Below are 60,247 nucleotides of genomic sequence, written 5' to 3'. Positions count from 1 at the left end.
AATCTTGAGGCACATGGTGGGGTAATGTTCAAATTTTTAAATAATGGGGCCTAGTTATATTGTTTACTAGTGAAAATGCTTTCATGAAATAAGGCCTTGTTTTATAAAATGGGGCCTCACTATGAAACAAAATGGGACCCCATTTCAATGTACGATCAAAATCGTAATCAGGCCCCATTATTTTTTGGCCTCAAGACCTCGAACCAAAATGGAGCCTTGTTTAGAAAATAACAGGGCCTTGTTCCTTGCAACATTCTTCCTAATGCATGCACTTTCCCCTAATTGATCAATCTCTAAAGTTTCTAGTAGATGGTATAAAAAATACAATAATAGATGCTAATAAATATTGCTACACAAAATAAATACAATCTAACAACCACTATAAAAGATCATCTATAATAAATTGATAAATTCATATCGATCACTAAAATATTCTACTAAATTACACATGACAACATGATAATCATCTCATAAATCAAATTCACCCATGAATTATGCACAATCACTCAAATATAAAACTAATAGCTCCAAAAAATAAAGTAAAACCAAAATCTCCAAATAAGAAGATAGAACCAACTAGGTACTTGCATAAAGATCCATTAGATCATGATCTATAACCTATCATGCCACCACAATTAGGTACTAGATGTTCCAATATACAATTACCTCAAGTAATCCAAAAAACAAATATCTATTCCTGATTTTCATCAACATATCAATGCACCAAAGTTAGCAAGAAAGGTCAAACCAATAAAACCTCTAGCATCATAAATTGTATTCCTATATAATGTTGTTCTCACCTAGGCCTCACGTTGGCATTCCAACCTTCAATTCTCTATACATGCTTTGATTTTTCTCACACCATCCCAAAATCTACATTTTCACATATCTCTCCATCTCCTATTTAATTTTGAGTCTTGATTAACATGACTAGGATGCCTTGGGTGCCCTAGTCTTTGCTCAAGGCCAGTAAATATTGGGCACCTTGGTTCTCCCAAAAAGAGCCCAAAATGGTATCTCTCATTGATATTCATTTCATGTGGGCAAGAAATTGGGCCCATGCCAATGAACTCTAAAAATTTAAATAATTGTGGCATGGATAGGTATTAAAGGAATCCTACCTCCCTTATTTGGGAAGCTCTATCAAGATCTCTGAATTTGGAAAGAAATTCAACTCTAGCAAATTCAAGATTAAGTGACCAAGAAATCGAACATTCATAAACCATTGAAGGAGAGGTCAACTAAATTTCAATAATTCATTATCAATATTCTATAAAAAAATTCTACATAACATCCTAAACCCTTGTATGAGGATTCAAGCAAGCTTCATCAAGGTATCAAGATGAATTTCAAGTAGTTTTTAGATCTAGCCTTTTCATCAAGAGGAAGGCATTCTAATTCCATTCAATTATATTTCCAAGTTCAATTATTATTTCAATTTCAAGTTTTATTCCTAAACCATGGTTTGACATAGGAGGGACCCCATCAACAAACAAATTTCTATCATTTTGTGTGCAAGAAATCGACTCAGGAACCATGAGCTCTAAATTCACTAGAGCAAACGAAAATAATTAGATTCAAATTTTCAAGGCACAAAAAGGCAGAGGATAGGGTCAGCCCACTCCTCTTAGTATTAGGAATTTTTTATGAGCTTTTGACAAGATACTCTATACATCAGTATGGTCTAAAAAATATTTAGTTTGCCTGCATCTAACATTCAGAGGACCGGGTTGTCCCACACCTCCTAGTCCCAACAATTTAGCCCAAAATTTTCTATCACAGGTAGTGATATGTTTACCATCCTCAAATTCAACTTTACAACTCTACATTAAATCTGAAACTTACTATTACTGTAAATTATGTCAAATTTGGATTGATTTTCCTAGATCTAGCATTGCAATTTAACCCTAATTCAAATTCAATTTTGACTCAAACAAAGGGGATTGATCTACTCTATATTGATTCCATTTAGGATTGGACCAATAAAATTCAATCACCCTTAATGAGAGGTGACTCTATGAAATTATTCACTTTATTTATCTAATTTGTGAAGTCCTAATTTTACCTATCAAACATTTTGTTGAACCCATCATAGCTCATGCTTATTTTTGCCTTTTTATTTTTAGATTTGATTTTCATTTATTTAATTCAATGTACATTTTATTCATTCAATTAAATCACATAGATTTAAAGGCAAAATCAACAAAACCTTAGATATTTTATTAAAAAGTGTCTTGTGGGCTATATAATTTATAAATTATGTTCTTAGATCTGATTTTTATTGCATATTATTTTGAGATTTAGAAATATTTGATGTTCAAATTCATATTTCACATTCCTTGATTCATTTGTTAATTAATAATTTTACTAAAAGTTTCATCATTTAATCATACACATAAATTGAATTGTACAAAATATTGTGGTTTTAAATATTTTCATATAATAGTTCCTTCTTTTTACATGAGTTTTCTTACCCTTAGTCCTACATTCAATATTCTAGTGAGAAGAAGTTATCGACTTAGGGCTTTCCAAAGTTTAATTACCAAGGATATGGAGCCCGATTAGACTAACCTATTCTATGTGAGTCTTGGTACTTCCTCCAATCCCACACATGACATACCTAACATCATGGAGACTCATCCGCCTCATAATTTTCATGATGAGTATGACTCTTCTACTTGAGTAACAATTGATCAATTGGAAAAACTTGGCCAAAAGTTGGATAATATCCAAAATTATATGAGTTAAGAATACTCGAATAGTGACGCAATCTCCTTGATTGAAGAAATGAGAACAATGACTCAAAATAATGCACATGGTGTGGAAGTGTTGTGTAGCATTTCTCATATTGTTGATAACAATATTATGCCTATTCAAAGTTGTTCCAAAGTTCTTGGTTAAAGTTGAGCATTCCATTGTTATTCCTACATCCTTGTATAGTGTTCCTACATATACATCTTCTATCATGACTTCCTCTACACAAAATTCTAACCCTACACACATAGTCATGGGGGTAGTTCTATTGATCAATACTCTCACTGGCCTCATTTTAGAGTCTTCCATTTTTTTCTCAACCATCTCATATATCGCTGACTTATCATAATGTTCTCCCTCCTTATTTTGAACCTCTAACTACTTAAAATAATATTACTTCTGCATCACAATCTAATGTGTCCAATTTTGGCTCATCTACCGAAGACATTATCAATAACGTATCTTAAAGTGCTTTAGTTTTACAAAAATTGACTTCTTTAGCTCAATCCAAAAACATTGTTCCTTCATATGATATAGAAATCCCACTATCCGATGAGATTATCTATGTGGTTGCTCCTAAGAATGTGAACATACCTCAATTAGAGTTATGGGTAAAAGTACAAAGCTGTGTCACACTTTTATAAAGGAAATGGCCAATGTCGATTCAACTTTTTAAATTAAATCAATAGAAAGTGAAATATATGTTTTGAATTTTTAAATGATGTAAACTAATCAAATTTATATTCTTATGTCTATTTTAAGTTTGTAATTTTATAAAAAATTTAAAAAATTATTTGAATATAGTTTTTTATAAAGTAAACACTATAATTTAGTTGTTGAAAAAATGCTAAAATTGAAGTTATACAAACCACCACACTTTATTTAGTAAAATTTACTTTTTTTTCTTGATTTTTTTTTTGTATATTGATAACTTGAAACTTTAGTGCATGGATATATTGTTTACTATTTTATATAAATATATATTTTTTATTAAATTTGAAAAGTTGCGTGTGCTGAAATATAACCGTTTCCAATTCCCACCACCTTTTTTCTTAATTATTTATCCAAATCATAAAAGAATTATATCATCTTGACATAGATTCTTTTCTCTACTACATCATATTTTTTTCAATTTTATTTAATAAATTTTTGTATTTTTCCCTGACAAGATAATCAACCTTATATTTAAGTGCTAATGACCTACTTTCAATAAAAATAAAATATAAAACATAAAAACTAATTAAAATATTAAAAGATATATATTTTGGAAAATTCACTTATAGATCTATAAAAGGGTATTTTTACATTTCAAAAAAAATATTATTTATAAAAGTAGGAGTTGTTGAAACATCGAGATTTTTTTTTTATAATTAGACCAAAAGTAGTATAAAATATACATTTAGTAGACACTTCCAATTGGAAAATATACATTTAGTAGACACTTCCAATTGGAAAAGTTGTGGCCCATATATAACTTAGCTATAATGATTCTATATAGACCATATATTTGACTAAAATTAGTTTTTAGTTAGAATTACTTAAATTCACTTGTGTTGATAAGTTAGCCTGAAACGTGGCATAGCTTTGTGCTTTTACCCTTATACAATTGAAAAGGTGACCCCTTGACTCATGTGAAGACATTTCAAACCTCATGTAGTGGTTTCTCTCATGATCAAAGACTCATGAGAAAATTATTTACTCAAACATTTAGAGATAAAGATACAATGGTATTGTTCTTTGTCTCCTTATTCCAATGCTTTCATTCAACAATTGGCTAATGTTTTCATTGAACAACTTCAAACTAACATTGGTTATTAAATTACTTTTATTTATTTGATTCATTGTATGCAAGGAGTTAAAGATAAAGTGACTTATTTTATTTGTAGATATAAACAATTGCATTCATAGATTAATTATCATATTCATGATCATGATGTTTAAATCATTTTCATTACTAATTTGCAAATGGATATTAGAGATAAGCTTCTTTTCTTAAAGTTGTCATCTTTCATGTAGTATTTAGTGGTTCATAACTATCAGCTTCAAGTGAGCCAATTTGAATTATTTTCATTAGTGACTCTAGTTGATAATAATAAGAGTGCTCAACAATCATTTCCAAAGTTTAACAGACACAACAAAGGTTTCATCAAGATAAATTATATCTCTTCCAACAAAACCAAGGCACAAGTGGCAGCCACAACACCAAGTGTGGCACCTTTATCCAAATACTTTAGAAAATAATTAACTCATCTTTTTGAATCATTGCATCTAGTATAACATTGAGGTTTATTAATGCTAATGTTTTGAAAATTCCTCCCATCAAACCTATAGATACCTATATGCCTCTACGATCTTCCTTGACAACAAAGCCTATTTCCAATACCATCATTAAGTGGGTCATCACACTAGAACTATTATAAGTTGAGGTATAAGATTCAAAACCTTATTCATATCAATACTATATGCATATATGGCATGAAAGATAAAGGAAACAAATCCATAGCACCTCCTAATCAAAATCTCCAAATCTTCACCAATTCTTTTCCTTCTCACATCAATAATGTTCTTGAGTCTAAGTTTCTTACATTGTTTTCCAATAATTTATGTATAGATTCCAATAATGTTGTGAATATCATTCAAAATCCTAAGCCCAACCCTAAACAATAAATTACATTTGATCCTAGTGAGACTAAATTTATAGACGCAATGGACCATTATACATATGTGCAAAGATTAAAAACAAACTCTCACAGGGGGTTCTCATTGATACAATATGTATGTTGAATGTTATTATTGAAGAATGTATTTTTACTCAATAATTGCATCAAGCTACATACGATAAATCAGATGTTACGGTTAAGGTGCATGATGATTTCTCTTGTCCTACTATTGGTCTTATCACTCTTCCTATTGAGGTTGGTACTAAGTTATTAGATGTTACCTTTCTATTATTCTTACATCAAATCAACTATGCGTGAAGTTGGTGTTGGAAAATTGGAGGAATTGATTATGTGTTGCATTGATGTTTTACCATTGATGGCAACACTGGTTGTTTTGGTTGTTTACCAGTTTCCGGTAGGTTCCAGTACAACAATTGGATTATGATATTGATCTTATATGCTCTGGTATGCTTTGGTTTGTGGAATTGGTTTGGATCTTTCATTCATTATATTCAGATGCGTATCATGATCAGTTGGTTCAGGATTTGATGACTTAGGAACTATCATTTGTTCTAGTAAGCCTTTTGGTCACTGGTAAGGGTTTTACCGACAGAGCTTTGTTGAAGATCTTTTGATGCACTTAATAAGTGGTGTTGGCGTGGCTTCTAGATGGCTTTTGGGATGCTGTTGGTTATCTTGTTCATGTTCCTATTGATCGGTGGTGTTGGATTTAGGACTAGACCTAATGTTATCTCATTCTACTAGGTTATGGGCCGATTTATGTAACGTGTTGGTGGATGATCCCAATGCATTACTGGTTGGATCCATTGATTGGATTATGGTGTTTCAATCTTAGGCCAACTTTGTTGATCGTTCGATTGTGGGTTTATATTATGGATTTATTGTATTATCTTTTAGGTAGCTAACCTAATTGTTTAGGTCCCAAGTTGGTATAAATATGATATAAGATCTCTTTGTAGATTATGGTTATGGTGATGGGTTAATGGTTTTAGGGGTTATGCAATTATATGTGTGTGAATAAATTTGTAATCATATGCAGCTCAGTTTTGGTCAATCATAGGTAATCGAATGGGGATGATGAAAGAGGTTTAAGACCTCTAGTACTGAGCTTAGCTGGAACTGTACTCAAGCATAGGAGATGCTATTCTTGCAATTCACTCTTATTTCTGGATTGTAGTATTGATTTATTTTGTATTCAGTGAGGTTCCTTTTGTGATGAGAAATGTGCTCTAGGTTGTTGGCCTTCCTGCATGTGTCGGCCCCTCTTTTTGTAATCACATACTTACCATAGAAGTATTATCTGACTCTGGGTAGGCTTCCCACCGTGGTTTTTCCATTTACTAGTTTTTCAATGTACAAATCTTGGTGTTCTCTTTTGTGGATGGTTGGTAAATATTCTTCTTAAATTTATGCTTAATTGTTATATCCGCTATTCCGGTATTTGGTTTATATGTTCTCATATTAAATCTATGCTTAACTGTTTATCCGCTATTCTGGTATTTGGTTTATATATTCTGGTATTAAGGTTTTAATGCATAAAGTTCTATAATTTGTCAACAACTGATTCACCCCCCCCCCCCCCCTCCCCCTCTCAATTGTCCACTGATTATCTGAGCTATCTAACAATTGGTATCAGAGAAGAGGAACAAAAAAGCAGAAGACTCCTAATTATGTTAGGTTAAATCATTCAAAAGATCAGATCATTGGAGACAAGAATAAAGGAGTGATAACAAGAAGAATGTTGGCAGCTGATGAGGTATGTTTAATTTCTGAAATTGAATTGGCATCAGTAATTGAAGCATTTAAAGATGAATGTTAGATGAAAGCTATGGAAGAGGAATTAGATCAGATAGAAAAGAATAATACATGGACTTTAGTTCCCCGGCCTAAAAATAAGAATGTTGTTGGGACTAAATGGGTTTTTAGGAATAAATTGAAAGAAGAAGGACAAGTTGTGAGTAATAAGGATAGATTGGTTTGTAAAGGATATTCTCAGAAGGAAGGAATTGATTATGATCAGACTTTTGCTCCGATAGCTAGGATTGAAGTTGTGAGATTATTTCTTGCTTGTGTTGCTCATAAGAACTACAAGATTTATCAGATGGATGTTAAGTGTATATTTCTAAATGGAGATCTTGAAGAGGAAGTTTACATTGAGCAGCCTAATGGATTTTCACTTTCAGACAAAAAAACATGGTTTGGAGGTTAAGGAAAGATTTATATGGATTGAAACAAGCCCCTAGAGCTTGGTATGCAAGATTGGATAAATATATTTTGAAGCTTGGTTTCACTAAAGGTAATGCTGACAGTAATTTATATTATAAGATCACTCATGATGATATATTGATTGTTGAACTCTTTGTTGATGATATCATTTTTGGAGGTTAGGATAAGTTATGTATGGAATTCTCTCATAATATGAAGAATGAATTTGAGATGTCTATGATTGGGGAAATGAAATTTTTCTTAGGTTTTTGCAGATTACTCAGATTGGTAAAGGTATTTTCATTTGTCAAACTAAGTATGCTAGGGAGTTGTTGAAGAAATTTGGTATGGAAAATTTTAGACCAGTTGGTACTCTTATGGTTACAAGAGAGAAATTGACAAAGAAAGATGCATCAGCACCGATAAATCCTACACGGTACAAGTCTATGCTTGGAGGTTTGTCATATCTGACTCAGACTAGGCTGGATATAATGAATGTCGCTCGTATTATATCAAGATATTAGAATGATCCTAGAGAGAATCATGAAAGTGCGGTGAAAAGAATTTTCAGGTTTTTGCAAGGAACAACTGAATATGGTTTGTGGTATCCTAAAGATGATGGTTTTACACTATGTGCATATACAGATGCAGATTGGGCTGGAGATGTTGATGAATGGAAGAGCACATCTAGTGGAGCTTTTTTTCTTGGGAAGAAACTTGTTTCATGGACCAGCAAGAAGCAATCTTGTACCTCTCTATCTACTGTTTAAGCTGAGTATGTTGTTGCTGCTACTAACTATACACAAGTTATATGGATGAAGCAAATGTTGAAGGATATAAGGGTGGATTGTAATGAACTGGTAGTTATTCACTGTGATAACTTTCCTACTATTGACATATCAAAGAATATGATATTTTATTCTAAGACAAAACACATATCTATCAAGTACAACTTTTTGAAGGAGAAGGTGGAAGTAAATGAAGTCAGACTAGTTTATGTGAACACTAAAGATCAGATTACAGATATCTTTACTAAACTCTTGTGTAAGGAATCATTTGAGTACTTCAAAGATAGATTGGGGGTTTATGCCCCTCCGGTAGAGACTAGAGTGATTCTGATAGGCATCAATTCGATATGCATTTAAAAATCTACTATTCATTCTAGATTGATGTGTTCATGCTACTACTCAGCGAGAGTAGTCAGCTGTGTGGTTCAGTGGATTTTTTATTTTTCTTTGATGTTTATGTTAGATTTTTGGCGTTGATGTTAAAGGGGGAGAGATATATGTGAAAAATAGAGCTTAACAAAATATCAGTCAAAGGGAAGAGATCAGAGATTAACACATATATCATTCATAGGGGCATTTTGTTAACTTCATTGTAATACCATCTTATGGGAGATTGTTGGCTGTCTTCCTTTGGGGGAGACTTGTTTGGCATTTCTTGGCACTTGGATGTTTTTCACATCTAGTGTTTCGATCAATGCCAAAGGGGGAGATTAAATTGAAGGAATTGATCATGTGTTGCATTGATGTTTTGTCATTGATCGCAACACCAGCTATTTTGGTTGTTTACCAGTTTTTGGTAGAGCTGTTGGTTTATGATATTGATCCGGTATGCTCCTGTATGCTTTGGTTTGTGGAATTGGTTTGGATATTTCATTCATGATATTTAGATGCGTATCATGATCAGTTCATTTGGGATTTGATGCTTTGGGAGCTATCATTTGTTCTAGTAAGCCTTTTGGTCACCGGTAAGGGTTTTACCAGCAGAGATTTGTTGAAGATCTTTTGATACACTTGATAAGTGGTGTTGGTGCAGCTTCTAGATGGGTTTTAAGATGTTCTTGGTTATCTTGTATGTGTTCCTATTGATCAGTGGTGTTGCATTTAGGACCGGACCTAATGCTATCTTATTCTCCAAGGTTATGGACCAGTTTATGTAACATGTTGGTGGATGATCCTGATGCGGTACTAGTTGGATCTATTGATTGCATTATAGTGTTTTGGTATTAGGCCAGCTTGGTTGGTAAATAGATTGTGGGTTTATAGTATGAATTTATTGTATTATCTTTTAGGTGGCCGACCTAATTGTTTAGGTCCCTGTTTGGTATAAATATGATATAAGATCTCTTTGTAGATCATGGTTATGGTGATGGGTTAATGGTTTTAGGGGTTATACAATTATTTGTGTGTGAATAAGGTTGTAATCACATGCAGAGGTTTTGGTCAATCATAGGTGATAGAATTGTGTTAGTGAAAGAGGTTTAAGACCTCTGATACTGAGGTTAACAGGAACTATACTCATGCATTGGAGATGTTATTCTTGCAGTTCACTCTTCTTTCTAGATTGTAGTCTGGATTTATTTTGCATTTAGTGAGGATCCTTTTGTGATGAGAACTGTGTTGTAGGTTGTTGGCCTTGTTGTATGTGTAGGCCCCTCTTTTCATAATCACATACTTACTACAGAAGTATTATCTGATTGTGGGTAGGCTTCCTAGCGTGGATTTTCCCTGTACTGGGTTTTCCACATACAAATCTTTGTGTTATCTTTTGTGGATGGTTGGTAAATTTTATGTAGCTTATGTTTGTGCTTAATTGTTAAATCTTCTATTCTAGTATTTGGTTTATATATTTTGGTATTAAGGTTTTAATGCATAAAGTTCTATAATCTGTTGACAACTGATTCACACCCCCCCCAATCTCAGTTGTCCACCAAATATCTGAGTTGTCTAACAGTTGGGACATACTTGGCTTTGTTCCCTAGAAGCTATGCCTTCTATAATGCACAAATATTTAAAGTTCCCTCACAATGGGTGTCATATCACAATAAATCATAGCCTTTTCTAACCCACAACGAAGTGTGAAAATCTCACCCTTGATTGTTTTTGGCCTATATAACCTAAACCTTTACAACCTCGAGATGATGCTCTTTTTAGATCTTATCAAAAATTAAAAACTAATTGGATATTGGCCTTAAGTTAACCTAAGGATCCTTCACCTATCAACATTCATCCTCCTCATTCTAGACCTATACTTATTTCTACTCCTATTCCTCCTATATATGTTGTGGTCTCATCCCCTACATCTTATAAATGAAAATTCCTAGCATCTTGTATCTCTCAACCTAGTGAGGTTTCTCCTATTCCTCATCTTAAAAGAGAAGGAAATAATCCTATGTTGATTGATCCTTGACTTCACAAGTTTTGAGTCAAACTAAGAGAAATAATTGTGTGAGAGAATGTTGATGTAGATGTGCCAAGCTTCATGAACTTGCTTCACAATCTAATTCCTCCCTAGAAAGACACCAAAATTTTCCCTAGTCCCATTTGTCCAACCTTCTCCTAACCCTAGGGAGGAAATTCAAATTAAGTCACTGTAGTTAAAAATGATTAAGAAAAATGATAGTTCAATTCATTTTCATGTCAAAGATCCTATTGTGATTAATATGGTTTATGGTTAATAAAATTATTGATGGTAACAATGCCATTTCTAATCATTCTGATGATATGTATGAGCTTGTTGAGATTAATCATAAGCTATCTTAACACTTTTCAAAATTAATAACCCTATCTCCTAGTAACAAACAAAGTGACACATCATTAGAGCATGTCCATTATTACTAAATGTGCCTTTGTGTTGTCTACTTGAGACTGATGCAAACTATTGAGGTCTCTTTTTGGTCTCTCCCATGGTGACCCATAAATAGTTATGTTTAATAATCTTATGTGATCTTCTTCCATTGTGCTCATAGTTCCACTACCTTTGGGGAATGAGGTAAATTGAATGCAACTTATTATTGATATACATTACTTATGAAAAGTGCATACTGGACCGAGCTAATGATCCCTTATATGTTTTTTACTTTATGTTTTGTGACCATTTCTCTTTGATTTATCCTTTCTTGGGGGAATATAATTGTGGCCAAGTGATTGTCTTTTGGATATATGTATGCTATCATAAAGTTATTGTTCCTAGTAAGGCATACACAATCACTTTAATGTGGAGGCATACAATCTTCTCAGTGTTACTCTTGTGTGCACACCATAAGACTTGGTTTGTACACTTTTTCTAACACTGTGACATGTTTGATACATGTTGCAATACCCATTTTGCAATCAATTCAATTCAATGTTTAGCTTACTTTGCAAACTGAGCCTTTTGCATTGCAATCTTTTGCACTGATTTTTCAATTTTATTTATTTTTAAATCTAACATGACTCAAAGTAAGCACATTACTTACTAGGCCATGAACAATCATTCTCTTTCCATCCTCTTCATGTGTTTCTCCTTTTATCTCGACATTAGATTGATAAGATCCTAAATCCTTGGAGGCTTGGTGTGTCTTGTCTCTTTGGAATGTTGGTAATTTTTTTCAAAGTGACTTTGTCCTTTACCATGACTATTGCAATAGGCTCATAATATTGCTAAAGTGGGGGCTAAATATAGTTTCATAAAATGTATCCCTAAACAATTGCATCCTCACCTAGGCCAATTCTTCACATTCCAACCTTTATTGCTCTGTAGCTACTTTGATTCTATTCACACCATCTTGGAATATATTTTTTCAACTCTTTCTCTATCTCCTATTCAATTTTGAATTTTTATTGGTAGGACCAAGACACCCTAAGCACGCTAGTCCTCCCAAAAAGGGCACAAATTGGACCTTTCCATGGTCACTTCTTGTAGGTAAGAAATTTGGTTCTGCATTGGCTTGTTCCAAAAATTTAAATAGTTGTGGCATGTGGTTAGGCATAAAAGGAAGACTACCCCTCTCATTTGGGAACCTCTCTCAAGATCTCTCAATTTGGAAATTAATTGCACTCCAACAAATTTAATCCTAAGCGAGCAAGCAATCAAACATTCATCAATTGTTGAAGGACAACTCAAGTCAAGTTCCAACATTCATGATCAACATTCTATGAATGCATTCTACATGACATCCTAAACCCTTGTATGAATATTCAAGCAAACTTCATCAAGGTATCAAGTTCAATTTCAAGCATTTTTAGATCTAGACTTTTATCAAAAGCACATAATTCTAGATTAATATTAAATTCCATTTTTAAGTTCAATTATTATTTCAATTTTAAGGTTAACTCCTAAAGTGGGGTTTGACCTAGGAAAATCCCCATCAAAAAACACATTTTTTTCTATTCAATGCACATGAAATTGACTCAAGAGACAAAAGCACAAAATTTGCCAGAGCTGACAATGACAATTAGATTCAACTTTTATAGCTGTGAAAAGCAAAGGATCGGGCTGCCCCACACCTCTTGGTCCCAAGAATTTTTTAGGAGATTCTAATAGGATATTTTGTGTGTCATTCTAATCTGAAAAAGTTTTAGCTTGTCTCCATCCAACATTCAAATGAATGGGTCACCTCACACATCCCGATCTCAATAATTCAACACAAATTTTCTATCATAGGTTTTGATCTATTTCCCATCCTAAGATTCAACTTTACAACTCTGTATGACATTTGGAACTTACTATTACAATTATTTTATGTAAAATTCTCATTGTTTCTCCTAGATCCAATATTACAATTCAAACCTAATTCAAATTCATTTTCATCTGAAACAAGAAGGATTAATCCAAGATCTATATTCAGTCCGTTTAGGGTTGGATCAATCAAATTCAATGCCATTTAATATGAGGTGGCTCCATAAAATTAGTGGCTTTATTTGTCTAATTTGTGAAGTGCTAATTTCATTTACCAAAGGAAACCTATATAAGATGACCCATAAGATATGCACACATATAACTGCTGGCAGTGGGCTAACATCCCTCGTCGGGATTCGCAACATGGATCAACAGCCTCCTATGGATTCTATAAGTCTAGTGGTTGTATCAGGCATTGATAGGTTGATCATTTGGTGCAACGACAACCCTAGCTTCTAACAAGTGGTATCACAGCTTGGTCACATGTTCAAATAATGTAGGCTAGGAAGAGTGACACTGAGAGGGGGATTGTTGGCAGTGGGCCAGTGTCCTTCATGGGGATTCGCGACATGGTTTAACAGCCTATGGATTCTATAAGTCTAGTGGTTGTATCAGGCATTGATAGGTCAATCTTTTGGTAAAAGGGAAACCCTATCTTATAACAGTTCATCTCAAAAGTGATGAAAATCATGGCTAATGCACCAACTAAAACCAAAGAAATAGAAAAACATATGTATCTCCAAAAAATGTAAGAAATATATTTAACATAACAATAGTAACATGTTAAGTTGAGACAACTAAAGATAATATACAATTACATTTTCTCTATGTATCAAACATGAAATCAACTCTAGATTCAATTATTTATAAACTTGTATAGAGTAGCCATTGTTGAGGAACCTAATAAAAACCCATGTAGAAATGTTAAGTGACAAGGAATGTACCTAGATTCACACTTGAGAATGAGATAACCAAACTCCTCAAACCTTTTATACAAATCTATAACTATATCTATATGTAAACCTTAAATAATTTCTCTTCATATATCTACAAAAACAAAGATTTTATTTAATATGTAGAGCATGTAAAACAATATATGTAAGTATGAATCAACCAAATATAATGTAAAACATTATAATATCATAATTATGCAAACAACTTATTTTAAAATAAGAAATTTGTAAAACCCATGTATCCCAACAACGTGAATATGAAAAATTTAAGTAAAAATATCCAAAAGAATTAGAAGTTTTTCTAGAAAATCCAAGCCACTCAAAGATAGATTCCAAAATGATCTCTATGTACATGAAAATATAGGAAGAATTTTTTTTAGAGTTTCTAGGTCACCAAAATACCAACTCCATAACCCACATACAACTAAGGGCTAATAATGTAGTGCTTTCATGAAATTAAGGGCTACAACCATGAACCCAACATGAGCACTCCCTTTGATATTGAACATAGCTTGTACTTTTCCATATGACTAGGTTTACAAGAGAAGCCACCTAATATGAACACTATTATATGAACATGACCATGGGATAAAGGCACACAAGCACTATTGTGTAGGGTAATAACACATTTCTAAATAGGAGCTCTAGGTCACAATCATGTAACAATAATATACATGATCAACTCATTGAACCTCTCCACTATTCAACAAGTACTTTGCATATTATTTTCTAAAACAACAAACCACATCCATTATACAATCTCACTCAAATACTTGGATTAATAGATAACCAAATCCTTCAAAAACATACCCACAAGCTTGTTAAGATACAAAATCAACAATGGAGGAATTCTTAGAACCAATGTACCATGGATCCATCACATATAATGGCATGCAAATACATAGTATAGGCAACATGAAATACAAATGCAACAACATGTAGTTTACATGTGAACTACGAAAACACCTTTTCTCTAATACCAAACATCAAGGAAAAAACACATAGAACCCTTATCAATTATATTAGACCATTACAATTGATAAGTATTCCAAGAACTTCCACATTAACCCTTCAAGAAAATTAACACATTAGTCAAATTTATGAGAATTTTACTAATTATTTTATTCATGTAAATAATACTTATATAAAAAAGAATGAGATATGTAAAATAAATCAACCACAAGAAAAAGTGAAATAAGTATACCCTAGAAAACCCTTTCAGAGAAAGTATGTCCTCCAAAGCACTAAGTCAATGTATTATTAAGTAACAAAAATTTAGTTGGAATACAATATCACATTCTTTCCTCCATGGAGAGCAACATCCTCCTTTGTTATAAATTTTATAGCATAACCCTACCAAAAATTCTTCTCTTTTTTCTCTATCTCAAACCCTCAATGTATAGACTTGTGAACATAGAAACCACTATAAGACATCAACTTGAGTTTAAACGAGATCCAAAAATATCATAAAACATCAATATGACCCATACTTAATTATTGATCACTTACCAACTTTGTAAAGTTACTCTATGATATGTCATAACTTCATAAACCCCTCTTAATCATTCCCTTATACATCATAATATCTCTTATGTCTTTAATAAATATATTTACACCTCTAAAGAACGACCAAATTGATTTTTAAGAAACTTCAACGGATAAACATAGGTAAACAAATACATATAACTATAAAAATACAACCATTGAATTGTCAAGGTCAAACATTGAACTAAAAACTTCAACCATAGAGAGTAAATGCTCTATCTTGTAGCTTTTTAATTATCTAGACATTCTAATTAAAATAAAGAAGGTTTGTATCGTTGTTATTGACGTTTGGCAGTTCAATTTGCAATTTCATGTCCGTTTCAAACTATTTAAGACCTGTTACACAACGCAAGAGAACATTTTCCTGCGTCTAAGACTGGTCTTTGATATATAATATAGTGTAATTTGTTTGTTTATATGACTAAGTTATTAAAAAAAGACAGAGACTTGGTCAATATTTGTGCCAACTGTAGAAAAGTTTCTTCTAGATACATAATCAATAAATAAAACGATTAAATATAATTTAAAATCTATACTAAGTAATCAGCTGAGCTCAGAAAATAACTTTCTTTTTCTTGTATTCAACGTTTAGACAGAGTAAAGTTGTTATTCTATTTTTAACAAATATGTAAAGCCAACGTGAAATCATAGTCAATATCTCTGCAATTTCCATTTGGCATCCATGTTTAATATCAAGACATTCATATATTTTTCAAGCTACTGTGGATTAGAATTGAAATATATACACAGAGGTCGCATAAGACAATGCACCATGATGCAAAACCGCGTAAAATGTCATTTCAAAAATTAAGGTTTTTTTCTTAAAATATGTAATGATTGTGGCTAATCATGTAAGGCCTGACTGAAATCTAATTAATTCAACACCGTTGAATATTTTAGTAGCTTTATTCTCCAGTCTGTATCGAGGGTGACCTCTCATGTATAAGTAGATCGTTTCAGGAGTTCAATCTTGCAGAACCAATTTCTTCTTTTATCTATTCAGAATTTCTTCAAGCTTAATGTTTTAGGGGAATTTGACCATAAAGAGTAAATTGTGGAGAGGAGAGAAGTTAATAATGAAGAAATCAATCTGTCTTTCTCTTTTGGCAGTGCTGTGTATAGTGTTTGCTCCAGCAGATGGCTATGACGGACTGAAAGTGGGTTATTATAGCCATACATGTCCTCAAGCTGAATCAATTATCAACAGTACGGTCTCAAAAGCTCTAAAGGAGGATCCTCTTTTAGCTGGGGTCATTATAAGGATGCATTTCCACGATTGTTTCGTGAGGGTAAGCAATTCAATTCACTTATTTTCATTTATGATTTAAAACTGAGTGAAATATGATACGAGAATGATATCATGTCTACAGGGTTGTGATGGATCAGTTCTTATAGACTCCACACCAGGAAATAAAGCAGAGAAAGAGTCACCTGCAAATTTCCCAAGTCTTCGTGGGTTTGAAGTGATCGATGAAGCAAAACGGATAATAGAATCTGTCTGTCCTCAAGTAGTGTCATGCGCTGACATAATTGCATTTGCCGCACGAGATAGTGCATATAAGGTAACACATAACTAGGACGGATGAAATAAAACTTCATTCTTGCACTCTGATCTTTAATTAGATGTTTACCATTTATAAAATCATATTACACAGGTTCAGGAAAAATAAATAGATTTATTTTTATATACTTAAAATCTGAAGTGGTCTAAGTTCCAATAATGAAAAAATATATAGAAACAAATTAGATGGAAACAGTAGAGAGGGGGAGGAGGTGGATTCCAATTATTCGATTTATTCCACACATCAGTGAGATCTGGGAAAGAATCCCAACCCTCTAAATTCACAATTTTAAAATCTAAATGGTGCTAATGTTATAGTCTTAAAATATAAAGAAACAAACCACTCGACAGAAACAGTAGAGAGGAGGATGAGGTGGGTCTCATTCACTCATTTAGTTCATACATCAATGAGATCTGATATTCACGAAAGAGTTCCAACCTTCATCATCTCTTTGCCGGTTTTATATATATATAATAGAGTTATTAATAGATTGCATAACATATGCAAAACTATATTTTTGCAGGCTGGCAAAATTAGCTGGTATGTCCCAGCCGGACGCAAAGACGGAAATATTTCAAAAGATGAAGAAATCATTAACAATTTACCTCCTCCTTCCCTCAACTTCCAACAATTGACGGATTTGTTTGAGCAGAAAGGCCTCTCTCAACAAGACATGGTAGTTCTATCAGGCAAGTACAACCATATTGGAATTTATACATAGACAGAAGTTATTATTTCTGAAGAACTCAACTTTTCATCATTGTTGGTGTGTTCTTTCACAGGTGCGCACTCCATTGGTACCTCACATTGCTCTTCGTTTCAAGATAGGCTTTACAACTTCAATAACTCAGGTGTTGTAGACCCTTCATTAGACCCTCAACTGGCCAAGAGTCTCAAGTTTAATTGTCCACCTACAATGACTTCTGATCCAACTGTACCTTTGGAAAACAATACACCAACCAAGCTGGACAATGTGTATTACAGCGAGCTTCTCAGAAACAGGGGACTATTAACATCTGATCACACCTTAATCACAAATTCTGATACTCGAAAAATGGTGCAGACTTATTCAAATTACCCAACATTATGGCGTAGGAAGTTTGCCTACGCAATGGTGAAGATGGGCACCATTGACGTCCTCACTGGATCTCAAGGTGAAATCAGAAACAACTGTAGAATCGTAAATAGGAATTGAGGGTAGGTTTTTTCTACAGGATGAGTTTGGCCTTGTCTTGGGTACGTGAGCTTGCTGTGGGGAGATGATCGATGGGATTGTTTTGAAGAGGTGTGAAACATGAGAATTGATGTTCATAAATGGTGTTGTAATAAACTTGGCAATCAACCGAAGTTGATGATTTCTATCATAATGTTAATGAAGCAGTCAATGTAGTTCGAGTTGGAATATTCATTTGGATTAGAGGAAAAATAAAAACATGTGACTCATAGCCTGTACTGCATGGCAATTTGTAACTATACTAATTTAATCTGGAGAGATGTTTCTATCACATTGTTTTGATTAATAAAAGCGGGATAGGTCTGTATCATTACATATCCACAAAGTAACATTTAGAGTGCATGAGAGATGCACAACCAGCAAAAAACGTCCACTACAACAAAGCGAAAAACCCAACAGGGTAACCCAAAAGCCAACAACAACTATAAAACTAACAAAAAAACAGAAAGAGACCGAGACCCACAAAAAAACAAGAACAACCACCTAGTAAAAACACAAAGAGATGGCCAACTACATTGGGGAAACTTTTTCCTGCCAATCCTAGCACAAACTTAACACTTCATCAGAATACAACACCTTCTTACTTGAACCAATCCTGAAGCTAGAGGAGGCCAATGTGGAATTAGGGGTGGCTTTCATGAAAGACGCCATGGGGCCAGAACCTGCAATCAAGGCCTCTATGCATTTACGTTTCTTCTCCCTTTTCCTATCCATGTTTGCCCAAATAGCTCAGATAGCCTACAGAGAGGCATTGTGCATATCGGCTGCATTCCTTCAAGCAAAATTAGCCTCTTCAATTTTCTTCTTGAGGGCCTCCTGGGAATTATTTACCTCTTCCAGCTGAATTTTGATCGCTCCCATTTTGAGTTTGTCATCCAAATCTTCAACCTTCACATTCACCTTGTCCCATGGCTCCATGAGAACAATGAGGTCATTGGCAATTTTTGTCATATTATTTATACAATTTATGAAATATATAATTATATTTTGATTATATTGTTCTTATTTTAATGATAATTGTTCAATTTTTTTTATTTTTGGCTTATTTAATATATTTTACTTTCTATATATTAAAAATGTCTCATCAAATTAAGATGAAATTCATTTAGATGGTACTAGTATTGGTATAATGTGATGGTTAAGTTGTGGTGTTGTTTATATGATGAAGGTTCAAACTTTGTTGGGGTATTATAGCTATATCTATATATTGAAGATAATGTTGTCTTTTTGTGACCTCATCTATTCATTGCAATGGGTCAAAAGCATCTTACCCTTTTAAACCTTTTAAAAAAACTTGTTTAAATTAATTAAAAGTATAAATAGAAAACATCTCAATAATATTAAACATATTTGATGTTGTAATATTCTAGCATAAGTCTATATAATTTATAATAAAAATAAATATTAAAACTATAAACTATAATTTAATTCTAGACGATAAGGAGTTGATGTTGGAAAATGGTCTTTGGATTTTTCAAGGAGCTTTTTTTTTTCATCAAACCTTATTCATTTATTTTGACCAGCGTATAAAAAGCTTCACTAATGCATTGCTTTGGGTGTGGTTACCATATCTTCCCTTCAATTTTGGGAACTAGACTGCTTGTGAGCCATTTAGAATGGTCTAGGAAGGTATCATTGCATCGCTAAGGAAACTATCAATTTTGGAAACTAGACTTCTAGTAGGTATTTTGGATCTATTGATTTCTTACCATTATTTTGGCCTTGAGAATGTCGCTTATTGCATATTGTTATTTCGAAGAGGTGCTTGCATGACATTAAAACCTGCTTGTTGGAATCAAAACATATTTTGTGAAAGGTCGATCAAATACTTTTCCTCATGCTTAGTTGATTTGTCTGCTATGGGCATGTCAGGAAGGGTAAGTCTTTTGCCTAATCCTACAAGCAAATAGGCTAAGTTTCCTATCTAAAATGTTTGTGTTGTGGTGAAGAGGCGATAGTGAATTACTTGGCAAATCCCTAATCTAAGGCTTGAAGACATGCATTAATACCATTAGCTTTGGCTTCACAATGGTGGTGGCTAATTTTAGGAGCTTGAATGGTGGCACTCTACTTTTCTTTCAGTTTTCTTAATAAATTGCATTCTCTAGCAATGCAATAATCTGCATGTGTGCAGATTGTAATTCTTTGTTGTCTAGGTTCTTTTGTTAGATTCTTTCTTTAGAACTGGTTGTTAAGTTGTAGTTCCTTTTTCGTAGTCTCTTCTTATAGAACTGTTTGTTCTTAAACCAATTGCTATTTCTAGTTCGTAACTAGGCTATCAAGATCTATAAATTACACCTCTATGTATACTTTTAGTGAATGAATAATAGAGATGAGTTTTCTTTCTTTTCTGTATCCGCAGCTACTAGTTTTTTTTGGCTTAAGTTTATATTATTTCAGTTATTACGGAATATAATAATTTTTTGCTTAGCTCTCTTCTTAGCATAGTATAAGAGCTTTTTGTTAGAAGTATGACTGTCATTGCACCAAAAATTTGACCTGTTAATGCCTAATACAACCACTAGACTTATAGAATCTACAAGAGGCAGTTAAGCCATGTCACAAACCTAAGTGTTGTGCTACACAACACAAAGAGACCAAGCGTGCACACCTTGCAATAATTCCCCTAATACAAGTGAGGGGTTTGACACTGTGACCCAAACTCTTATACCACTTGTTAGAAGTACAGTTGTTGGTGCACCAATTGATCAACTTGTTAATGCTCGATATAACCCACTAGACTTATATAATCCACAAGAGGCGGTTAAGCCATGTCACAGACCCGAGCACTACGCTACACAACACAAGGAGACCAAGGGCGCACACCTTGCAACAATTTTAATCGTTTAACCCTTCAATTGGTATCAAAGCTAGGTTTGCATATTTTTTCCTTATGGTGATAATAGTTTTTTATTTTTGAAGTAATTTAAATGGCAAACAATAGCAGCATACCCTTGCAACTTTTGCAGCTCACCAGACAAAACTATGAATATTTGAGCATAAGGATGAAGACTCTTCTAAAGTCTTAAGATTTTTGGCAAATGTTAGAATTTAGTTACACTAAGCCTACAGATCATAATTCTTATAATGCATTGAATCAAAATCAGTGTAATTAGTTGAGAGAAGATAGAAAGGACAATCATTCTCTCTTCAACATTCAATCTACATTGGATATTTTAATTTTTCCTTGTATTGCAAGCATGAAAAAGTCAAATGAGGAATGGAAGGCTTTATAAATTGCATACCAAGGATTTGACAAAGATTGGTAAGGCTTCAAACCTTTCAAAGAGATTTTGAGAATCTCAACATGAAAGAAGCTGAGTCTATTCATAAATTCATTACTAGGAATCAAGATATTGTTAACTAGCTTAGATCTCAAGGTAAAACTTTCACACAACAAAAAATTATAGAGAAAGTTTTAAGATCTCTTACTCCAAAGTTTGATCCAGCTGTGATAGTCATAAAAGAAAGTAAAGATCTAACTACCTTCCAATAGAATTGGTAGGTTCGTTGTAGTCACATGAAGAGTGTATGAAGGGCTCTACAGAGAGCCTTGTGCAAGCTTTCCAGTCTACTGTGAGAATCAAAGAAAAAATTTCAAACCCTTCTTCTCCCTCTAATAAATCTCAAGGACATTCTTCTTCAAATAGAGGATGTGGTAGAGGAAGAGGAAGACATAGCAACAAAGGAAGAGGAAGAGGCTATCTGAATTGTAGAAACATCTCATGTTGGTATTGTGACCGATATGGGCACTATGAATCTAAACGCAAAAATAAGAAATCTGATTTGAGAAAATCAAGAGCCAACTATGCTAAAAACTCCTTTGAATAAGCCAAGCACTCCACATTCTTTGCATGAAACTTTTCCATGTAACCTCAAACAGATGTGTGGTTCCTAGATAGTGTCTTCTCAAATCATATGATATGTAAATTTGATATTTTTGTTAAGATAGATGACTTTTTGAAAAGTCAAGTTAAATTTGGAGATGATAAATAGGTTGATGTAATGGGAAGAGGTATCCTATCATTGACAACTAAGAAAGAAGATACTACTTTAATTCATGATACTTTGCATGTGCAAAAGTTAGAGCATAATTTTTTAAGTATTGGGCAACTTCTACAAAAAAATTATAAGGTTGTGTTTGAAAATAAGTGCTACAAAATATTTGATAAATCTACTAACCATCATCTTTTAGCAAAGACTTATACGACAACAAATAGGGTTTTTTCTCTCACATTGGGTTCTACTAGGATGCATTCTCTTGAAGAAACTATAGATGATTCATGGTTATGGCACCAACGATATGGTCATGTAAATTTTTGAGGATTATGGTTTCATAAGAAGAATATGGTGAGAGGACTCCCTGCACTTGGCAAGCAATATTGACATAGTTTCCCAATGAACAAATCATGGAGGGAGAAAAATCTACTAGAGCTTGTGCATGTTGATATTTGTGGTGACATGCAAGAGGAATCTATGGGTAAGAATCTTTATTTTTTGACTTCAATTGATGAATTCTCATGCCACACCTGGGTTTATTTTGTCAAGAATAAATTAGAGGCTTTTGCATGTTTCAAGTAATTTAAGGCTTTGGTAGAGAAACAATGTGGGTATTCTCTTAAAATAATCAAAATAGATGGAGGGGGATAATTTAATTCTAAAGAATTCTTTCATTTTTGTATTACTAATTGGATCAAAAGACAACTTACTGCACCCTATATCCCCCAAGAAAATGGATTTGCTGAAAGGAAGAATCCTACCATAATGGAGATGGCAAGAAGCATGTTGCAGCCCAAAAATCTTCCTAATTTCTATTGGGGAATAGCAGTAGCCACCACAGTGTATATCTTGAGTACAAGCCCTATAAAGTTGGTTAAGAATATGACTCCAAAGGAAGCTTAGAGTGGACACAATCCTTTAGTGGCTCACTTTTGTGTATTTGGATGAGTCCAACCTATGTTCATGTTCTAGATTAGACATGGAAGAACTTGGATGCAAAATCTTAGCTTTGAATATTTGTGGGGTACTCTGATACTACAAAAGGGTATAAATTCTACAATCCTAATACAAAGAAATTGATCATCAATCGATATGTAGTTTTTTATGAAGACAAACTCTGGCAATGGAAGAAAGGTGATCAACAAACCACACCACTCAGTGTGGGTATTGAAGATGATAATGCTCCTCATCCCCCCACAAGTTCAAGTGGAAGTTCCAGCTTCAGTGATAGATCAAGTGTGAGCCCTCGAAGTTATAGTCCATTGAGTTCTCCATATAGTTCATCATCAGTTGATAGCTCAAGTTCAGAATCCAGTCCCAATCCTTTCTAAAAGGTATGAAGTTTGAATGAAACTTATCAAAGGAGCTCTAATATGAATACCACTATTAATTTTTCTTTATTTAGTTCAATTCAAGTTGATCCTTCTATGTATGAAGGAGAAATTAAAGACAAAGTATGGATTGATATTATGAATGAAGAGATACATGAAATTGAAAAAAAATCCATGAGAGTTAGTGCAACTTCCTAAGGGGAACAAGAAATTGGTGTGAAATGGATCTACAAGGTTAAGTATCATGTCGATGATTATGTGAAAAGACACAAGGCAAGATTGGTTGCACAAGGATTTGCCCAAGTACCTAGAATAGATTATTTAGAAACCTTTTCTCCAGTTGCAAGATTTGATATAGTCAAGGTTATGTTGGTTATTACTACATAACACAAGTGGTCAGTTTACCAGATGGATGTGAAATCGGCCTTCTTGAACGGTTACATTGATGAAGAGATATATGCGGACCAGCCTATTGGCTATGAAATTCTAGGTAAAGAAAAGTTGGTTTACAAGCTCAAGAATGAACTTTATGGCTTGACGCAAGCTCCACATGCATGGTATGCAAGGATTGATAGTTATTTCCTAAAGAAAGGGTTTCATCAAAGTCCCTCTGAGCCAACCCTTTATATCCAATGTTTGAGTGATGATATTCTTATTGTTTGCCTTTATATGGATGATCTTATTTATACAGATAATAGCACACCTATCATGGAGAATTTTTAATTTGAAATGAAGAAATGATTTGAGATGATAGATTTGGGACTTATGAATTATTTTCTTGGTGTGGACGTTCAACATAACTTTGAAGGTATATCAATTTCTCAATCCAAGTATGTAGCTGATTTATTGAAGAAGTTTAGAGTGGCGTCATGCACTTCAGTTGCCACTCTTGTCACACGTAATGAGAAATTGACCAAGAAATATGTAAGCTCCTACGTAGATGCCACCTTATATAGAAGTGTGGTTGGGAGCCTCATGTACCTCACTACTACTAGACCTGATATCATGTATGCTATGAGCCTTATCTCTCAGTTCATGCAGGTTCAAGATGAGACTCATTGGCGAGCTACAAAAAGAATCCTAAGTCATGTGAGTGCTACCCAAAATTTTGGCCCATTAATTACTCTCCTAATGGAAAGTTTGAGCAAGTTGGTGACAAAAATTCATATTGGACCAGTTCAGTTGGTTCTACAAAATCATATGATTATGTTTTCTCACTTGGTTTTGGAGCTATTTCATGGAGTATTAAGAAATAGTCAATTATGGCTCTCTCTTTCACAAAAGAATAATACATCGCAACAACCATAGCTAGTTGTCATTCAATTTGGATTTGTAGGATCTTGGAAGATCTTCTTTCGATTTAGGAATATCTTACTACCATTTTTTGTGATAACAATAATACAATTGCTATGACTAAGAATCCAATCTTTCATGCACACACCAAACACATTGAGATCCACCACCACTTAATTCATGATTTAGTTCAAGAAGGGCATGTGGAATTGCAGTCCTTTTCTACATCCAAGAAAGCTGCAGATATATTTACCAAATCTTTTCCTATAACCAGTTCAGTTTTGTTTAGTTAAGGACACAGTTGGTCATCATTCTCATTGTTCATCCAGGGGGATATTGAAGACATGGATCACTACCATTAGATTTGGCTTCACAACGGTGACAGTGGTGGTAGTCGTAGTTTAGTTATAATGGTGGTGGTGGCTAATATTAAGAGCCTCAATGGTGGCACTCTAGCTTTCTTAGTAAACTACATTCTCTAGCAATGCAATAATTTGCATGTTTGTAGATCGCAATTCTTTATTGTCTAGGTTATTTTGCTAAAATATTTCTTTAGAACGGGTTGTTCAGCTGCAATTCATTATTTGTAATCTCTTTCTATAGATCAGTTTTTTCTTAAACCAACTACTATATATTTTTAATTTGTAATCAGACTGCCAAGATTTATAAATTATTTCTCTATGTATACTTTCAGTGAATGAATAATAGAGATGAGTTTTCTTTCTCTATCTTGTGCACAACCTTAAGTTTATATTGTTTCAGTTATTACAGAATATAATAATTTTTTATTTAGCTCTCTTCTTAGCATAGTGTAAGAGCATTTAATTGTTTAATCCTTCAAGGCTACGCAACTTTGTGAAATGGTGGAAGTGGTTTGCACAATCAAAAGAAATTATCTCCTTCAAAGTCACGCTTTATCACTTTGGCACTTTTTTTACGAGTCCACCTATGAAAGGCACAACTGTGTTTGGCACAGGAATCTGATGGTTGATATGTTGTTTCTGATTAGGCATTATTTTTTTCTCTTGATCTATTATTCATGATGTGATTCTTCCTCCATCGTGACTCATCCTTCTATGTAGCTCAATCTTTTTTTTGTACAATTGTGGGATCAATATTCTGGCACTACTGCAGAGCGGAAGGCATTCTTTGTGTCAAGCTATATTTATGGTGATTGAAGTCTTTTTCATGAGCATGACATTTGGAGGAGTGTTGTAGGTGATTTAGGGTGCTAATATTCTATTACATGCATTATATTAGCAAGATTGTGAAGGTCATATTTTACCTTTTTTTGGATTGACTGAATAGCTGAAAAAATTGAAAGCATCTATACGTCACATAATCTATAACCACCTTATTTTGATATGTGAATTGGTGATTTATTTCGGTGTGACCTGAGCAAATGGGTGATCTCCTATAGAGAAATGTGGAAGAAGATGTAAATATTAAACCTTAGCATGTTGTTATTCCTTAATTGTTTACATGCCTTATCTTTTTTTTCCATTTTAGTTCTTTTTAAAATTGATTGGGCTAATCAAAAGCATTATATGGTAAAGTTCAAAATATAAAAAAAAAATGGCATTGTAATATTCAAAGATCAATAAAGTTTCATTATGGTGGGTATTGGAACCTAGAAAAATTCAATAAGATGGATGGGTGTATTCGTATGACCTGAACTATGATCCAATCTCCTTGTAATGGTTCTTGAGAAATATTTGGTTCTCTAGTATCTATTTCTTTGATTATGTGAGATATCATGACACATCTAATTCAACAACAGTTCAAATTTTAGATTGATAGCCTACGGTTAATGATTAGGAATCTTGCATATCATTCAGATGAAGTCATATCTCAATTTTAGGGCCATTCATTATGGCCAGCCATGTTCTTGAGTGGACTTCTAATAAGGATAAGGATGCTTTTGTGGATTTTATTTGATAAGAGTATGGATTTGCATGCTACTTTCTTATGTCATGGATATCCCTCCTATGAATAATATATTTGTACTTATGTCCAAGATAATTAATTGATTTCTACTATTTTCATTCTAAGTGTTTAGTTTGAATGCTTATTTTTACACATCTCAATACTCACATTCATTAATAGACTCTTAGATTTAGTCTAACATAGGTGACACCATCTTCTAACATATTTTCGATAAAAAAAAACAAAAAAGATTACCCATTTTTATTGTTTTCATTTCATGTCATACTGAAGAGACATTTATATGATAAGATGCCTTATTTTTTGTTCTTTGTTTAGCTCTCAAAACAAGTTTATTCATGTGAAGGGTTCATGGAATTCACTTTATCTTCACAAAAATCTTCTATGACCCATGTTTGCATTGTCTAATTTTTATAATTCAATGTCTTTTATTTCTAAAATGATAACTAGCATCTGGCGGGTTAATAGAGATTTTATGCAGGTTAACATTTCTTTTAAGAGATCAATTAATCTATATGTTGGTAATATGGTAATAATCAATGGAAACATATTTTTTTTTTAAACTTTGTCGATTAGTAAATTAAGAAAGATGTAGACACATGTATTGACACATAAAAAAATCGATGAAATAGGCATTGGCAACATATATAAGACATAAAATATACATGATTGTAGAAGAAATCAACATAGTAGATTAAAAAAGAGACAACAAGCTTCTTTTCTAAATTGTTAGCTAAGTAAGATGCCACTAAAAATTTTTATAGCAATAGAAATGAAATCTTGGGACACATTTCAAATTTGATGTTTGGTGAAGAGAATAATTTTGTATTCAAACCTTTCTCCATGCAAGAACTAAGGATGGTGATTTCCTCTCTACATGTGGATAAGACTCCAGACCTTGATGAATTCACATCACTTTTCTTTCAAAAATGTTGGGTCTTTATTGACTTTAACTCTGATTAGCTATTGAATAGTCTAGAAAGAATGGTATATTACTCAAGAACCTTAAATTTACACCGATTTCTCTATCCCAAAATATCCTAATGCTCCAATTTCTTCTAAATGTAGACTAATATCTCTTTGCAATACAATTTACAAAATATTCACCAAGGCCATCTCCCTCTACTTAGCTTTTTTCATTTCAATAATTGTATTAGAAGAGAAAGGTGGTTTTGTCCTAAGAAGGTTTAAACAACGAAATATTCTTTAATAGCACATGAGATCTTGCATTTTATGAAGGTGGGTTATTATAGCCATAGATGTCCTCATGTTGAATCAATTATCAATAGTACGGTCTCAAAAGCTCAACATAAGGACCCTCTTTTAGCTAGGGTCATTATACGAATGCATTTCCACGATTGTTTCATCAGGGTAAGCAATTCAATTTACTTAATTTCATGTATGATTTAAAACTGAGAAAAGTATGATACGACAATGTTATCATGTGTACAAGGTTGTGATGGATCAATTCTCATAGACTCCACACCAGGAAATAAAGCAAAGAAAGCGTCACCTGCAAATTTCCCAAGTCTTCGTGGGTTTGAAGTGATTATTGAAGCAAAAAGGATAATAAAATATGTCTGTCCTCAAGTAGTGTTGTGCGCTAACATAATTGTATTTGCTATACGAGATATTTCATATGAGATAACACATAACTACGAGAGATGAAATATAACTTAATTCATGGACTCTGATCTTTGAAAAAAACATTCTTAGTTGAATAGATGTTTATCATTATATATTCAAGAAAAATCGAGCGATATAAATTACATTCTTAAAATTTATACTGTGCTAAATTCCAGTAATAAGATATGTAGAAACAAATCCCTAGATGGATAGTAGATAGGGGAAGAGGTGAATTCCAATCATTCGATTTATCCCATACATCAGTGAGATCTAGAAAAGAATCAAACCCTCTAAAATCACATTTTAAAAATCTAAATGGTACCAATCACATTTTTAAAATCTAAATGGTACCAATCACATTTTTAAAATCTAAATGGTATGAATGTTATAATGATGATATATATAGAAAAAAAACCACAGCTAGTTGTCAAGCAATTTGGATTCGCAGGATATTTGAAGATCTTCATTTGGTTTAGGAATATACGACTACCATTTTTTGTGATAACAACAGTACAATTGCTATGACTAAGAATCCAATCTTTCATGCACACACCAAACACATTAAGATCCACCACCACTTCATTCAACATTTAGTTCAAGAAGGGCATGTGGAATTGCAGTCCTGCGATGGACTCTAATCTTTGAAAAAAACATTCTTAGTTGAATAGATGTTTATCATTATATATTCAAGAAAAACCGGGCGATATAAAATTACATTCTTAAAATTTATACTGTGCTAAACTCCAGTAATAAGATATGTAGAAACAAATCCCTAGATGGAAATAGTAGAGAGGGGAAGAGGTGAATTCCAATCATTCGATTTATCCCATACATCAGTGAGATCTAGAAAAGAATCAAACCCTCTAAAATCAAATTTTAAAAATCTAAATGGTACCAATCACATTTTTAAAATCTAAATGGTAAGAACATTATAATGATAATATATATAGAAAAAAATCACAGCTAGTTGTCAAGCAATTTGGATTCGCAGGATATTTGAAGTTCATTTGGTTCAGGAATATCCGACTACCATTTTTTGTGATAACAATAGTACAATTGCTATGACAAAGAATCCAATCTTTCATGCACACCAAACACATTAATATCCACCACCACTTCATTCAAGATTTAGTTCAAGAAGGGCATGTGGAATTGCAGTCCTGCGATGGACTCTGATCTTTGAAAAAACCATTCTTAGTTGAATAGATGTTTATCATTATATATTCAAGAAAAACCAGGCAATATAAAATTACATTCTTAAAATTTATACTGTGCTAAATTCCAGTAATAAGATATGTAGAAACAAATCCCTATATGGAAATAGTAGAGAGGGGAAGAGGTGAATTCCAATCATTCGATTTATCCCATACATCAGTGAGATCTAGAAAAGAATCAAACCCTCTAAAATCACATTTTAAAAATCTAAATGGTACCAATCACATTTTTAAAATCTAAATGGTATGAACGTTATAATGATAACATATATAGGAAAAAACCATAGCTAGTTGTCAAGCAATTTTGATTTGCAGGATATATGAAGATCTTCATTTGATTCAGGAATATCCGACTACCATTTTTTGTGATAACAACAGTACAATTGCTATGACTAAGAATCCAATATTTCATGCACACACCAAACACATTAAGATCCACCACCACTTCATTCAAAATTTAGTTCAAGAAGGGCATGTGGAATTGCAGTCCTATTCTACATCTGATAAAGTTGCAAATATATTTACCAACCCTTTTCCTAGAACAAGTTTTGTTCAGTTAAGGACACAGTTGGTCCTCATTCCCATTGTTCATCCACGGGAAGATTGAAGACATGGATCACTACCATTAGCTTTGGCTTCACAATGGTGACAGCGGTGGCAATGGTAGTTTAGTTATAACAGTGGTGGTGGCTAATTTTAAGAGCCTCAACGGTGGTACTCTAGTTTTCTTAGTAAACTGTGTTCTCTAGCAATCTAATAATTTGCATCTTTGTAGATCGTAATTATTTGTTGTCTAGGTTCTTTTGTTAGATTATTTCTTTAGAATGGGTTGTTAAGTTGCAATTCATTATTTGTAGTCTCTTTCTATAGAGAAGTTTGTTCCTAAACCAAATACTATTTTTAATTTGTAATCAGACTACAAACATTAATAAATTAATTCTCTATTTATACTTTCAGTGAATGAATAATAGAGATGAGTTTTCTTTCTCTATTGTGTGCACAGCCTTAAGTTTATATTGTTTCAATTATTATAGAATATAATAATTTTTTGTTTAGCTCTCTTCTTAGCATAGTGTATGAGCTTTTAGTTATTTAATCCTTCAAGGCTACACAACTTTGTGAAAAGGTGGAAGTGCTTTGCGAAATCAAAATAAATTATCTCCTTCTAAGTCATTCTATATCACTTTGGCACTTTTTTTAAGAGTCCAGCTATGCCAGGCACAACTGTATTTGGCATAGGAATTTGATGGTTGATATGTTGTTGCTGATTAGGCATTATTTTTTTCTCTTGATCTATTATTAATGATGTGATTCTTTTTCCATCGTGACTCATCCTTCTATGTATCTCAATCCATTTTTTGTACAATTGTGGGATCAATGATCTGGCACTACTGTAGAGTGGAAGGTATTCTTTGTGTCAAGCTATATTTATGGTGATTGAAGTCTTTTTCATGAGAACAACATTGGGAGGAGTTTCATAGGTGATTTAGGGTACTAATCTTCTATTAGAAGCATTATATTACCAAGATAGCGAAAGTCATATTTTACCCTTTTTTCTGATTGACTAAATAGATTCTATAACCACCTTATTTATATATGCGAATTGGTGATTTATTTTGGTGTGACCTGAGAAAATGGGTGATATCCTATAGTGAAACATGGAGGAAGACATAAATATTAAACCTTAGCATGTTGTTATTCCTTAATTGTTTACATGCCTTATTTTTTTTTCCATTTTAGTTATTATTGGGCTAATCAAAATCATTATATGGTAAAGTTTACAAAATAAAAAAAAATTTAACATTGTAATACTCAAATGTCAATAAAGTTTCATTATGGTGAGCATTACAACCTAGAAAAATTCAATAAGATGAATGAGTATAGTCATATGGCATGAACTATGATCCAATCTCCTTGTAATTGTCCTCGAGAAAAATTTGGTCCTCTAGTATCTATTTCCTTGTTTATGCTAGTTATCATGAAACATCTAATTCAACGTCAAATTTTAGATTGATAGCCTATGGTTAATGTTAAGGAATCTCACATATCATTCACGTGAAATCATATCTCAATTTTAGGGCCATTCATTATGGCCATGTTCTTGAGTCGACATTTAATAAGGATAAGGATGCTTTTGTGGATGTTGTTTGATAAGAATATGGAATTTCATGCTACTTTCTTGTGTGGTGGATATCTCTCCTATGCATTATATATTTGTACTTATGTCCAAGCTAATTAATTAATTTCTACTATTTGAATTCTAAGTGTCTAGTTTGAATGCTTACTTTTACACATCTCAATAGTCACATTCATTAATAGACTCTTAGATTTAGTCTAACATAGGTGACACCATGTTCTAATATATTTTCATATAAAACAAAAAGTATTCCCTGTTTTTAGTGTTCACATTTCATGTCGTACTGAAGAGACATTTATATTATAAGGTGCCTTATTTTTTCTTCTTTCTTTAGCTCTCAAAACAAGCTTATTCATGTGAGGGGTTCATGGGATTTTTCTAAGACCCTTATTTGCAATACCTAATTTTTATAATTCAATCGTTTATTTTTAAAATGTTAACTTACATCTGGTGGGTTAATAGAGATTTTATGTAGGTCAACATTTCTTTTAAGAGATGAATTAATGTATGTGTTGGTATGGTAGTAATCAATGGAAACATATACATTTTTTAAATCTTTGTCCATTAGTAAATTAAGCAAGATGTAGACACATGTATTGACACATGAAAATCTTGATGAAATAGGCATTGGCAACATATATAAGAAATAAAATATACATGATTGTAGAAGAAATAAACATAACATATTCAAAAAGAGGCAATAAGATTCTTTTCCAAATTTTTAGCTAAGTATGATGCAACTAAAAACATTGTAGCAATAGAAAATAAATCTTGGGTTGCATATCAAACTTGATATCTGGTGAAGAGAACAATTTTGTATTTAAAACTTTCTCTATGGAAGAACTAAGGATGGTGATTTTCTCTCTACATGTGGTTAAGGCTCCAGACCTTGATGAATTAACATCACTTTTCTTTCAAAAATGTTCAGGTTTTATTGCCTTTAACTCTAATTAGCTATTGAATAATCCAGAAAGAATGGTACATTACTCAAGACCCTTAATTTTACACTAATTTCTCTTATCCCAAAAGGTCCTAATCCCCTAAATTTTTCTAAATATTGACCAATATCTCTTTGCAATACAATTTACAAATATCCAGCTAGGCCATCTCCCTCTACTTAATTTTTTTCATTTCAATAATTGTATCAGAAGAGAAAGGTGGTTTTTTCCCAAGAAGGTTTAAACAATGAAATATTCTATAATAACACATGAGATCTTGCACTTTATTCAATCAACCAACATCTCCTTTATGTTGACAAAGTTGGATATGGTAAAGGCATATGACAGAGTTAACTAGAGTATCTTTCACAAAATCCTTATCCGATTTACTTTGGTAAAAAATGATGTAAAGGGATATTGTCTTGTATCTTAGGAGATTTTTTTTTATATTAGTCAATGTTAGCCTATGTGGTTTCTTTTCTTTTTCACTGGGAGTTCATGAAAGTGATCCTCTTTCACCCTTCCTTTTCATCATCTTGGTTGAAGGGTTGAGTAGATTCATCAATCACCAGCATCAAACTTCTATGTGGAAAGGTTTAAAATTTCCATGCTCTTATATGACTACGACTCATATTCTCTTTGTAGATGATTGATGGGAGGCTCATCGATTTCAGAGGATAAAATAACAAAACATTCTCTAGATAAATATTGTCTAGTTTCAGGTCAGAAAATTAATCCTCAAAAATCTAAAGTGTTCTTCTTCAACACTTCAACCCTTATAGCATCTCAAATTCTCAAATTTATGGGATTTAAATAGGATTAACTCCCTTGTAACTATTTGGGATTTTCTCTCTTCATCAGAGCTAACAATGCAACTTATTGCAATCATCCTTTCACTTCCATACAACATAGGATTTCCTCTTGGAAAAGTAAATGGCTCTCCTTTTTGGGAAGACTAGTGATGCTAAAATTTATCCTTTCTATAATCCCAAATCACAGCGTGCAAATCCTCCAAATCCTAAAAGGAATTTTAGTGTCTTAGGAAGAAAAATTAAGATCTTTTCTATGGAGAGTTATCATGGATGAAAAGAAAAAGGTCCCATTAATTTCTTGGGAAAAAAATTCCAAATCAAAATATTTTTCAAGATTTGGTATTCATTGGTTAGAAGAAAAAAGAAAATCCTTGGGAGAAAATATTGCATGGAACTTATACACCAAATGATCATCTAAGTGGGCCAAGATTATTCATACAAAATACATAGATTCAGATATACCTAATAGAATATTTACGATGGCCAATCCCCCAAAAGGCTCAAAGGTGTGCAATTTTATTTTAAATTACATATCATTGATTCTACCTCACCTTTTATGGATTAATCAAGATGGAGGAAAGGTAAGGTTTATGGAGTACTCAAGGTTAGGTAAAACTCCTTTAATAAACAACCATAATTTCCAAGAAGAAAAATACTTTTTAACCCTCTTTGGGGATCCCGAGTAATGGATTACTTGACTACCTAGTATGAAAATGGTGATTTGAGATACAAATGAACCCATTTATCTCTCACACTAACTATAAAAAATCAACAAGAGTCACTCTAGAAACAACTACAAGATAGATATATTCACCTTGCTAATAAGGAAGACCTTTTAGTTTGGTTTTCTTCCCCAACAACAAGCTACAATGTTAAGAAAGGGTATAAATTTTTTATGTTTACTGACATGTCATGCTTATCTAAGGTCTTTAGTTTTTGTTGGAATAAGATAGTTCTTCTTAAAGTTGGGGTGTTCGTGTGGACAATAATAAATAATAAGATACAAGTACAAATGATCATCTTGCCCATCTTGGAATCACTCCAAACTTTTCATATGTCATTTAAAATCAAGAAATTGAGACCACTGATCATTTCTTAGTCCAATGTAATTTTACATAGTGGTGGAATTAGCTTAAAGGTAAGATTCATTAAAAAGAACCTCTTGGGTATGTGTAGGACTATTATGGGCTCAAAAGTGGTGATATTCTAACTAAAGTTCTAATTGATAGGCTGATGAAAATATATATATAACATTCAAATGGTACCACATTTTTAAAATTTGAAACATGTGTCCCATTCTATGCTTTGTATACTATAGGATTAAAAAAAATCATAAATTTTTGACCAAGTTATGATGGTCAAACATATGAGTTTTCATATTTTTAAAAAAGTTGTAGTAAAAAATTATAATTAATTATTTATTTCAAAAAAAAAAAATTTAAATGTGTGTCATATCTAGACATGAGTCTTTTTCTTATATCTAAAATCTTATAAAAAAATATTATGATTTGATTGTGGTTAGGTTGGTCAGATAGACACCTGCTTCTTATGTTTTTCCTAGAATTTTAGTACTATTGCATTTAAATTTCAATTTTTTGTCAAACAGATTTATTTTATTTAGAAAAATAGTAGCTTAGAAACTAGATTCAATTTTCTACAGATTTTATTCTTACATATTTTTGAAATATTGGTAACATTCAAATTATTACGTCAAGTTGCCTAACTTTGTTTTTCTAATTTTAATTGCCACTTAAGGGACTATTTAGCCCACCATGATCCTGTACATACCCTCTTCCAAATACTTTAAGAGAGGTTCTTGAGAGTTGGCCCATACTTTATCAAGAATATTTCATTATAGATATCTAGGTTATCTCCACCCTGTTTTGTTATGGAATCTTTGGTAGGAAAGGAATAAGAGAATTTTTAGACAAAAATATCAGCTAGTTGAAAAGGTTATTGACTCAACTGAAACAATAATAACAAAGAATGTGAGTCTCTACTTCAAACTTAAAGAACCTTTCTTCTATGTTTACTTATTAAGACTCTCATGTACTATTGAAATTGAAACAGATTTATCTTCCTTTCAAAGGTGGTCTTTCGATGATGGCTCTAAATAAGATAGATAAAACATCAATCCAAAGGAAATCACCTCCTACATGTTTTTAAAAAAATAAAATTTATAGATCAACGAAGGGTAATCCAAGATGTTTGAGTGATAGTTGTGTAGTAAGATCCCAAGAAGGAAAGGTAATGGTGGCTATAGATTGCAAAATTGTAGATGGTACTAACAAAGTTGCTAAAGCAAAAACATTTTTCTTCAACCTAAAATTAAGAAAAAAGCACAACATCACTCATCTAGTTATTGGGGGAGATTCTCATATTACCATTAATGCCCTAGAACATAAATAACTCTTTTATTTATTGCTAAAGTATATTTTCTCTTAAATATGGGGTATGCTTGGATTCTTCCAACATTATGAAATCATTCATTTCTACAAAGAAGACAATTAGGTAGCAGACTACTTGGCAAATGTTGGAGCAACCCTCTCTAAGGGTGAAGATCTCTTTACTCAAGATTAATTGCCACAAGTAGAAGGATTATCACATGAACTTAAATGAACATCCTCTTTTCAACTAGCCTATATTAATTTTCTATAAATTTACATCTATTTGTGCTAGCTCAAAATATCTCTAGTTTTAGGGAAAGCACTAATTGACACATTATTTCTAAGAGAAAACATCCAAAAGAGTCTAGAAGTCACATCAACTTATAAATCATTCAATATTGTTGTAAAAATCTAGCATGAAAAACCTTTGGGTTGAGCTTTATATGGATTTGAAAATCATCTTGAATCATTGCAGTTAGAGGATATTTAGAACAAGTTTAGGTCACTAACATTGCTCATTAATTATGAAGGCTTGAAGTAAAACTTCCTCATATTCTAAGAAAATGACATTCTCTTCTACTTCTTGACTGAGAATTCTTTTTCGCAAGTGCCTCCAAAGTCTTAAGGAGTTGTTAGACTGTGATATGCATTAGGATTGTGGTATAACAAACCAACACACCTCCCCCTCTACAAAGAGAATTAAAGGATCTTCTAAGGAGTAAAATATTATTTGGTGTTACTACATCTTCCATGTTAGTCTGTAATTACTTGTAGTTGAAGGTTGCTCATCTTTTGGGTATTTTTTGATATTAAGTGATGTTTGATGTTCTACTAATGACTATTTTGGGGCTCATCATACATTTGAACCATCAGAATTTTGTTTTATGTCATTGTTATGGATGGGATTATTATTATTTAAAGATGAATATTTTTAACTTTATATATATTTAAGTTGAGTTTTATCCCTGAATCATATCATATATCTCTTATGCATACTGTCTTTCTTATATTAATATTATATATATATGCCCTTGTGCTTTTCCTAAAAAAAACATAGCAGATAACTTTAAATATATTATAACACATAAATCACTCACAATAACTAGTAAAAAGATGGGTTAATTATAATCTTTTCTTTTTTAAATTTAGAACCTTGAATTTCAAATGCACTTCCCCATTAACAATCTAAATCAAATCTATTCTTACAAATTTAATAATCCACAATGAATAAAAACTTTAAAAATATATAATATCATAAACTAAATTCACTTTCAATATGAAAAATATTCTAACAAAATGAACTTAAAAATAATACCCCCTCCTTTCCAATGCTAGCTTAAACTAAATTTTGATAGTTGCTCCCATGGGGATCCCACGCAAGCAAGAGGGTTTTGCATCCTACATGACCATAAGGGAAGAATTTTATTTTCTTATTCCATTAATCTAGGGGTGTAAAGATATCATTTTTTTGAGGTGATATTTGCATGGAGAGGGATTCAAATTTGAAAATTCTAAGGAATGTATAACATCATAATTGAGGTTGACTTGAGCAACGTTGTCAATCTATTGAATAACAAAGCTACATACAAGTAGCAAGTGCAAGACATGATCTATGATGCATACTTTAATATCTCAAATTTCCAAAATTATATTATCCTCCATGTTCTTAGAGAAGGAAATAACGCTATAGATTTTATTGTCAACTTTGCAAGTCAATTTAATGATTTTCAATATGGTAGGACATGTCCTCATTATTGGCTAATGTTGTCGAAAGTTTGGATTTTTAATTTAATTCTCATTATCATTAATGCAGATCACATGTTTTGATTCCATGGTGAAGCCCACGTTTTTTAATTTTACCTTTTGGACTTCTAGGTCCTACCTATGTCTATATCATCTAGCTCTAGTGTTAGTCACTCTTCTTTGTGTTTGTAAATAAGATACTATGGATGACAACCCAATCCAAATGAAACCTAGTGATGATGAGTTTGTAAATACAAATAGGAAGTAAGAATATATAAGAAGCCGGTAATTTCACTCTCTACATCCTATCTACGCAAGGTCTCAATCTTGCGTTGTCTTAGGGAATTCGCTAGCTCATCAAAGAAGTGTCTAGTCATGGTGAGTAGGATTTATTTCTAGACCTCAGTCAAGGCTATTTCCATAGCCACTAGTATTCCTAACAATGGTGTGCACTTGGATAAGAAGATGAAATGTGATTATGAGGAGGCCATGAAAAGTTTTCTCAAAAAAGGTGAGAAAGTGAACCATCTACAAAGTGGGTTTAATCATGAGGATCCCTTGCAAGCTTGTTCGAGAGTTATTGAGATACTTATGCATTATGTCACCTTAGAAAAAAGGTACAAAAGGTTTCATGTCTTTCTATTCTCTTTGCTTAATCACTTTTGACATCAAATAAAATTAAATTTTCATTTTTGGTTGTTTATTTCTCTTGAAGATTTGATGTCTAAAATTTATAGGTCATAGAAAACCCCTCTTCACTAGGACATAATTATGTTCTTATTTCAACATAACTTGGCCCTCATCCTGGGACCTTTAACCATAAGCCCATAATTGTTAACCCCTATTTACTTGCTCAACATTAAATCCCTAAGTTGGTCACCCTGGGCACAACTTACTCGGCTACTATCTTGACCCCTATATCAAATTTTAATCCTACCCATAGGGCTTGTACCTCGACCTCAACCATTTTGGTTGATCTCAATTTCTAGGCCTCCAAAGAAAAATAGAAAGGTAAAACGGTGAGTTTCTCAAAACCACTAGGTTACAATGATGAGTCCTAGAATGATTCTTATATGCCAAATATAGATAATTGTTAGGAGACTTCCAATTATGATTCTAGTATCTCTAGGTAATTTGATAACCTTAACCAAAATGTCACCCATCAAGTCTCTCTTCTTTCTCCTCTTTGGGAGGACCCCATGGAAATTAAGGAATTGCCAATTTTAAACCCACCCAAACACAATATATTCTCTACATTAAGTTGCAACAAAAAACTAAAGAAATATTTTGTGCCTTTAACACCCATATGGAACTTTATAAATGGAAAATAGAACAAATCCACTAGGCCAAACACATAGTCTAGATTCTAGAAAAATTGTTGTTTGAGAAATATTAGGAATGGCCAAATGAAGAAATTTATAGTCGAGCCTAAGAGAAAACCAAAGAAATGGCTAAAACCTTTGAGAGCTAGAGGGTTATTGATAAGGAAATAAATATATCAAGAAAAAGGCTAAAAATCCCTAACTGGAAGCAAAAGTGGCTAAACTGAATCAAAATAAGGGGTTCTTTACTATTAACAATAAAGAGCTCATAGAGTACTATAGGAACTTGGTGAAGAGCATTGTCCTCTCTATACAAGTTTTGCAATAGGAGCTGGTATACCAAAAGGAGAAGAAGGAGAAGGAAAGGAGGAGGGAGGATGTAGTGTCTATGGCTCAGAGTAGACTCCTTAAAGATCAATAAAAATAGAAATATCTAATCAATTCCTCTAATCTTCCCATCAATGTTAATGTAGTTGTTGAGGATTCAATGCTTAAGTTTTTTTTTTTTAGGAGCAGTTGGATTTGGTGAAAAAGGAATGGCAGACAACAAAGGGATTGAAATCTCTTAGTAATTTTAATCAATAGGTTGGTCCCTTTTTGGTGTTTTCTATGTTTTTTTGTTATTGTTCTTCTCTAAAGACTTGTATTTCTCAACCTAGATTGGTTTCTCCCATCCCTCCTCTTAAAAGATATGGAAAGAAGCCTATGTTTATTGATCCTTGACCTTCAAAAGTTTTGATTAAAACTAAGAGAAATCATTGTGTGAGAGAATGTTGATGAAGATGTCATGCCAAGCCTTCTGAACTTGCTTCACAAACTATTTCCTCCCCAAAGACACCAAATATCTCCCTTGTCTGATTTGACCAACGTTTACCTAACCCTAGAGAGGAAGCTCAAATTAAATCACCATAGTTAAAAATGATTTTATGTTAAAGATCCTACTATGATTAATATGGTTGATGTTAATATATTTATTGATGCTAACAATATTGGTTCTAATGATTCCAATGATATGTATCCACTTATTGAGATAAATCATAAGCTCTCTTCACACTTTTCAAAATCGATAACTGTAGCTCCTAGTAACAAAAAGAGTGGCACATTAGTAGAGAATGGTCCTTATTTAAAAATTGTAGTAGCTTCATCTACCATGCTCTTTGTTTGTCCTCTTGCATCCTTTCCACCATCTCTAAGTGATGGTAAGCAATATTGGGAGGTGAAATATTTTCTTGACTAGTTTCATGTATGCCATAGATTCTTATGTGTGTCTTCTTGTAAGTAATGTGCTTCCCCAATGATGTGTTGCTTGAAATGTCTTCATCTTGTGCTAAGTTCTCTTTGGATGACCCTTGTTACTCTTTTGATGCAAGGTAATAAAGAGGTCCAATCTATTGTGATGCTATTTTTTTTGTATCTCAATTATTCTATAGTTTCATCAACTCTATGTCATATATGTTCTATTGTTAGTAAATGTGCCTTTGTGTTTTCTACTTGGGAATGATGAAAAGTATTGAGGTCTCTTTTTGGTCTCTTCCATGTTGACCCAAAAATAGTTATGTTTAATCATCTTATGTGCTCTTCTTCCATTGTGCTCATAGTTCCATTACCTTTGAGGGATGAGGTAAATTCACTGAAACTATTCTTGATATAAATTTATTATTATAAGTACATAATGACCCAAGGTAATGATCCTTCATGTGATTTTTCCTATATGTTTTGCATGATCATTTCCCTTTGCCTTGTCCTTTCTTGGGGGCATATCATTTTGACAAGGTGATTTTCTTTTGGATGTATGTATTCTACCATAAAGCTATTGCTACCAGTCAAGCATGCACACTCACTTTAATGTGGGGGCATACACTTTACTCAATCTTACATTTTGTCCACACACCATGAGACTTGGCCTGTACACTTTTTCTCACACCATGAAATGTTTGGTACATGTTGTAGCACCCATGTTTGTGTTACTTTGCAAGCTGAGCCTTTTTCTTTGCAATCTTTTGCACTGATCTTTTTATTTCAATTTGTTTCAATATAGCATGACTCACAGTAAGAACAAGTGTTAATAGGATAAGAATAGTCATTCTCTTTCCATAATCTCCATGTGTTTCTCCTTTTATCTCAAAATTAGATTGATATGAATCTAAGTCCTTGGAGGCTTGGTGTGTCTTCTCTCTTTGGTACGTTGGTCAATTTTTTTCAATCTGACTTTGTACTTTACCATTACTTTGTACATACTTTGATTCTATTAACATCATCTTGGAATATATATTTTCAACTTTCTCTAGCTCCTATTTAACTTTGAGTTCTGATTAACATGACCAAGACATCCTGAGCATGCTAATCCTCCCAAAAAGTGTGCAAAATTGGACCTTTCAATGGTCACTTCTTGTATTTAGGAAATTTGATCTCATGTTAGTCTATTCTAAAAATTTAAATAGTTGTGGCATGGTTAGGTATAAAATAAACCCCACCACTCTCATTTGGGAGCCTATATCAAGATCTCTCAATTTGGAAATTAATTATACTCTAGAAAATTCAAGACTAAGTGAGCAAGCAATAAAAAATTCATCAAGAATTCAAGGAGAGGTCAATTCAAGTTCAATCATTCATGATCAACATTCTATGCACACATTCTACATGATATCCTAAACCCTTGTATGGGGATTTAAGAAAAATTCATCAAGGTATCAAGTTCAATTTCAAGCATTTTAAGATTTAGCCTTTCCTCAAAATGAAAGAATTATATATTAATTCAATTGCATTATCAAGTTCAAATATTATTTTAATTTAAAGGTTAATTCCACAATTGGGGTTTGACCTAGGAAAACCCCCATCAACAAGAATTTTTTTGCTATTCAGTGCATAGGAAATTGACTCAAGAGCCTCAAGCATAAAACTTGGTAGAGTAGACAATGACAATCATATTCAACTTTTATAGGTGTGAAAAGAAAAGGATTAGGTGGCTCCACACCTCTTGGTCTCAAATAATTTTTATAAGCTTCAAATAGGAGATTTTGTTTGTCATTCTGGTCAAAAAAAAAATTAGTTTGTCTCCATCCAATATTGAAGTACTAAGTCACCTCACACCTCTTGGTCTCGATAATACAACCCAATTTTTTTATATCGGTTTTGATATATTTCACATCCATAGATTCAATTTTACAGTTTTGCATGACATCTAGAACTTATTGTTATTGACATTTTATGTCAAATTCTCAGTGTTTGTCCTATATTTAGCATTGTAATTCAAACCTAATTCAAATTCAATTTCATCTGAAGCAATAAGCATTAATTTTATTTATATTCAATACTCTTTGGTTAGTATCAATCCACTTCAATCCCCCTTAATATGAGGTGGCTCCATAAAATTATTATCTTTATTTGTCTAATTTGTGAAGTCCTAATTTCACATACGAAAGAAAACCTAAATAAGATGACACATAAGATATACACACATGTAACATCTCAAAAGTGATTAAAAATCATGGCTAATGCACCAACTAAAACCAAAGAAATGGAAAAATATATATATCTCCAAAAATATAAGAAATATATTTAACATCACAATAATAACATGTTAAGTGGTGACAACTAGAGATAATATATAGATTCTTCATGAATCAAACACCAAATCAACTCTATATTAAATTATTTATAAACTTGTATAGAGTATCGATAGTTTAGGAACGTAATAAAAAACCTTGTAGAAAAGCTAAGTGACAAGGAATGTACCTAGTTTCACACTTGAGAACGAGATAACCAACCTCCTCAAACCACTTATAAAAATCTATAGCTATATCCATATAGAAACCTTAAATAATTGTCTCTTCACATATCTACAAAAACATAGATTTTATTTAACATGTAGAGAATGCAAAACAATATTTGCATGAATCCATCAATTGTAATGTAGAACATTAGAGTGTCATAATTATGCAAACTGCATGTTTTAAAATAAGAAATTTGTAACACCTATAAATCCTAATGTAGCGTGAATATGGAAATTTTAAGTAAAAATATCCAAAAGAATTAGAAGGTTTTCTATAAAATCCAAGCCAAGAAAAGAAAAATTCCACAATGATCACTATGTACATGAAAATATAGGAGCAATTTTTCTTAGAGTTTTCAAGTCATCAAAATACAAACTCCATAACCCATATTCAACTAAGGGCTAATTTCATCTAGTGCTTTCATGAAGTTAAGAGATAAATCCATCAACCCAACATGAGCACTCCCTTTGGTATTGAACATAGCTAGTGTTTTCCCATGTGACCAAGTAGACAAGAGAAGCTACCTAATATGAACACTATTATTTGAATATGACCATAGGATAAAGGCACACAACCACTATTGTGGAGAGTAGTAACATATTTCTAAATAGGAGTTCTAGGTCACAACCATGTAGTTCAATAATATACATGATCGGCTCTTTGAACCTGTCCACTATTCAATAAGTACTTCATATACTATTTTCAAAAATAACTAACCACATTCGTTATACAATCTTTTCTCAAATATTTAGAATAATATATAACCAAATCCTTTGAAAACATCCCCACAAGCTTGTTAAGATGCAAAATCAACAATGGGGGAATTCTTAGAACCAATCTACCATGGATCCATCATATATAATATGTAAATACATATAAGAAACATGAAAGTCACATGCAACCACATGTAACAACATGTGAACTACAAAAACAACTTTTCTCTAATACCAAACATCAAGGAAAGAAGACATAGAACCCTTATTAATTATGTTAGACCTTTACAATTATCAACTATTCCAAGAACTTCCACAATAACCCTTCAAAAAAATTAGCACATTAATCAAATTTATAAGGATTTTATTAATTATTATATTCATACAAATAATACTTATAAAAGAAAGAATGAGAGAGATGGAAAATAAATTAACTACAAGAAAGATTGAAATAAATATACCCTAGGAAAACACTTTCAGCTAAAGCACATCCTCCAAATCACTAAGCCAATGTATTATTAAAAAACAACAAATTAGTTGCAATACAATACCAAGCTCAATCCTCCATGGAGATTAAGATCCTCCTTCTTTTTATAAATTTGATAGCATAACCCTACAAAATATTCCTCTCTTTTGTCACCATCTCAAACTTTTAATGTATAGACTTGTAGACATAGAAAGTACCATAAAACATTAACTTAAAATTAAACAAGATCCAAAAATACCATAATAAACATCAATATAACCCATACTCAATTATTGATCATTTGCCAACTATATAAAGTTGTTCTATGATATGTCATAACTTTGGAATGCCCTCTTAATCATTTTCTTATACATCATAATATCTCTTATGCCTTTTACAAATATATTTAAATCTCTAAAGAACTACCAAATTGACTTTTGGAAACTTCAATGGATAAATAGAGGTAAAAAAATACATATAATAATAAAGATGCAACCATTGAATTATCCAGGTCAAGCATTAAACTAGAAAACTTCAACCACACAGAGAGTAAATGCTCTTATCTTGTAGCTTTTGGATTATCTGAGGCATTCTAATTAAAATAAAGAAGATTGGTATGGTTGTTTTTGATTAAGATAAAGATTGGCATGGTTGTTATTGACGTCTGGCAGTTTAATTTGCAATTTCATATCCGTTTTGAAACTATTTAAGAACTGCTACACAACGCAAGAGGAGAACATTTTCCTGTGTCTAAGACTGGTCTTTGATATATATTATACCGTAGTTAATATTTGTTTATATGACCAAGTTAATAAAAAAAGGCAGAGACGTAGTCAATATTTGTTTGAGTCCAGAAAGTTGTGAAGAGAATTCCAGCAGTCAACTGTGGAGAAGTTTCTTGAAGATTCATAATCAATATATAACGAAATAAAAAATGATGAAACAATTGAATCATTCAAAAATTATAATAAGTAATCAGCTGAGCTCAGAAAGAACTTACTCTTCACTGTATATGCCATTTAGACAGAGTAAGATTGTTATTTTATCCTAACAAACATGTAAAGCCAGTATGCAATCATAGTCAATATCTCTGCACTTTCCATTTGTCGTCTATGTGTAATATCAAGACATTCATTATATATTTCAAGCTACTGTATATTAAAATTTAAGGATATACCCAGAGATTGCATTAAACAATGGGCCATGATGCAAAAACGCGTAAAGTGTAATGTCAAAATACAGGTCTTCTTTTTAATATATGTAATGATTGTAGCTAGACATGTAAGGCTTGACTAATATTTAATTAATTAAACATCGTTGGATATTTTGGTAGTTTTATTCTCTAGTCTGTATCGAGGGTGACCTCTCGTGTATAAATAGATCATTTCAGGAGTTTAATCTTGCAGAACGAATTTCTTCTGTTATATATCATAATTTCTACAAGGCCACAACTTTAAGAAGAAAGAGCTTCAAGCTTAGGGTTATAGGGGTATTTGACCATTAAGAGTACATTGTGGAGAGAAGTTAATAATGAAGAAATCGATCGGCCTTTCTCTTTTGGCAGTGCTATGTATAGTGTTTGCTCCAGCAGATGGCTATGACAGATGTCCTCAAGCTGAATCCATTATCAGCAGAACTGTATCACAATCTCTAAAGAAGGATCCTACTTTAGCTGGGCCCATTATAAGAATGCATTTCCACGATTGCTTTGTGAGGCTAAGCAATTCAATTTACTTGATTTCATGTATGATTTAAAACTCAGTAAAATTTGATACGACAATGTTATCATTCGCACAGGGTTGTGATGGATCAATTCTTATAGACTCTACACCAGGAAATAAAGCGGAGAAAGATTCACCTGCAAATTTCCCAAGTCTTCGTGGGTTTGAAGTGATCGATGAAGCGAAAAGGATAATAGAATCTGTCTGTCCTCAAGTAGTGTCGTGCGCCGACATAATTGCATTTGCTGCACGAGATAGTTCATATGAGGTAACACATAACTAGGAGAGATGAAATAAAACTTAATTCTTGGGCTTTGATGTTTAAACATTTTTTTAAAATGGTGGATATAAAATTACATTCTTAAAATCTGAATTGGATTAAGTTATAGTAATAAAATAAATAGAAACAACTCATTAGATGTTATTAGATGGAAATAGTAGAGAGAAGGAGGTGGATGCCAGTCACTCAATTTATCTCATACATCAGTGAGATCTGAATATTCACAAAAGTGTCCCAACCCTCGTCATCTTTAACTGGTTTAAACATATCCTTTAAATCAAACAAAAAGATATGTGTGTAATACAGTGTTATTAATAGAGTGCATAACATATGTAAAGCTATATTTTTGCAGGCTGGCAAAATTAGCTGGTATGTCCCAGCCGGACGCAAAGATGGAAGGATTTTAAAAGAGGCAGAAATCATTAACAATTTACCACCTTCTTTCTTCAACTTCCAACAGTTGACAGATTTATTTGAGCAGAAAGGCCTCTATCAAGAAGACGTGGTATTTCTATCAGGCAAGTACAACTATATATCGAAACTAAGATATAGACCGAAGTTATTATATCTGATGAATGCAACTTTTAATCAATGTTAGTGTGTTCTTTCACAAGTGCCACTCCATTGGTGTCTCGCATTTCTCCTCGTTTCATGATAGGCTTTACAACTTCAACAACACCGGTGTTGCAGACCCTTCATTAGACCCTCAACTAGCCAAGAGTCTCAAGGTTAAATGTCCACGTGCAATGACTTCTGACCCAACTGTACCTTTGGAAAGCATTACACCAGCCAAGCTGGACAATGTGTATTACAGCGAACTTCTCAGAAACAGGGGACTACTAACATATGATCATACCTTAATCACAAATTCTGATACTCGAAAAATGGTGCAGGCTAATTCAAGGTACCCAACATTATGGCGAAGGAAGTTTGCCAACGCAATGGTGAAGATGGGCACCATTGACGTCCTCACTGGATCTCAAGGTGAAATCAGAAAGAACTACGGAATCGTAAATAGGAATTGAGTGTAGATTTTTTCTACAGGGTGAGTTTGGCCTTGTCTTGGGTAAATGAGCTTGCTGTGGGGAGATGATTTATGAGATTGTTTTGAAGAGGTGTGAAACATGGGAATTGATGTTCATAAATGGTGTAGTAATAAACTTCGCAATCAACCGAGGTTGATGATTTCTGTCATAATGTTAGAGGAAGCATTCAATGTACATTGAGTTTGAAATATTCATTTTAATTAGAGGACAAATAAAAACTGACGTGTGAGTCATAGCCTGTACTGTAAGGGGATTTATCATACTGTTTTGAAAAGCGGGTTAAGTTCATACCATTACATATCCAAAACGCAACATTAAGAGCGCCTGAGGGATGCACAGCCAGTGAAAAAACTCTACTATAACAAAGCAAAAAATTCAGCAGGGCAACATGAAAGCCAACAACAACTAGAATGTAATGACAATCCAAAAGGATCCAAATTCACACACAATTTTTATTTTTTTTCAATGCATGAATCATGATAACAAGTAGCATACAATTAGAGCAGCAATAATTTAACAAGATAATAACTCATAATGTAAGTTACATCATAAACGATATTGAGGCTAAGCAAATAGCAATACCTGGAAGCATACCTTATGAGCTCTGTGAGGTAGTGTAAGCTTCTTATCCATAGTTCTTCTTTTATCACTTGAGGTGCAATGTGAACCCTCCATAGTGGTTTAGTCCCTATCCACCCCTCCAAGCAGATTTTGTAGCCCGTGGTGAGAGAGAGACACTAATTCGGTCTACCTCTAAAGACCAAACACCTAAGGTGTTTACTAATTCAAGGTTCAAGTACCTAAAACATGCCAATCCACACTAAGAGATTACTTAAGTTGTTGTCTATCCATACCCATTAGAAATTCTCCTTTCGCTGCAGTCCATCAGACGACTAAGCAACAAAGACAACCATCGCCAACATGCAGCTAGACCCTAGGCCCACATGCTTGTGGCGGAATCCATCCATTTTCCCTAGGTCATCACGAGTATCCCTCGCCTTCACGCAACTAGTGGCATCCATCCCCTATCTAGGGGTACGGCTAACAGTCTACTAGCACAATACACTCCTTGTCTACTGTCAATCTCGAGCAGATAAACTTATCTAGAATGGGTCATAGGATTTATACCTCAGTGATCACCTCGGATAGAGAGGACCAGTCTACATCGTAGAGGAATACTATCCTCTACCTATTGCCTCGTAGGGTCCTAACTCTATCCATTGCCATAAAAGTCAGTTCTTGTACTTGCTTAGTGCTATAACTAGAAAGAGAATTCTAAATTGGGGTAGATAGTTTTCCAACCCGCCTATTCCATGGCTAAGTTTAAGAATTCTACAATTGTTGCAATATGGAATTTTCATTGGGTCGCTCTAGAATTATACCAACTTCTAGCCAACAATAGAGTCCCAGATAGTCTAAAGAAAGCCAACAAGGTCAATAACTCATGGGTCTCTCAGAAAATGCTTGCTACTTCCCTTCACTTGGGTTAACTAATGTAGCTAGTCTAAGACTACTTTCAGCATTGGTTGGTTAGCTAGAATGGTTCCCTTTAATATTTTCATAGTTAACTTTCTGAACATGTAGTCAAATATACGTGGTTTATGGTTTCACTACATAAATTATATTGTTTTCTCTTTTATCATCTTAAATGAACTCCCCAATGAATATCTAAAGTTGCTAAAAATTAAGATTTTGGTTCCCAACAAGCTATGGCGTAAATTTAAGTTATTTGATATTGTTTAAAGAAGCTACAGGCAATTATATTTTGATGTCCAAACACATTATATTTTGATGTCCAAACACATGAGGAGCTGCTAGAAATGCACTAGTTGTGGTGTTAAGCTACAAGTTTCAGCATAGAGAGACTAAGCTCAACAAAGGGTGTTGACTCTTTTAATATTGTCTATAATTTATGAAGAGATTACTCACTAGCTTAAGCCTGCTATGAGCCTAAATTGACTGATTTAACAAGGTGGATAACCTATAGAGAAGCAAGTGGAAGAGATTACTCACTAGCTTAAGCCTGCTATGAGCCTAAATTGACTGATTTAACAAGGTGGATAACCTATAGAGAAGCAAGTGGTAGTGAGAATAGATATCGACCCTCAGCTAAGATTTTACCCATGCATGAATAATTTTGTTCTAATCTCGTCTCAAGTCTAGTGGTGAAGATGTTTTTGGGTTACTCACTTATATTAGATATTCAGACAAGAAATGAAATTGGAAAAATAGACTTCTAATGTTGCATCACAACCAAAGATAATATACAGGGTTAACTTAGGAATTGGCTTCTAAAGTGAGCTAGAAGGTGGACTTAGAAAGTAAATTATAGTTGTTGGAGTTTTTTCTTTTGTTTTTTTTGAAAGAAAATATATCTTATAAGAACAACCTAAGGGAAATGCTTCAACAAAGAGTGCCTACAACTATTTTACATATAAATTTGAAGGATTTGGGTTGCTCACAGGCAAGATTAGGCTGGATGAATTCTATAAATTGATTAAGTATGAAACCCTCATCAATATGGTGAATTTACTCTACATTTATTAGCTAAGAAATTAGAAACAAGCTATAGCTGTTAAAATTTCAGATTTATATTTTATTTCATTCTACCTTCTATTTAATTTTCCCATATAGATAAAAGATTGAGCTAGAGAATTGAAACCTGTTGTTCGCAAAACTCTTGCTCCATCAAATCACTCCCAATCCACGTCTAGATGCAAGCTTTCCCTCTCAGGAACCTCTACTTGCTTCCAATGCCTATCCTTGTGCTTTCCCAAATTTTACTTTCCTCCAGATTTCCCTCTTTTTTTTCAGTCAAGGGGGTCGTAGGGTTTTTATGGCACAAAGAGGGCACAAATTTTTGTCAAACTTGCTGAGTAAATTCAGAAAGGAGATGCCATGCCCTAAGGCTGGCGCAAATGTCTTTCTTCTGCCATTCCCAGCCCCATTGCTCACCTCTGACATGCTCATTCATTCCTCCTTGTCTTCCAGGTTCGGTCACTCATAGCCATTCCTCATTTATTTTCCCTTCCTCCCGTGGCTTTCACGTTTTCTACTTATTTGCCTTGTGAATTTTTATTTTTCTTGCTTCCTTCTAATGAAGGCATAAGTAGATGCCTTTATTTTATTTATTTTTTATTTCATTTTAATTTTACTATTATTTTGTAAGGCCATGGGCATGAGCAATCAATTTATTTGCCTTTCCATTAGGAGTGAATATTATAACTTTGTTTATAATGTTTATATATATATATATATTCATTTCCTTTGATATAATATTTATATTTAATTGATATATTTATTGTGGACTAACTTTTATTTATATGTATATATATTTAATCATTTAATTATTCTTTAACAAAATTATTATTCGATGCTTTCAATTAATAAAAATAAAATTTAATTTCAATGTCCCCTTAATGTATTCAAGTACATATAATACTCATGATTAAATAGACCATAGGAGTCTTAGGGTAAGACAGACCTTTGGTGGACAAGACTAACGGTCAAGGTTTAGATGCTAACATGACCTCACCGACAATCTATCTCTCATCACCGGATCACATAATCCACTTCACTTTGCACCACAGGGACTTGCGACCAACCGTCAATCTCACACAACTCCACAAATTCATTAATTTGGGTTAGCCATAAAATATAATTAAAACATTAAATAAACAAATCATGATAATATTAATAACATTCATTGATAATAGCATTTAAAGTGTATAATCATAACACACACACACACACACACACACACACACACATATGAGTTCATTTATCATAGTTGATGAAATCCACCCGTAGTCCAAATTACCACGAGACTCGGGGTCAAGAAAGAAAAATTATTTAGGTTTCTAGGGGATATGGCATACGTCCCCCCTTAGACTTAAGTTGGCTAAGCTTAATTAAACAAGTAAGGATATTCTAATTTAATTATATTTTCATCTTCCCAAGTGGCTCCCTCTTCCCAATATTGGTCCTAAAGGACATTAACTTGTTGGATCGTTCAGTTGTGCAACTGAAGGTTGCGCCTATCTATGATTGCGAGCAACTCGAGGTGGATATCTCCGGCCGCTTCTACCTGTAAATCCTGCCAAACAACTACATGCTTGGGGTCAACAATATATTTCTTAAGCAAGGATACATAAAACACATTATTAATGTGAGAGAGAGATGGTGGAAGAGCTAGTCAGTAAGCCACACGGTTAATCTTTTCTAGTATCTCATAAGGTCATATGAATCGTGGAGCTAGTTTGGAAGCCTTGGCAAACTTTATTGAGATTTTATGAGGTTTGATATGAAGAAACACCTTGTCTCCAATAGAAAACTCTCTCAGAGTTCGCTTAGCATCCGCATAACTCTTTTGACGATCTGAAACTTCCTTTATTTTTCCCTTATAATTTTCACTTGATTGTCATACTCTTGGAGTATTTCTAGGCCAATGGTTACACGATTTTCTAAACCATCCCATCCTCTAAGCATTATGCACTTCCTCCCATACAATGCTTTGAATGGTGCCAAATGGCGAGTGATATGAGTTGTTATAAGCAAACTCAACTAGAGACAAATAATCCTCCCACTTAGTCAATTGGTCCATGGAATGTATTCGGAGCATATCTTCCATAATTTGACTGACTCTTTCTATTTGGCCATCTGTTTATGGGTGGTAAGTTGTGCTAAAATTGAGTTTGGTACCCAAAGTGGTCATAAGAGAGGTCCAAAACCTAGAAGTAAACAATTTATCTATATCTGAAATAATTACCTCAAGCATACCATGTAATCTAATGACTTCCTTGATGAATATTTTAGCCAAAGTTGGGGCATCATCCATCACATTGCCCAATATAAAGTGTGCTACCTTGGTCAATTTATCAACCACTCACATAATACTATATGTAAAGTGGAAAATTGGATCCTAGTGGTTCCCCACCTAGGAGAGAGAAAGGAAACCACTAGGATGTTTTTCACTTGGGAGATACTTTACATTCAAAAGAGGGGTTGAATCCACTAGATCCAAATCCAAAGAGAATAAGGATGTGAATACCAAGTGGATTGCAAGGGTTGGAATGTGATTTACCCTCTTTTGTAAATAGATATCTTGACTTGTTGACTATGTAGAGAAGGGAGACAAAAATGGATGAAATAGGGAGTTACTCGTTTCGGATCACATTGTAACTTTGGATCTAAGATATTTAGATTGATATGGATCCACCCTGCAAATTTTGAGAAAAGTCATCTGGACCAAGTTGAAAGTGTACTTGGTCCTCCGAAAAGGGTTTTCCATCTCTGCATATGAAATCCAAACCTGCAGTTACAGTTGTGCACCTACAACCTGCACACGGAAAAGAAGGGGAAAGGAGTTGTGGACAGGGTTTTTCCTCATCCAAACCTCGGTTGAGGAATCAACCTTGAAAAAAAGTAATTGCAAATGCTTAAATGTAAATAATGGAAATGTACACCATGTAGGTAAGCAATTGATTGATGATTGTTGCTTTGCTTCTTGAATGTAATCATAAATTTTGTATGAATGGCATGTAACATGATAAAACCCTAACATACACACATGCTTGCAAATGAATATTGTAATGTTGCTCCAATGGATGAATGAAGAAGACACGTGAAGAAGAGAACTTGATGGATGCTTGAAGACTTCAAAGCTTGATACAATAATGAAGACCTTCCACTTGAATTTTTCTTATTCTTTTGTATTCTTGTATATTTTTTTCTTATGCAAATGAGAGAACTAGATCCCCATTTATACTAGCCTAGGAGAATTATTTTCATCTCACTGAAGGCCGACATCGGAGGATTTAAGTCCCCAAGATGCAAATTAGGTTCAAGGGTCAGATGGACCCATCTTAGGGCCACCCTTCGGGGAAGGACCAGGGGCGCCATGCCCTTATCCAAAGGGGACAGAGGTGCCATGCCCCTATCCTGCCCTATCTTGGGGCCTGGATAGTGTCCTGAGGTGTCATTAGGACTAAGATAGGAGAAGACTCGGGATGAAGGTGCAGAGAGGGGTCTCAGTCAAGTAGAGATATGCAGTCACATAGGTGACGACCTAAGATGTGGTCAAAATTGCGAGTGTTGCAATTTTATGATGCTACATTTAGCCCCCATTGTAGTGGGAGTATGGCTTACGCCAATACTATCGGTAAAGTAGAAGAAAGAGAAAGATGAAGATGAGAGATGCAGAGCAATACCACAAGGAGTATAAGACATCACTAATCTTGAGGAGCAAAAGCCCCCAATATTAGGATCTTAACTCACTCAAACATAGGCAAGAGCACATAAAACAAAAAGAACAAGACAAAGCACAAAAGACATGTATGACAAAAACCAAAACACAAGGCCACAAATCAACTAGTCGAAGAGACCTCGATACAAACTTCACAAATAGCTAACTGAAACACAAAGACACATGCCATCACATAAACAACAATAATAGTATAAAAGAGCAAAGTTGACATAATCCATGAACCATCAATAGTAAAACTATGAGCTCATGAGAGGAAGGAGAGAGAGGACATGAATATACACTTGGGTGATCCATGAGAAGAAAGGCAAATAAAGGGAACCATGGACATCTCACCCTCAGAATTAGGTGATCCACAGAGAAAGAAGGACATGGAAAACTAGCCCCCAGATTTTGTCTAGGTAATCCATGTAAGTGAGGAGGGTAAGAACATCGTTAGTTCCACTCAACCTCGTGCGCATGTGTGCAAGTGAATTTTGAAGCACCTCATAGGAGTCTATGCCTGAGTATGCTACAACCTATATAAGATGTATAGTACAAATGTCAAGAAAGTGGTGACATCTCGCTCTAAGAGGCTACCCTCTGGTTCTGAGAATGACCCACTGTATAAAAGAAAAGTGGCGACATCTTTCTATAAGAGGTTGTCCTCTAGTTCCAAGAATATCCCACTATATAAGAGAAAAGTGGTGACATATTTCTCTAAGAGGTTGTCCTGTGGTTCCAAGAATATCCCACTGTATAAGAGAAAAATGGCGACGTCTTTCTCTAAGAGGTTGTCCTTTGGTTCTGAGAATGACCCACTATACAAGAGAAAATTGGCAACATCTCTCTCTAAGAGGCTACCTTCTGGTTTTCGAGAATGACCCATTCTACAAGAGAAAAGTGGTGATATCTCACTCTAAGAGGATGCCCTCTGGTTATGAGAATGACCCACTGTACAAGAGACACAATGCATGAGAGAAATATAGTACAAAAGGAGCAATGTGGGTGCCCCGCCCTTAAGATGTCAACATAGTTTAATGTTGATATCTTAAGGAAAGTAGAACAAGGATACCTACCTTTAACACAAAGAAGATATCCATCATGCAACAATATCATAAATCCAAGCAAGAGAGGGAATGCTCTTCAAGCAAGGATAAGATAGTTGAAAAAGAGTTATCTTTCTATAAGTGTAAATGAGATCTTTGGACGAGAAGAGATCTTTGTTCAAAAGACATCTACCTCCAAGAGGAGTTGTCTTAGACAATTATAACATCTTCTAGAATGAAGCACAAAAGAGAACAAGAATTCAATCCTTCCTCCTATTTCTAGGTGAAAGGAATTCTTGATGAAGGATGACTCACTCTTATCCCAATGGGGATGGGTGAATTTATTATAGATGTGCATTACCAAGTGTGGAATAGGTTATAGTCAAGGAGTTACACCTCTTGTATAAGAGAGAACCCTTGAACAAACAACAACAATTTCACATAAGGAATGACATCGGGTAATCAAAATCATACCTTCCACAACATAGGAAAGTGTGGATCCTTAGAGAAAGAGAGAGAGAAATCATTGCCCCCCCAAGTGTAGAGACAATTAGAAGAGCTTACACAATCTTCTAGAGAGAGATTAAACATAAGCAAATGCATAATGTACTTACATGAACGTATGCAAGAAAAGACATTAGCATATGTGAAATATACATCTCAGGAAGTGGTAATCTTCTAAGAGAAGAGAGAAAGAGCCTCACATATTCCCCAGGGGGGATTAATCATAAGAACATGCCATTGTAAGAAATGTTAATTACATATGAACAATACAGCCCCTAAAGGAAAAAATGAGATAGAAAGAAAGAGAAAGGAGTGAAATCCTTGCCCCCCAAGTGAGAAGAACAAGGAGAAGCATTACTCATCTTCCAATGGTGATTATTTTCAAGTGATATGCCTTCCTAATGGAATAAATCCTCTCAAGGAAGGGGCATGTTCTTCACAAGAGATCATTCCATGCTAGGGGGCATATCATACTTGTAAATAATCGAAACCAAAGAAGAGGTAAGTTTTCCAATAGAATTAAGAGAAGAAGAAGAAGTGTATTACTCATGAAAGATGCTCCTCTTCAATCAAAGAGAAAAAAACAAAGAACAATTATATTCTTATATGAGAATAATGGTATGCAAGAAAGAAGATCTAATAATGAATGATGCATAAAGATAGAGATAGATCCATTGAAAAAAGAAGGGAAGTGAACTTCCTATTGCTACCCCAAAGTATTTAAAATTGAAACAATACCACCACAAATAATAGAGAGCCCCCAATTAAGTTGGCTAGTTATGTTATAAGGTGAAGAGCAACATGAAAAGAAAAAGAAGTGCTAAGGCACTATGTTTAGTTCGAGGAAGACAACTAGATCTCTTGTAAGAGAAATTCATGCACGGTCATATTTCTTTTGAACAAATTTCTTAAATGCATGAAATTTTCCAAGAGAATGTGAATATGAATCATGAAAAATGCAATATTCCTCTCCTTTCACTTGCTGAAGATTTGTGTGTTGGTTTTTAGTAGGAAAGGAAATGTTCTTATCATATTTCAATCTCCATTAGATTCTTGTATCTAGTCTATTAGGATGATAAATGTGTTTTATCTCATTATCTTTAGAAGAAGAAGGATTATTATCCACAATCCTAATTTTTCCACTATTTATCCCATCTTGAATAGGTTTTTGAAAATTAGGGCAATCATCAACATTATGATCATGGGTTTGATGAAATGAGCAAAAAGGACATTTTGAAGAAGAAACATTCTTGTGGGCTCTTTTGATTTGTTTCCTTTGGAGATAGCTTGTGAAGTTTTGGAGCTTAAGGAGTTCATCCATAGAGAGAGGAGTCTCATTTCCTAGGCTTTTGTAGTAGCTTGCATAGGACGGACACGAATTCCTTGCTCAAATTTCCCAAGTCCTTGTCCTTGAGAACATTGTTTTGGGATTATATGAAAGCCACGACTATAAGAATGTTGCAAATGACTAGGTGGGGGAATAAGATCATTAATTTCTTTGAAATCTGATGTGTAAGGGGGAATAAAAGGGTTTGTAGATGAAGAAGGAATGTCACTTGAAGGGACATTCTCCTTTCTCTCATCATGCTTATGGGAGATTGGCAAGGAACATATTCATCATCTAAAGGTTCATCTTTACTTAGTTCTATGTGAGGGGAAAGATCATGAATAAAATACATAACATCATCCTCTCTACATATATTTTAATGTTGAAGATAAGTCCTCAGAGAATGAGGAGGGTGTAAAGATGTAAGAATGTTGATACTTTGATTTACTCGCCCCCCCCCCCCCCCCCCCCCCCCTTGCTCAAGGGTATGTGTATAAGAAGAAGATGGGCCCATATTATTTTCCAATGCTTGCTCTTCTTCAAAAAGATCATTGGTTGATATAGTAGCTCTCATAGATTATTCACATAGGAAGTGATAGGAGAGGTGCAAGAATTAGGGTCTCTAAGATTGGGATCTACAAAAACCTTAAGGTGATTAATATATGAAATGCATTTTGTTAATAACATCACCATAATGCAACAAAAATGATACATGAAAGCTTTGAGATCAATTTGAAAAGGAAATGACTTTGAAATCCTAGCAACACAATAGGACCAAGTGCTATGAAGGAAAAGAAGCAACAGGAAATGAAAGAAACCATTATCCAACACATGATTGTAATAGATATATGTTAGAAACAATGTAATCATATGTGAAATAGCAAAGAAATCTACTCCATTGATTTCCATTGAAATTCTCTTAATTAAAACCTTAATTTGTTGAAAAAAGAAGATCTAAAATTAGGACCTTTTTATGGAAATTAATTTAAAAGTTAAGAGTGTGGAAATTTGAATTTGTTTTGGACCTTAAGAGGTGTAAATATTGATAAAGTGCACCAATTTTCTGGATTTAAGCAGAAAAATAAAGTCAGTTTTGTCTCCCAAAATTTTGGGAAAAAAGCTAGGGACCGAGTGCAAAGTTTACTTGGTCCGACCAACATTTTTCAAAATTTTCTGGACTATAGAAATTATGATTTTATTGTGGAATCCAAAAAAAAGATAATTTGGAGATGTCTAGATCGGTCAAATTGGTAGTCAAAGGTCAAAATAGGAGATTCTTAAAAATAAGGGTTTTGTTTTTTAACCACTTAATATGCAGAATGAAAAGACAAATTTGAATTGCAATTTTGAAATAGAAATCAGATCTGAAACAAGCAACTAATATGCTACACTTCACAAACTCAATTTTCTCAAAATGCAAAATTAGGGGCTTTTATGCAATTAACCTCTAAAATTCACAAAAAGATCAAAATTGGCAATGAAATTGTGAAAATCAAATTGCAATTATTTAGATCTAATAATAAGAAATCATAATTAAGATGTAAGATGTCAAGATCACCAAAATGTAAAGTGGAAAATTGGATCCTAGTGATTCCCTACCTAAGAGAAAGAAAGGAAACCACTAGGATGATTTTCACTTGGGAGATACTTTACATTCAAAAAAGGGTTGAATCCACTAGATCCAAATCCAAGGAGAATAAGGATGTGAATACCAAGTGGATTGCAAGGGTTAGAATGTGATTTACCCTCTTTCGTAAATAGATATGTTAACTATGTAGAAAATGGAGACAAAAATGGATGAAATAGGGAGTTACCGGTTTAGGATCGCGATGTAACTTCGGATCTGAGATATTTAGACTGATACGGATCTGCCCTTAAAATTTGGAGAAATTTTGTCAGGACCAAGTTGAAAGTGTACTTGGTCCTCCAAAAAATCCGTGCGTTGAAAAGGGTTTTTTCATCTCTACAAATGAAGTCCAAACCTGCAATTACAATTGTGCCCCTGCAACCTACACAAAAAAGAAGGGGAAAGAGGTTGTGGATAGCGGTTTGCCTCAGTGAAACCCTGGCTGAGGAATCAAACTTGAAATAAAGTAATTGCAAATGCTTAAATGTAAATAATGGAAATGTATACCTTGTAGATTTGCAATTGATTGATGATTGTTGCTTTACTTCTTGAATGTAATCATAAATGTTATATGAATGGCATGTAACATGATAAAACCCTAACATACACACATGCTTGCAAATGAATGTTGTAGTGTCGCTTGAATGGATGAATAAGGAAGACACATGAAGAAGAGAACTTGATGGATGCTTAAAGACTTGAATGCTTGATGAAAATAATGAAGACCTTCTGCTTGAATTTTTCTTATTCTTCTGTATGCTTGTATATTTTTCACTTATGAAAATGAGAGAACTAGATGCCCTTTTATACTAGCCTAGGAGAATTATTTTCATCTCACTGAAGGCCAAAATCGAAGGATTTAAGTCCCTAAGAAGAGAATTGGGTTCAAGGGTCAGATGGACCCATCTTAGGGCCACCCTAAGGGGGAGGACAGGGGCACCATACCCCTATCCAAGGGGGACAGGGGCACCATGCCCCTGTCCTACCTTATCTTGTGGCCTGGATAGGGTCCTGAGGTGTCATTAGGGCTGAGATGGGAGAAGACTTGGGATGAATGTGTAGAGAGGGGTCTCAATCGAGTAGAGAGATACAGGCGCATAGGTGAGGGCCTAAGATGTGGTCAAAATTGTGAGGTTCATAATTTTATGACGCTACCCTATCACATTGGTGTCGACTTTTTGGCAAGCATGTCACAAAGTCGAAGGAAATTACTGACCATTTATGCCAAGGCACATCATTATGATGGGGTTTTCCTACAGGATGGCAATGTTTTACTGTAACTTGTTGACACTCAAAACATTTGGCAATATAATTAGCTAGCTCTTTCTTCATTCTCAACCCAAAGTAATGGGTTTCTAAATCTACATACATTTTAGTCACCCCAGAATGTGCTTGATAGGGAACATTATGGCCTTCTGCAAGAATTTTCAGTCTTAAACCTCCTTCCTCAGGTACATAAATTTGGTGTAGATATCAAAGGATGCCATCATTCCCTTCATGATATTCGATTGGATTAATCCCTTGTTGCACTTCCAGCCTTATTTGCTAGCAAAAGGGGTCATGAGATTGTATTTGTTTGATCTTTTTTGGAAATTCAAACCTTAACTGGGTGATTGTAGCTAGTTTAGCCCTTTGACTTAAGGCATCCGCAACTCGATTTTCCTTTCCCTTAATATAGGAAATATCTATTTAATAGTTTCTTAGGAATTCTAGCCACCTTCTTTGTCATGCATTCAAATCAAGTTGTGTGAACAGATATTGGAGTCCTTTATAGTCGGTGATCAACTTGAAGGGTCTCCCTACCAAATAATGTTTCTATACCTTTAATGCATGCACTATTGCAGCTAGCTCTAAGTCATGAGTGGGATAGTTAAGTTCATGATCTTTCAATTTTCTGGACTTAAAGGAAATCACACATCCATTTTCCATTAGGACTCCTCCTATCCCATCCAAAGATGCATCTGTCCATACTACAAATTCTTTTTCTGGGTCTAACACTTGCAAGATGGGTGCGGTAGTAAGAGATTCCTTAAGTTGCTGAAAGGCAACATTGCATTTATCTGTCCACTCAAACTTCTTACCATTTCATTGAAGAGAGGTTATGGGGTTGGACATCTTGGAGAAGTTCTCTACAAATATTCTATAATACCCTTCCATACCCATAAAGCTTCTTACTTCAACCACATTCATAGGAGTAGGCCAATCTACAATTGCTTGTATTTTGGCTAGATCTACTACTATCCCTTGAGCTGATATTATATGTCCCAAATAGTGCACCTTAGGCTGGAAAAGGAACACTTGGATAGTTTTCCATATAGCTCATGATCCCTTAGCCTTTGTAATACTATCCTCAAATGCTCCTCGTGTTCTTGTAA

At 33.6% G+C, this 60,247-nt stretch overlaps 2 protein-coding genes across 2 annotated transcripts; both read left to right on the top strand.

The window, feature by feature from the left end:
* Window positions 1-16,659: 16,659 nt before the first annotated feature.
* LOC131074058 (peroxidase 5-like) lies at window positions 16,660-18,340 on the top strand. The gene is made up of 4 exons (XM_058010605.2): window positions 16,660-16,872; window positions 16,954-17,145; window positions 17,669-17,834; window positions 17,928-18,340. Exons 1-4 carry the CDS (start codon window positions 16,660-16,662, stop codon window positions 18,338-18,340), a joined length of 984 nt encoding a protein of 327 aa, XP_057866588.2.
* A 5,777-nt stretch (window positions 18,341-24,117) lies between these two features.
* On the top strand, window positions 24,118-47,103 carry LOC131074057 (peroxidase 5-like). The gene is made up of 6 exons (XM_059218922.1): window positions 24,118-24,199; window positions 24,518-24,633; window positions 28,186-28,317; window positions 45,875-46,066; window positions 46,431-46,600; window positions 46,677-47,103. Exons 1-6 carry the CDS (start codon window positions 24,118-24,120, stop codon window positions 47,101-47,103), a joined length of 1,119 nt encoding a protein of 372 aa, XP_059074905.1.
* Window positions 47,104-60,247: the final 13,144 nt, after the last annotated feature.

The sequence above is a fragment of the Cryptomeria japonica genome, chromosome 4 (assembly GCF_030272615.1).
Source record: "Cryptomeria japonica chromosome 4, Sugi_1.0, whole genome shotgun sequence".
Lineage (NCBI taxonomy): Eukaryota > Viridiplantae > Streptophyta > Pinopsida > Cupressales > Cupressaceae > Cryptomeria > Cryptomeria japonica.
This window is presented reverse-complemented; position numbering and strand designations above follow the sequence as displayed.

Excerpts from the sequence above, each read along its gene's own strand:
- LOC131074058 (XM_058010605.2), top strand. The coding sequence starts at position 16,660 with ATGAAGAAATCAATCTGTCTTTCTCTTTTGGCAGTGCTGTGTATAGTG. Across the intron at positions 16,873-16,953 it reads TCCACGATTGTTTCGTGAGG|GGTTGTGATGGATCAGTTCT; the intron begins GTAAGCAATTCA and ends TCATGTCTACAG. Across the intron at positions 17,835-17,927 it reads AGACATGGTAGTTCTATCAG|GTGCGCACTCCATTGGTACC; the intron begins GCAAGTACAACC and ends GTTCTTTCACAG.
- LOC131074057 (XM_059218922.1), top strand. The coding sequence starts at position 24,118 with ATGGATGTGAAATCGGCCTTCTTGAACGGTTACATTGATGAAGAGATA. Across the intron at positions 24,634-28,185 it reads AGAAATTGACCAAGAAATAT|GTGGGTTATTATAGCCATAG; the intron begins GTAAGCTCCTAC and ends CATTTTATGAAG. Across the intron at positions 28,318-45,874 it reads TCCACGATTGTTTCATCAGG|GGTTGTGATGGATCAATTCT; the intron begins GTAAGCAATTCA and ends TCATTCGCACAG.